The 71226-nt window shown below is 49.6% G+C and overlaps 1 protein-coding gene across 1 annotated transcript; it reads left to right on the top strand.

The window, feature by feature from the left end:
- Window positions 1-29642: 29642 nt before the first annotated feature.
- RSPO4 (R-spondin 4) lies at window positions 29643-59476 on the top strand. Its single transcript, XM_032353796.1, has 5 exons — window positions 29643-29839; window positions 55949-56137; window positions 56821-56961; window positions 58384-58569; window positions 59233-59476. The coding sequence occupies exons 1-5, from the start codon at window positions 29761-29763 to the stop codon at window positions 59331-59333; spliced, it is 696 nt and encodes a 231-aa protein (XP_032209687.1). The 5' UTR covers window positions 29643-29760; the 3' UTR covers window positions 59334-59476.
- The last annotated feature ends 11750 nt before the right edge of the window (window positions 59477-71226 follow it).

Here is a 71226-nt window from a genome sequence, read left to right as displayed (position 1 = left end):
ATTCTGCCCAGTCTGCCAATAGACCTTGTCCCATCCAGGCCAGCAAAGGGAGAAAAAAGAGTCTCTGAAAGCAGGGACACCAGGGCCAGAGAAGGTGAGATCCTTAACTCCATTTACTGGTCTGGCTCTAGAATGTCATGAGGTGGTTTTATGCCCTCTCCTCACCCACAGGCAGACAATTATCTGGAAAACCATGTTAAAGACAAAGACCTACAGAGAAGATAATTTGGAAGAAGGGAGATTTCTCCACAGAATGAGCCAAAGCCACTTGATTACCCATGCCGCATGGAAGCCCACCAGGCCACCATCCCTACCCACAGCTTCCAGTCAGAGTGTTAATATGAGTGGACTGCCAGGGATCACTACACATTTAAAGAAATTTCCAACATGAAAAAGATGAAAGCAAGCCATGGGGGTTGGGAGGAGAACTTAGAAAAAAATGAAGGAAATGGAAGAAAACTGAAAAATAAGTCCTAAAATTAAAATCCTTTGAGAGATGAAGATATTACTTACATAAAACATGAACAGGAAGCTATGAAAAAGGAACAGAGTAAGGAAAATTAAAACTATGTGTGGTAGATTGGACAAATAACCACAAGGTCCTTCCATCCCAAGATGCCTGCCTGTTTGCCTTTCAGGAGATAGAAGCTCTTCTAGTTATCCACTGATGCATTAACAAACTACTCCCAAAATCAGTGAGCCAATTTCATGAATTGGAAACTCAGGGAGGGCTCAGCTGGGTGATTATTCTGATGGAGGTCACTCAACGGTTTTCAGCTGCTGGATGGGCTGGTCTAGGGGTCCGAGATGGCAGCACTCATACGTCTGGCGCCTTGACAGGAATGACTGGAAGGCTGGGCTCAGCTGGAACTGTTGACTGGCATGATTACATGTGACCTTTCCAGCATGGTGGTCCTAGGGAGTCAGACCTCTTAAGGTGGCTGGCTTTCCCTGGAGTGAATGTCCCAAGAGAACCAAAGGAAGACTGTCTTGCCTTTTCTGAGATAGCCTCAGAGGTTGGGTAGCATCACTTCTGCAGCATTGCAAGGCTGGTCTAGACTCATGGTGTGGATGTTAGGGGTGTGTGTGTGTGTGTGTGTGTGTGTGTGTGTGTGACAAATCCCATCTCCTGATGGGACAAAACCAAAGTATTTGGGGACATGTTTTAAAACTGCCAAATAGGGGCACCTGGGTGGTTCAGTGGTGAGGAGATAATCTGCCTTCAGCTCAGGTCATAATCTCAGGGTCCCGGGATCGAGCCCCACATTGGGCTCTCTGCTCAGCGGGGAGTCTGCTTCGCCCCCGCCCCCCCGCCTGCCTCTCTGCCTACTTGTGATTTCTGTCTGTCAAATAAATAAATAAAATCTTAAAAAAAAAAAAAACTGCCAAACAACTGGAAGATGAGCTCCATCAAAAACCACGACTAAACCAAGGAAAAGGAAAACATGTATCAGTTAGCTTTTTCTGTATAACAAACTGCCTCAAAATTTAGCAGCTTAAAACAGCATATGGGCTGGGCCCCTCATGTGTCTTCAGTCAGCTGGTGGCCAATGGCCTCACTCATTTGTCTGATGGTTGATATCAGCTGACATCAGCTGGGGGAATGGAGATGATCTGACCATGGGTCTCTTATCCTCCAGCAAACCAGTCTGGGTTCACCATCAACCTAGTGATGCTTTCAAGGTTTTCTAGAGCTGCAAGAAGTCAAAGCCCTAAATGACTTCTTGCACCTTTGGATCCTCTGCATGTGTCATATTTGCTGTTATCATGTTGGACAAAGCAAGTCACATGACTAAGCCCACCATTACTATGGCTTGGGCAAGAGCTCAGCCAGCAAGGGAACTGAGAGCTTTATTTGATAAATCTAGGCAGCATGAAATACAAAAGACTGCAGAATGAGGCAAGGGAATTCCTCCTGGGTATCTGTACCCCAGGCCTGGAGCAAATCAAGTCCAGATGGGCACTAAAGGTCAGAGATCCTGGAAAAAAGATGGCAGCCTTACATTATCAGGAAGGTTGTCTCTGTGGAGGTCATACAGAGGGGTGCTTTACAGAGCTGTTTTCAGGGTGTGGGAAGGCTTGGGTCAAATGTTCCAAGAAAAACAAATGAAAATAGGCAACTATTAATTCCAGGGGAAAGTGCTAGAATTTTAAGAAAAAGAAAAGGTTGTTAAAATACACTACTTACCCGGCAGGAAACAATATTTTCGCACAGTCATAATAATGAAAACACTGATGTTAAATGAACAAAAAAAATGGATATTGATTATATTGGGAGGAGAAGAGGGAAGAAATGGTGTAATTGAGCTAAAATCTCTCCTCTTATAACTGGAAGTCAACACTGAATGTCTAAAATGGATATATTAAGAGATAGCTGTCTATGTATAAGATATAGAAATATGGAAGTCAATACCAGGAAACACAGCTGAAAGATATCCATATGCATGTGGATCTGGTGAGGAATGGTCACATCCTGAAAAAAGGGGACATACATGACCATTATCATCACCCACCCAACAAAACATTTTCTGAGTCAGTTCCAGGGTGTGGTAAGGAGTCTATTACAGGGCTTTTGGCTACAAGTTACAGAATGCTCAATTTAAAGTGGCTTAGGGGCTCCTGGGTGGCTCAGTTGGTTAAGTGACCAACTCTTGGTTTTGGCTCAGGTCGTGATCTTGGGGTTGTGGGATCATTGGGGGATTGAGCCCTACATCAGGTTCTGAGCTCAGTGCAGAGTCTGCTTCAGATTCTTTCTCTCTCCCTCTCCCTCCAGCTCACACACTCTCTCTCTCAAATAAATAAATAAAATCTATTTTTTTAAGTGGCTTAAATCATAAAGATTATTATTAAGATTTCAAATTTGATGTATTGCAAGGATAGAGAGCATAAATCTTGAATCATACAGCTCAATGATTTCTGCAGATGTACTCACCACGCAGATGAAGATATGGAACACTTTTGGCACCCCATTTGGCTCCCTTATACCCCTTTCATAGCTTCCCTTACTCCTCCTGCCACTAGGAAGGGACAGCATCAATTAGTTTTGCCAGTTCTTGAACTTCATAGAAATGGAATCACGTAATATGTACTCTTCTTTTTGTTCAACGTAAGGATTTTAAGCTTCATCCATGTTTCATGTCATCTGTAGTTTATGCTTTTTACTGTTGTATAATAGTCTGCTGTATGGATATACCACAACTTATTTATCCATTCTCTTGTGGATGGGCATGGTGGTATTCCTTGTGTTCTGCTATTATGACCAAGGCCTTTGTGAATGTTCATGTGTTACAGGATTTCTTCTCCTTTAGCATCCATGGTTCTTGGTCATGCCACTTTGAAGAATGAAGAGGTAGACCAGACGAAGAGCAGTGGGCAACAAAGCAAAGTTTATTGAGTGATAGTATAGTTTATTGAGAGATAGTACAAAGCTCCCAAAGAGGGAGGAGACCCCAGAGGGTTGTCATCAGAGTTCCTGAGTCTTGGGGTTTCTATGGACTTGTTGGCAGGTGGTTTTAATCTGATTAACCCTCTGTGAGCCTGTCACCCAATCAGGTTTTTGTCATCACATGGGAAAGTATGGAGGGCTCCCTCCAAGATAGTGTAAAATCCTTTTAAGGGTGGTTTCCTCTTAGGGCAGGGACCCCTAGTCTTTGCCTGCCTTTCTGACAACTATCTTTCATCACATGTACACATCTTTTTGTGGACATGTTTTCATTTCTCTTGGATAAATACCAAGAGAAACCAATGCCTGGTTATTGGGTAAGTTTGTATTTAGTTTTTAGCAACTGTTCCTTGACAGTTTTCTGAAGGAAGTGTACAAATTTATACTCATGCCAGCAGAGTATGGGAGCTCAGTTACTCCACAACCTTGCTATCCCTGTATTGTCGGTCTTTTAAATTTTAGCCATTTTGGCAGGTTCAAGATTACATCTCATTGTAGTTTGAGTTTGTATCTCCCTGATAATGATGTTGAGCACCTTTTCATGAGCTTATTGACCTTTTGAATCTCCCCTTTTCTAGGGTTCCTATATAAGTTTTGCCCCAATTTTTAAAAAATTAGGTTGTTCACCTATCATTAATATTTTCTGTATTTGAGTTCTTTGTTGGAGAAGTGTTTCAAATATCTTCTGGCAGAACATAGGTTGCTTTTTTGTTCTCTTAATGATGTATTTTGATAAACAGAGTTCTAAATTTTAATGTGCCTAGTTTATCGATTCTTCTTTTTGTGATAGTGTTTTCATATTCTGTATAAGACATCTCACAATGGCCAAGATGATTAAAATATTTTCCTGTGTTTTCTTCTAGAAAAGACTCATTAGGCACAAGAAATTTGTTATTATCACCCATAAGAAGAAGTCTAGGTAGTCTAAGACTCCTTGGATCCTTCAATTTATCACTCTCAGTGTGTGATGAGAGTGGTTTCCTCATGGTCACAAGATGGTTGCCACAGCTCCAAATATCACATCCTCCTATGACAATATCCAAAAGCAGGAAGAAAGGGGGGAGAGGGAGATAAGTGTAGATAGAGGGAAGAAACCCTTTCCTAGAAGCTTCTAGAAGTCTTCCCCTTTTGTTTCATTGGCCAAAACTGGGTCACATGACCATTCCTCACCACAGAGGAGACTAGAGAAAGTATTTGGAGTAGAGAGATCATTCCAGGCATGAGCACTGTCCTCTCTCTTTTGAAGACTCTGGGAAGCTCATGCTTAGATATTTTATCTTTCCCTTAGTAAGGTTTTATTTCCCCTTTAATAAGAATGGCCGCCCTGTGCATGCAGGGCTCCCTGCCAAGCCTTTCTGCATCCACTGTTCTTTGATCTTCACGGTGGCATTATATGGGTGCAGGGCTGTGAGCATAATTATCCTCATTTTATTAGGGGGAAACTAAGGCCCAGCCAAAGGAGACTTCACCTGCCCCAGGTCACATGGCTACTAGGTGTCAGAGTGAGTTTTGGTTTTTTTGGGTTTTTTTTTTGTTTTTTTTTAACATATAATGTATTACTAGCCCCAGGGGTACAGGTCTGTGAATCATCAGGCTTACACATTTCACAGCACTCACCATAGCACATACCTTCCCCAATGTCCATAACCCAACCAACTTCTCCACTCCCCTGCCCCCCACCAACCCCCAGTCTGTTTTGTAAGATTAAGAGTCTCTAATAGTTTGACTACCTCCTGATCCCATCTTGCTTCATCTTGTTAGAAGTGATGGAGGTCATTGTCCAAATATGGACCCAGGACCTTCCCATTAAATACTGGCTGGCCACTGGGAAGGCCTGCCTCTCCCCATCCATGGAGTCCAGTTTGGCCCCTTGGAAACAGGGAGTCTTCTTCCCCTTTTCAGATATACGGAAAATTTGGGTGTCTAGGAGAGAGGGCAGAGTCACTGAGGTGACCAGTCCCTTCGTCAGACAGCCACCCAACCCAAAATTCAAACACTGAAAGCCCTCAGCAATCACCTTGCAAATGGGGCACCATCACCCTCAGTCTCAATGGAAACTTGTAGGGATGAATTCATTCATGCCTCCGGCCAAGAGCCTTTTAATTTTAATGGAGCCCAATGTGCCTTTTTTTTTTTTTCTTTCTTTTAGAACAGAGCTTCTCTTCTATTCTACGTACTATTCCTGGAACTAGGGAGACAGTGGTGGACCAGACTACCTCGCAGAGCTGATGGTCAAGGGCAAAAAAGACTTTAAACAGTAAGTCCCATCAATAATATGCAATTTGTGTGTGGTAACACCAAAGGGACAAAACCAGGTGATCCTGATTTATTTGGGGGAGGTGTGGAAGGCGGCTCCCTATGGGTCCTGACGTAGTTATTTTTTAAATCAAATTGTATCAAATATTTTTAAGTGTCCCCATATCAAATATATTTTTATACAATTATTTGAATGAGTTTTTAAATTTTACCTTCTGTAAATATTGGCTGTGGGTGATTTATTCAATTAACAATTGTTTAGACTTAATGGCAATTGGTACATGGCCCTAGGAATTCTAGCAGAGTGGGAAAAATAGATCCCACAGCGGGGTTCAGCTCTACCTTGGAATCCTAAATGGACTAGGGTTCTGAGTAGGATTTATTTGAGCAGAGATTTGTAACTAAAAGATTTGGGAAATTCTCCTCAAGGGCCACCCCCCCCCCCAGGTTTGGAGGGTTTGGGCTGGATGAGAAAGGTGTAAAGGAAGAGTCTGGAGTGGCAGGAACAGCACAGGAAGCCTGAAGCCAGCAGGACTTGGGGAGAGGGGTTTGGTTCTCCAGTTCTGAAGCCAGGTTCAAAATCCAGGGATGTAACGGCGTCTTCCAGGCAGGGGACAAGGTGATGGTTAGGGCAGTATCTGTACAACTAGGGCTGCTCTCAGCGCAGGCTGTAATCTTGGCCTGAACCACCTCTACAGACAGCCACTGACAGCTGGAGCCTCCAGGAAAGAGCAGGAAGCATTCCTCTGCCCTCTCATGGGGCAAAGAATGCAGGGTGGAGGGCCAGGAGAGGCCTCTGGCTGCCATCAGGGAAGGCAGACCAAGCCTGTTGCTGGGTCTGAGACCCAGATGAATTTTGTAAAGGCACCTTCCTTGCAGATGCAAGCGAAAAGAAGATTTATACAAAATCATTATTATCATCATGGATCAAAAGCTATAGGGCTAAGCTTAAAGCATTCAGTTTTTTTTAAAAAACTTCCAAATTTAAGAAAAGAAAATATTATTAAAATCCAATGAAAAGAAAATCCAAAGGCTCTTCAACACAGGAACAAATGCCTCCCATTACTCCCAATTAAGAAATTCAGATTTTAAATGTACAATGGGTTTGACAAGGACAGGTATTTACTAATGATATTAAAGTATGTCCCTAAAAATCAAAAATTAATTACAAAAGGAAAAGTAATGACTTTATAGAGGAGGAACTGGATACCACCTTAACCAAGTGACCAGAGTTAACTAACACAATGGGACAAGTTGACCTCATATGCCTTCTGACACGAAGCATCAAGGACGCAGCATCACTTCCGGGGTATTCTTGGCAAAAAAAAAAAAGCATAACCTGAGTCTAAATATGAAGAAACATTGCACAAGCTCAAATCGAGGGATATGACATTTTATAAAGCAACATAACTGTGTTCCTCAAAAATGGCATTGTCACAAAGGACAAAGAAAGGTCAGGAACTATTCCAGATTAAAGGAGAATAAATAGGGACAACAATAAATGCAGTGAGTGACCACCAAGCTGCATCCTGCACCGGGAAAAACATATTATCCATAAAGGATATTATCAGGATAGTTGACAGAACTGGAATATAGACTGCAGATCAGATGAAAAGTATCAGCTGGCCGGCCAGTGCAGGACAGGCACTCTGCCACAGCGGTTAGAGTGTCAGGCCATTTGGCAATATCTACCCAGGTGCAAGCACACATCCCCTCCCTCCTCCCCACCGATTATACTTCTAGGAGTTTATTCTGCCCATGACATGTTTGCAGATGACATCGGCATACGTACAGGTACGGCAGCCTTGTGGTGACAACAAATGACGGGAACCGATCTCAACATCCATTGTAGGACACCAGTTAAGAAAGTTGCTGGCACATCTGAAGCACAGAATTCATGCAGCCGTGGAAAAGAAAGAGGCAGTTCTCCAAGTACTGATGGAGAGTGATGTCCGAGACGTGTTGCGGAAGCGGAGTGCAGAACACTTCGTCTTGTGCTATCATTTGATAAAGACAAAAGGGGAGGAGAAGATGCATGTGCATATGCTCGTAAACGTGGAAAGCCCTCCTGAGTGGAAGCACAAGGAAGAAACTGAAAACTCTTGTGGCTTCCGGGAAGCGGAACTGGGTATCTAGGGACAGATGGGACAGAGAATTCCTTTCCCCAGGATATGCGTTTGTAGGGTTTGTGTTTGTACAACATGTGTCTAGTATCTGTTCAGAAAAGGAGACAAAAGAAGGAGAAAGAGAAGGAGGAGGAGGAAGAAGAAGTGGGGGGGGGAGAAGGGAGGGAGGGAGAGAGGAGGGAAGAAAAGAAAGAAAGAGAGAGAGAAAGAAAGAAAGAAGGAAAGAAAGAAAGAAAGAAAAGGAAGAAGGGGGGAAGAAAGGGAAGAAGAAAGAGGGGGGAAGGAAGGAAAGAAGGGAGGGAGGAAAGAGGAAAAGATAGAAGAAAGAAATCTTAAAAAGAATTTGGAGTGCTTGTCAGCTACACCTGCTGCCCTGGCACTGTTGGAAATACATAAAAAGAATGACAGACAACAGCTCAGATAAGGCCATCTCCCACTGACCCAGAGTGGAGACTTCGGATCCCTTGCCCCAGAGGAGGACACAGAGGCCCGGGAGGTCTAGGATGAGCTCCCAGGGCTCCTGTCGCCCAGCTGCACCCCACCCCCGCCCCACCCCCGCCCCCACAGCCTGCAGGACTTTCTTCTGCATTTTGCATCAGCATCCTCGTCCTCCCACCATCCTGTTCTCTCCCGCTCACGCCTCCTGGGTGTGGATTTCTGTGCAGCCACATGTGTCTTGCTTTGCATGCTTTAATCTTTTTTCTTGGCTGCCCACTTCACCACCAAATGTAAAATACTGGCTCAGAATCTGAAGCTGAGACGGACCTGAGTTCAGCCCCCGCCCCCCCCACCCCGTGCCCAAGTCACGTCTCCTCCCTGGGCTGCCGTGCATACGAGAGCTGGTGCCTGCAAATGCTTGGCAAGATGGGGCTTAACACATGGAAGTTGCTGTTATCATGGAAAATAAGCCCTGTTGGCCAAACTGCCAGCTCCCATGAAAGCCTCAGCCAAAGCCCAAAGAAACCTCCACAAAACAGCTTCTAGCCGCCCGCCCATTCTGGGGTGAGGGGTCTGAAATAGCAGAGCCTTTCAAGGTACCAGCAATCCTGGTCTCCTGTTCTCTGGTCTCCTGGTCTTAAACTATGAAACGAACACGCACTGTGTTCATTCTCTTTAATTAATAAACTGTAATTCTCCAACTCAGGTATGTAGAATACAAGTGATATCTTCTCTGGGAAAGTAGTTGAAATGTATCGATAACCAAGTAAAAATAATGAAACACAGAAACAGAGGTTGAATGAAAAAGGCCCAACACAAAATTGTATCCATCTTATGATCCCATTTATGTACAGTTCAAAAATTGCCAAAACAGCACTTCAGATAATAAAGGGGATAGAAGGAGATTGATCATTATCCTTGAGAGGATAGTGGTCAGGGCTCCTGGGACACTAACCTGGCCACATTCTCTTTCCTCATCCGAGTACACTGTTGACAGAGATGAGCACAGTTTGTAAAAATGTATCAACTTGCACTCTCTTCCGTGTGCATTTTCATTTTTTTAAAGATTATTTATTTACTTGTTTGTTGATACATTCCAACTGTTTTCCAAGAGAATGTATTTTTTTGAGAGAGAGAGAGCGGGAGGAGAGGCAGAGGGAGAGAGATTCCTGAGCAGGCCATGCTGAGCACAGAGCCCAAGGTGGGGCTCCATCTCAAGACCCTGAGATCATGATCTGAGCCAAAATCAAGAGTCAGACGGTTAACTGTCTGAGCCACCCAGGCGCCCCTCTGTGTGCATTTTGAATGTTACGTTATTCCAGATGCAGGCACATGGACAATCCAGGCACAAATATAATTTCCAAGTAAAGCTAACTCTTTGTGTCCTACCCCATTTTGTTCTCTCCTTCAGAAGCCACCACTGTTGAGTTTGGTACTTCCTTGCTTCCTTCCAAAAATATTTTTCCATTTGTCTGTATTGATAGATTGATAGAGAATACATGGATGGGTAGATGGATAGATGATAGCTAGCTAGAGTTTTTGCTTTCCCCCTGGATATTATACACTTTTTCTGTGGCTGGCTATTTCCTTTTAGCCATATGTCTTAAATATCAGACCATATCAACATCAGGGATCTGATCTTGTTCTTTTTAAGAAGTACACAGAGTATTCTGTAGTAAGGGTGTGCCACGGCTGACTCAGCCAGTGTAGTGCTTTTAGGCAGGTGGGTTATTTCCAACGTTTGCCACTTAAATATGTGGTAAGGAATGCCCTTCTATCCGTTCCTTTGGGAATTTGTATATTTTTATTGAGCAGGTGGCCAAAGGAGAAATTTCTGAATCCATGAATGTGCGCTTAAAATTCTAATGAATGTTGCCAAATCACCTACCAAAAAACGCTACACCGATTTACATCGTTTTTTTTTTTTCCACTCACTCCTTATGTGTGATTAATATTTATGGAACACCTTCGCCATCCTGGGGATTTAGCAGTGAACAGGAGATAGTCCTTCCCCTCATGGGACTAGTAGTCTGGTCCGGCAATAGCTCCAAAGAGATAAACACATAAATACATGGTATGCCAGGTGATGACCTTCTTTGTCCCTTTTATGATGGAGTGCTCTTTTTCTTGGTGACCGGTAGGAGCTCTCGATTTATGATGTATTCTAATCTTCTAACATGTATGTTACAACTATCTTCTGTATCCTGTTACTTATCTTTTATCTTTGCTCATGATGTTTCCAAAAGTCCTAATTGATGGAAAACTAAATAAATTTCAGAATTTCCTTCCAGAAAAATGTGGGCTTTCACTCAGGAACTGCTTTGTGTGTGCTCCCCGCAACACCCCACCCATGAATCTATGTGTCTTTGTATTCTTTTCTTCCTTGGGCTGCAAGGAAGCGCAGAACAAACTTTTCTATTCACCTCTAGCAATGCCCAGAACCTCACAGCAGGCATTCTGTAACCTGATCTCATCCCTGAGTTCCCGTTCTTTTCCTTCTCACAGTTTTGTTATCCATTTCTTTTCCTACCCTCTGGTTTGTTAACACCTATAAGCTGCCTAAAACCATGTTTGCTTCCAGGTGGGGCATGAATAAATGACTTTACTTCCTGCTTTTAGGAGCTCATTTCACAGATCACAAAACTGAGTCCCAAAGAGGGCCAGCCACTTGAGCCAACCCTGCACTGAGTCATCAGAGAAGGTCAGACTCCCACTCAGCTTCCCCATGTCTGGGCTCTTTCCTGGTTCTGTTTCTTTCTGAAAAGGAGCCTTGTCTGACTTGCCAACTCTATTAATCAGAATTCTTTCAGTTGCCTATGACAGAAATCCTATAAAACAAGCAAAGGGAATTTATTGATTCACATAAAGGACCAATCCAAGGGGCTGCAGGCATGGCTGGATTCAGGCACATAGACAATAATGACGGGCCTCCCTCCACGCTCAGCTTTGCTTCTCTCTGTCTGTCTACTTGGTAGTACCATCCTTTCCTGCATCAGACAGCTTCACTCCATGTGGCACAAATATGATACCAGCAACTCCAAGACTATGTTCAATAGCCTGAAGAGGGACACCCTCCCCTACATCCTCAATGGAAAGAAAAGATTCCACCTGACCTCACCTGGAAAGCCCTTCTCTTGTAGCCAGAATGACAGGCATCTTGATTGAAAGCTCTACCAGGCTCCTGGAATTGGAGAGAGTTCCCCAGAGACTGAGGAAAGGGGAAAACAAAGTCTGCACAGACCAATACCTTTTGTCCCAGGGAAGCAGATCTCTCCATGGAGGAGGAAAGAGACACTTGCCCCAAGAATGAATTAGCCCATGAGTTACTGATCTTGATTTAATGGAAACTCATCTTTTTCCCTCCTGCTCTTGAACTCTCGGTGGCTTTAGGGGCTGATATATTATCATCATTGCTAACCACAACATCTTCCATGTCAGCCCTGACTGCATACACTGGCTTTTGCTGTTTCTACCTCCTGAATGTCCCCTTCTTGTCTCCTAACCAAATCCTAGCCTTTGTCCTTGGAGCCCCCAACTCAAGAGATGCCTCCCTCTTCTGAACTTTCCACACCATCCAAAGACATTTTTACAGTAACAACTGTGTGCTCAACTCCATGGGGAGAGAAAAAGATATGCCAGTGTAAGAAGGTGCACTAGATTTGACCTGAAATGCCATTTCAGAGAGGTGACTTAAGGGCTTCTTGAAGGTTCGAGTTCATGCTGAAGAAAGCAAACAACATTTCTACTGTGGTCCCCAGGGTTGTTTAGGGACTAAGTGAGAAGATACATAGGAAGAAAAGGCAGAGAATGTGTGGTTAAGTTTTTATGGGTTTAGACCTCGCCAGATCTGTCAGGTAAATACTAGGACAAGGAAACTGGTGTTCAGAGAGGCAAAGCGGCCTCCAAAGATCACACAGCCACCAGTGAGAGATCTGCAGAAGCCAGATTTAAATTGTCCAACTCTCCTGTCTTCTTTCCACCCATTCCCTAATAAACTACCCCCCATTATTAAGTGATGACTCACACTACAGAAACGTCTCCTAATTAAATTTGAAAATAGGAAAAGCATTTGGAATGTCCTCTGAGGAGGTTAGCCTTAGAATTACTTCCATACCAAAAGTTTGTTCTCTAGCTATGGTACAGCTGGATTTTTTTATTTTTCTATTTCTTGATCCTCCTTATGAGTGGAATGTCAGAAGACATAAGATGACCAGTTTCTACCCTTGCCTTCCTTCCTAAGATGCCTCAAACCCTTTGTGATATAAGGACATAGAAATCCATTGATCTGTCCATTAAGAACCTGTCGATGAAATTAATACCTTCCCACTTCTACCAGATATGCTTGTTTGGGGCAGCTACTGACCCAAACTGCAGTCCTAGACTAGTGAAGTCCTAGTGAAGTCCTAGACTCCATCCTACAAAACACAACAACAATCCGGGGGGTAACTTGCTCTGTTTTATAGCCAACAGTCTGAGAACACATCTCTTGTCAAGCTCCAAATCAAACCACTAAAACTGTGGAGAAAAATATGGGCTCCTTCCCTTTCCTTCCACATTGAGTTGAGATAAAATAAGCTGAGTTTGAATATCCCTGTTTCCTCTTCTTTAAGCTGAGTGACCTAAGGGACGAACCTTCTCAAAGCCTCAGCCCACCCCCCATCAGTAGGATTGTGGGCTGTGCCAGGTTGGTCCTTTTGGAATTGGCTGTGACACTACAAGTGTCTCTCACTCTGAGTCCAGCCCCTAGTAGAAACTCAAGCAAATTTTGAGAGATTTAATTGAGTAGACTGAAAAGGCAGGGCCAATCTGGTGTTGCCTCCTGGCCATGTGTCCTCCAGCAAGCTCATGATCATGCTGAGCCTCAAATTCTTTTGTAAAATGGACCAGATGATGCCAGCTTTAGAAAGTCATGAGGATGGGACGGGCTAAGGTATATGAATGGCACTTAGTGGTGGTTGGCCCCTCCTTTTCTTTATCTAACAAAGGACAGACTCATTTCCCATGGAAGCCAATGCACAGATTTCAGCCTCCTGAGCCTCCCTCAGTGGCCCCAGCTTCGATGGCACTCAAGAAAGCCTCTGGGCTGGATGGTTGATAAAGGGGAGATCAGAAGTACTGATGTCTGGAACTCTGTGACCCCTTCCCTGGAAGAGGAGAAATCACCCCATTTTGGGGGAGATGCTATTGGTCAGCTCACTTGAAATAAAATCTAGCTATAATGACCAACAAGGCCTGATGCTCTCTAGCTCAAACTGGCCTCTTCATCTTTCCTTACCCTGATTCATCCCCACTAACCTCCTTGTTGATCCTCAGGGTTTTTGCACAGCTGTTCCCTCTGCCTGGAGTGCTCTTCTCCCAAGTCATCAAAGGGCTTGCTCCCCTACTTCCTTCATGGTTCTGCTTAAATGTTGTCTTGTCAAAGGGGACTTCCCTGACTACCATCTTGCCCAGGTTATTCCCAACATGGCTCCTCTGCTCTATTTTTCTTTGTGGCACTTATATCTCCTGCATAGTGTGTATTTATTTGTTTTTTGTCTGCCTACAACCAGAATGTGAGCTCCATGAGGGCAAGATGTGATCTGGCTCAAAGTTGTGTCTCATTCCCTAGAATAGTGATTGATGGATGGCAGGTTCTCAGTAATAATTGAATAAATGGATAGATGGGTGGATGGGTGAATAGGAGGACAGAAGGATAGATGGACTGGAGGATGATGGATAGATGGGAGTGTAAGAGAAGGGGCTATTATAGATTGGTGGGTGGATAGACAGGAGAATGGGAGGTTGGGTCAATAGATCAATGGGTCAATGGGTTGATGTGTAGAGGGGGAGATAGATGAATGTGAAGATGGTGGGTGGGTAGATGGGAAAATAAGTGCACAGGAGTATGGGATAATAAATTGATGGGTTGGGACACCTGGGTGGTACAGTTGATTGAGCGTCTGCCTTTGGCTCAGGTCATGATCCCAGGGTCCTGGGATTGAGTCCTGCATTGGGCTTCTTGCTCAGCAGGAATCTGCTTCTCCCTCTGCCTTCTGTTGCCTCTGTTTGTGTGCTCTCTCTCTCTCTGTCTCTCTCTCTCTCTCATAAATAAATAAATAAATAAATAAATAAATAAATAAATAAATAAATAAAATCTTCTAAAAAATTGATAAGTCAATGGATGGATTAGGGAATAAGTTTATGGGTCAATGGGTTGGTGGGTTGTTAGGTGGATGCTAGGTGAGAAGATAGGTGGATTGGAAAATAATCGGTTGGTGGATGGGAAGAGGGGTAGATGGGAGGAAAGAAGGATGGGTTGATGGGTCAATTGATGGATGGAAAGATGGGCTCATGATTTGAGAGGGTCAATGAATGGAGTAAAGAGAGTTCTGGACTTGGAATCAGACAGACCTGGGTTTTTGTTCCGATACTCTCCCCACTCCCCATGTGACCTCATCTAATCATGCTCTCTGATCCTCTATTGCCACATCTGCAAATTACACAAACTTTTTCTTTGCATCAAGTGTCTAGCAATTACTATGTACCAAGTGCAATGCCGAATGCCTTTAACCCCCTCAACAACCCTAAGATGAGGAGGCTGAGGCCAAAGTGAAAGACATGGCCTGACTGTGGATATATGTTAGCAAAGACCAAAAGGAACCCAAGCAGTTCACCTGATACCAAGATCCAGGTGTTTATGAATGTGGAGGGATGAACAAAGGAGACTATATTATTATTATTATTATTATTATTATTATTAATTTTATTGATTATCAGGGATAGGAATTGACCAGGAAGTACCATTTGTGGTGATTTGAGATACATTTGGGGCCTTCCTATGGCTCTGGGTCATCCTTTATATCTTGATCTTCCAAGAAGATGGCCAGAGGGAGAGCTGAGGGTATGCCAGCCAGGTAAAATCAAGGGACATCAGCAGGAAGCATTGCTTTCTCTGACTTTGTCTTCAAGTGGGAGACCAGACAGCCAAGACTAAAGCCGTGGGGGATGGGAAAGAGAAGAGGTGGATGGCAAAAATATAAGGAAGGGAGGTTGGATAGGACCAGTGACTCACTTGATTTGAGAGTCTGAGAGAGGGTAGAGCCTACAAACAAATCTGGTAACTGGACGGAGGGTGGGACCACTTACCCCAACAAGGGAAGGTCTACATCAAGCTGAAGTCATCCTGGCTCCCCAGCCATAGATCATTCACTGAAACTGTGTGATGATTCAGAAAGGCAGCCCAGTAGTTAGGAACAGGACTTTGGAACCAGAGAGACCGGTGGTCAAGTGCTAGGTAGTTCTGTCTCTGTTCCAGGCAAGATGCTTCCTCTCTCTGAGCTCTGATTTCCTCAAATGAGAGATGTAGATAGAAGTCATTCCTGTCCCTCAAGGATGTTATGAGGATTCAGTGAGGCTTGTTGTGTAGATTCAATGAGGCTCTGTAGAGTGAGCACAGATAGTACAGGAATCCACCCACCACACTGTGAGGGGACACAAGCAACCTTGTGGCGGGGAACTGAGATCCCAGCCAGCAGCACTAGTTCTCCGGCCGTATAAGTAAGCCACCTTGGAGGAAGGTCCTCTTCTCCCAGCCAGACCCTAGGATGTGTGCAGTCCCAGCCAAATTCTGCACTGCCACGTCCTGAAGGACACCAAGCCACCACCCCGTTAAACCATTTCCAAGTTCCTGGCCCCTAGAAGCTATGTGAGATAACACATAATTGTTGGTGTCCTATACCAGGGGTCAGTGAACTTTTCCTATAAAAGTTTAGATAGCAAATATTTTAGTCTGGCCATGTGGTCTCTGTCATTGTAGCGAAAAGTGGGCCATAGGCAATACAGAAATACATGTGGCCATGTTCCAGTAAAACTTTATTTATAAAAACAAATGATGGACCCAATTGGGTCCATGTTTTTCCAATCCTTATTTTAAGTCACTAACATAAATGATTCATGCCTTTCTCATAGTGTATACAAATAGTTCCTGTCTTCATGGAATTGATAGTCTTGTCTAGAAGGCCAACCCCATCTCCTGTACATCTTCTCCACAGGATTGCTCAGACCTCAGGGCAAGCTCTACATTGACTCACCTCCACATCTCCACCTCTCCCAGCTCTCAGACCCATGCACAAAGAATTTGCTAACCTAACCGTGTTCTGGAAGAACAAACTAAGTAAAACTCAAGACAGTGTTTGTGCCACAAGAGGGGAGCTGTCTCCTGAGGCTGTGGAAACACTCCAAGGATTAATGGGATCTGGAAGGCTTCCTGAAGGAGGAGGACTTGAGCTGAACTCTGGATGGTAGGTATAACTCAGATGAATATTAAATACAAGGACAATCATTTCATACCAGAGGGAACAGCATGAATAAAGGATGGAAGGGCAGGCACACAGTGGAAAGTTTGGTGCATGTGGGTCTTGACTGCCTGGTAAGGGGCTCAGCTGTCATCCTGACAGAGGCAAATGGGCTTTAATAATGGGCTCTAGGGAGAAAAGCTGTGGCTTTCATAAAATTCGTGACCCAGAGACAATGAAGACACTGGAGTATGGTGAAGATTTATACTTTAAACAGAAGAGGGGTTATCTTGGTTTGAGTTCCCCACAAAGCAGACATCTAGATGAGGAGTCAAGCAAGTGGTTAATTTGGGAAGTGATTCAGGGAAACACAGGAAAGTGAGGCCTGGAAGGAAAGGCAGCCAAAATGATGCATAATCAAGCAGGTTGCTTATGTGGGCTATGTGAGCTCCATCCCACCTGGATCTCAACTGGGGACCCCTGGATGAGCGTGAAGAACATAGCTTAGTGCCAACTAAAGACAGGAAGTTGGGCATATATCCAACTCCCATTGATCACTGGCTGGGACGCTTGGCTCTGTTAATGTCCAAGCTCCTCTGGCCTTGGTGGAAACCTACAGGTGTTTGCAGGAGGCCCCTTGAGCAGAGAAAGTCAAGTACTGAGGGAGCAACGACAGCAAGTGCTATAGGTAGGGTGACAAAAGTAGTGGGTTAGGAAGAATGCTTGAGTGCTCGGTGTAGGACGGGCACAGAGGGCAGGAGGAGCCCTCAGAGCCTGAGACATAGGGAAGTGGCTGCAGACACTTGGGGCCGGGCTGGAGAAGAGGGATTGAGGGCCAGCTTGGCTGCACAGATGCAGTGAGTGGGTGGATGGTTGCCTCCCAGAGCAATAAGCCAGGAGGGAAAGAAGCTGAGTCTGGCCCCAGATACCCTGGGCTTAAAGTGCCCATAGGACCTCCCATGGAGCCGTCAGATCACAGATGGAGGGAGAACACAGCCCAGACAGACTCAGAAATGCAGCAAGGTGTGCAGCAAGGAGCAGGAAGGGCAAGATGAATTTGCAAAGGAGGAAGAAAGAGAGAAAGTGGTTTGAGAAGGGCGGCATTCTGAGCTGATGCCCATCAGGGGCTTCACATGGACTCTCAAGCCCTTGGGGGTGGAGTTACCAGCTTTGTTATCCCCCTTTCAGATGCATTTATATGGGTTTATGTAAATGCCTGGTGAGGTGTGGCTGCAAGTAAAAATTTGTTTAATTAGTTAGTGGATGTTCTTGACCCCGTTTTACAGATGGAGTAACAGAGGCTCAGAGAGGTGAAGTGACCTTGCTCCTGTTCTGCCCAAACAAGGTATCACATTCTGTGTTTCTAGTGGGTGTAAGTGTCCCCAAGAACATCTGGAAGGTGTCCAGCAGGGCAGAGGTTGGGGAGAAGAGTGGCTAAGCTACACCAAGGAGCAGGAACTAGAGAGGCCAAGCTTCCAGACAGGGTGATGGGAGGAGAGAGAGAACACAGCCACCACAGGTGTGGGCAGAGCTTCTGAGATGTTTCGTAAGAAGGGAGAAGTGGAACGAAGGCTGGAGCAAAGATGGATAGAGAGGACAGGCTGCAGGCTGACGGGGCCTGGGGACAGGGCTGGGCGGGGCTGGGGCTCTGCGGGAGCGTGTGAGGGCTCACAGGTGCGGTTCAGGCTCACTCAGGACCACGAGCAGCCATCCTTCCCTCCACCTCACACCAACCAGGACCAATTAGGGACACACAGAGAAGAGGAAGTGGGGGCTGGTGGCTGACACCTGAGGCAAGGGCCGCCGGGCATCCTCCACATCCAATCTCCCTTTCTCCTGGGTAATAACATTTCCCCTGCCTTTTAGCTGAGCCCATGGCTGCCTGTGGAATATTACATTTCCAGCCTCCCCTGAGACTGGACCTGGCCATGTCCCAACCACACTGGCTAGAATATGGATGTGTTGGGGGCTATCTCAGGCAGCCCCCGAGGAGCCATGGGTCTACCACGTGAAATGAGTAGATACCATGGAGACTTTCTACCGGCAGCACTACTCACATCTGGGCAGCTAAGGGAGAGAGCTACACCAGCACCTCAATGAAATCATTCCTATCCTGGCTCTCTGTTCTTATACAGAAGCTAGTCACCCAAGTGAGCACAGCTTCCCACTGCCCACCCACTGCTGGGGGATGGGGAATGCCTCTCTCCTGGTTCTCCCCCGACCCCTGGGCATTTTCCATAACTGACCCATCATCTGCCTTCCTCCCCAACCCCCAACCAGCCAGACTGTCCCCCCCCCCAACCCAGGAGGGCAGGGACATCACCAAACTCACAGCTAAACATGAAGGCCAGCAGAGGGCCTGGGGCGCGAGAGGCCCCACATACACAGACCAGGTCCTTGCTTTCAGGGTCACAGCCAGCAAGGTCACAAACCCCATTTTACAGATGGCCAGGAGCTAGGGGCTTCACCACACACTCGTAGCACCCCTGGTCAGGAGTTGTTCCTCAGGGCATAAACTTACCGGAACTGCCAGCCCACCGGAGGGCGGCTGTTCCCTGGGCTCTGGCCAGCAGGTACCTGGATGGTGAATGCCAAGCTGGTACGTGCAGGGCAGCCACTGAAGGATCTAGAGAATTCGCAAGGAGGAGACCTGGAAGGTAATACCTTGGCCAGGACCTCTCGGGAGCTGAACCCATAAGTCTAGAGGGATTGGAGTAGGTACTGGGAGCCGCAGGCAAATGGGGACTGGTCCTGGGACTCAGGGGCCGAGGAAGCCCAGAGTGGTGGTGCCTGCTACTTCCTCCTCAGTCCAACGTTGGCTGAGCCATTGGAAATAAAGTGGCTAAGGACTCAGTGGGCGGGGGGAGGCTGTGGGTCTGGAGGGTCCTTGGGCTGGGAGGCCGAGGCCAGAGAAGGCGGGCAAGCTGGAGAAAGATCTGTGTCCTCTCAGATCTGTGTCCTTAGGCCTACTTTTCCCCACCTGTGAAATGGATTGTTGTGAGGATTAAGGGAAAGAGTGGAAGGACCCAGAACTCAAGACTTTCTAATGCCAGCGTCCCATCTTGTCTCTCCCCTATCCAGTGCCCCTTAGCGGCTGCCGATGGCTTTCAGAGAAGGTTGGAAACTACAGCACATTTTCCTGGGTAAGAAGGACTCTGCCCTATCTGTCCTGAGCCCAGCTCTCTGGCATCTTCCCCTTCCTATCTCCCTAGAACACACTCAGACAAGGTCCTGCTCCCAACCCTACCACCCCTGTGACTGCTCTGCCCCCCTTCGCACATACCCCTCGCTCTCTCTGCTCCAGCCACTCTGCCTCCCTTCACTGCCTTGGCCTCAAGTTCATTCCCTTTGCCTCTGCGGTTCCCGTTGCCTGGAATGCTCTGCCCAGATCTCCACACAGCTTGCTCCCTCACCTCATTCAGATTTCTTCTTCCATGTCCCCTCTCAGAGCAGCCTTCCCCGCCCCGCCCTGGTCCAGCTCCAGCTTTCTTCATGGCACTCACCATCACCAAGGTCACTTTCCACATGGACATGGTTATGGCTCCCGGTCTTCCCCAGGGCCAGAAGCTCCAAGAAGGCCAGATCTGGATCTAGTGTACCGTTGTTGAGTCCTGGGCATGTGGGCCAGCCCTTAGGAAGTATGTGTTCAATGAGTGACTGGGTTAAGTCCTGCAAGCTGCTCAGGACCCAGCTCAGACATTGGCTCCTGCTGGCACCTGTCCAGCAGCTCGTCTGATCTCCCACAACCTCTCCTACGTGCCTGGATTTGAGAAGTGCCCCTACTTGGTTGTGATTTCTCCTCTTTCTCTGTCTCCCCACCAGTCTATGAGGGCCTCGTGTCTTTAACTCTCACTGCTCCCTGGGGCACACTTGGTGCTTGGTTACAATGAATCCATCAATTCATCAGTTATCAGCCACTAATGGTCAGAATCAAGATGGAGAATATGGGGCAAGAACACCTAGAGGTCCAGTGGCCCTCACTGCTCTTCAGGTGAAGTAATTTTTCTAACACTACTCCGAATGGGGTAGGAATGCATGAAATATTTTTTGAACAGATACTAATAGCTCCCACTGATGAGGCATTTACTCTGTGTCAAGCAGAGTTCTAAGTGCTTTGCCTGGGGTAACTCATTTAATCCTCACCTAACTTGATTACCACTCCTATTTCACAGATAAGGAAACAGGCTCAGAGGAGTTCAGCAACTTGCCCAAGGTCGCACGGGTAGTGTGAGACCTGAACCCAGCAGCCTCACTCCAAGTCCACGTGCCACCAGCCTCTGCTGCCTCTCAGCTGACACACAAAGCATACACATCATCACAAGGGCTGCAACTGCTATTAGGTACACCTGCTCAGTGTCAGACTTGGGCTGGATGCTCAGGGACCGCCTGCTCTTTTGATCTCCAGAGTCCTCCTTGGGCGAATGGTACTGCCTCCATTTCAAAGGCAAGAAAAGCAAGGGTCAGAGTTAATGGCATGTAGCAAGTAAGTGGCTCCAGATCTTGGCTCCTTCCAGAGTGGGGGCATCTGGAGGCCTGGACATGGGCATTTCTCCTCCACCTTTCTGCACTCCGTTCTCTTATCTCTGTGCCCCAGGGCCACATTTGTGTCCACGCTGGCCCCATACCCCTGTCCCCAGCCCACCAGAGACCTGCCCGACCTTTGTTACAAAAACCTTCTCTTTGTCCTTCCCTTCTCTCCTGCAGCTAATGACTGAGAGATCAACTTGATTGTGGACATATTTTGGAAATATTTTCACTGTTTAAAAAAATTTTCCTTTGTTTGAAAGAGAGCTACAGCTCCAACCGCAGGGAGAGGAAAAACCTTACCCCCAGAGGACCAGGGCTGCACATGTAAAGCCAGAAACGACTACATTAAACAATCAAAACTGAAAACCACCCAAACAACGAAGCTCCTCAGAGTTCTGGCATCAGGAGGACATGGGTCTTTGAGGCTGCCCCCTGGATAGGGCTGGGGGCTTTGCAAACATATGAGATGGGGGTCTGGCTTCTGTGAACGGATTATAAATCCTGCTGTGGTGCCTGGACCTTCTCCTGATGGTGATGAGAAAAGTTCTTCTCTTTCTCATTTCCTAAGTGATGGACTGGAGTCTGGGGAAGATGAGCAATTGGGTTCAGATGACAGATGCATATTGGGGCTATAGGTGGAGTTCTAGGTTAGAGACCCCACGGAGCTAGGGCTCAGTACAGAACCAGTATCATGAGTCAGTATGGAACCAGGAGTATGACTCAGTCTATAACAAGGATCAGAGCTCACAGGGCACCTGGGTGGGGCTTAGTTGGTTAAGAGACTGCCTTCAGCTCAGGTCATAATCCTGGAGTCCTGGGATCAAGTCCTGCGTCAGGCTCCCTGCTCAGTGGGGAGTCTGTTTCTCCCTCTGACCCTCCCCCTTCTCATGCGCTCTCTCTCATTCTCTCTTTCTCAAATAAATAACTAAAATCTTAAAAAAAAAAAAATCAGAGCTCAGTCTGCCACATGGTCAGGCTCAGTCTAAGTTCAAGACTGAAGCTAGAGTCAAGGCCTAGCAGGAAACAACATTCAGGGTCTAACTAAAACCAAGATGTGGCTAGTCTGGGGCTCAGACCATAGCACAAATGGGATCAGAACCCCACCTAGGCCCAGGATTGTATTTGGTCTAGGATCAAGGTCAAGTTTCAGTGTGTGATGAATGACCAGGACTCAGTCTACTATGAGTCAGGTTTCTATGTATAACCAGAATCAGGATGCATCTTGGGTTTTCAAACCCCCCCAAAAAGAAACGCCTGACACCACAGGTGAGTCTGTTCACCTTCTAGGCCTCAGTTTCCTCTTCTGTGAGCTGGGAATAATTATAACCCCCATCCTGAATACTTCCATAGTTAAATGTCAAGCCAAATGAAATAGCGGATGTCAGCAATCCTTGCAAACTGCAGGGTGTCGGGCAGATGTTTATATAAACACCCCAGGAGAAACCCCAAAAAAGGATGGTGGAAAAGTCCAAATGTCACTAAGCCTCCTACTCCACCTTCTATCCTAGTTTCTCTTCCGCCCTGTAAAACTAATAATAGCTAACAGTTACACAGCACTCTTGTGTTGGGCACTCTTCTCTAAGCTTTATGTATATTTAATTTAATTTTCAAACAAGCCTATGAAGTAGGTACTGACTCTATCCCTATTTTCAGATGGGGAAACTGAGGCAGAGATAGGTTAAGTACTTTGCTTAAAGTCACACTTAGTATGTAGAAAATCTCTGATTTGAACCTTGGGTTCTTTGGCTCCCAAGTTCACACTGAGTGTAGGCACTGGGGATGGGGGACAAATCTGGAGGATTCTTCCTGGAGCAGATAGACAGGGGTGAGAGGTGCAAGTCAGCAGCAGGCCGGTCAATGACCCGTGGTCTCCAGCAGCTGCCTTCCCCAGGAGGCCATCTCTTAGCAGACCCCACTCCCACCAGGGGACATAAAAGGCTGGGGGAGGAGTTGGCGGGTGGCATTAAGGCATCTCTTTAAACTTGTTTGTTTATGGAAAGAAATTTCAGGCCAGCTGCTGAAAACCTGTATTTTATGGGTAATTTTTCAATTTATTTCACACTGGTATTAAAAACAACAACCCAACCCACCACGGAGGCTGCGATTCTACCAGGGTTGGTGAAGGAGGGGCAACTGGCCTAAAGCAGCTCCTTTGTTTGCCTGAACAACCCAGGGACCGGGCTGTTTGCCCTCCCTTGGGAAAAACCAGATGAGGTGAAGAATCAGGACAGGATGAGGTGGAGGTTCCGGTTTAACAGGAGAACAAGACAAAGTTCAGCAGAGGAAGGTGGAAGATTCAATGCTGTTCTTTTGTAGGAGGGGAAACTGAGACACAGATAATGCATATTACTAGTGAGAACTTATTCTGGATTGGACGTTGTATTTACCTTTACTACCCCATGCAAGGCCATGAAAATTAAGATACTGTCTTTGTTTGGGGTTGCTGTGAACCAAACACTGAGACAAAGATTGGAGTTCAAGAGTTTATTTGGGAATTGATCCTGGGAAGTGCAGGGCTGGGAATAAATTGTGAAACAGGGTGGGAGGCCAGCCCATGAAGGGCAGAACATCAAGACAGGTACCACTGGGACATCTGGAGCTCTCTACCCTGCTGGGGAGTTCTGGAAAAGAGCATAGAACAAGCCTAGGCTATCCCCACCTGTTGAAGGAGGAAGTTGGGGTCATTGTCCATCATTGGTTATCACCACTCTACCACTGAGTCCATCCTCAAGGTTTTCTTTTTTCTTTTTTTCAATTATTGTATTGTTCAGTTTTGTACTTTCAATTTGGCTCTTTTTAAAATAACTTTTTTTCTTTGTTGAGATTTTCTATGTTTTCATTCATTTCAAAAGAATTTATAATTTCTTGCCAAAGCACTTTTTGGATGGCTGCTTTAAAGTCCTTGTCAGATGATCCCAACATCTGAATCATCCTGGTTTCAGCATTAGTGGATTGTCTTTTCTCATTCAAACTGTGGTTTGAACTAGCATATTAGGCAACTTCAGGCCCTATTTAAGGCCCTACCCTATTTGGCTGGCAGTCTCACTTTTTAGGTGTAGTTTGTAGGTTCTTATATACTTTTGGAGGCTGGAGTTACAATGACCATTTAGTTTCCAGAACCCTTGCATTTCTATTCTGGTGAGCTTTGTACTTCTGGTTCTACTGCGGTTGGTATTAGCTTGATACCAAAACCAGACAAAGATAGTAAAAACATTATATACAGGTCAATGTTTTTCATGAATATAGATGTGAAAGTCCTTAACAAAATATTATCAAGTAGAATTCAGCAAAATATATAAAGAATCCTACACCATGGCCAAATGGGGTTTATTCTAGGGAGGGAAGGCTAGTTCAATATTCAAAAATCAATCAATGCACTACATCAATAGGCTAAAGAAGAAAAATCACATGATTATATCAATAATGGATGCAAAAAAATTTTTTTTACAAAATTCAACACCCATTCCTGATTGAAAACTCTCAGAAAAATAGCAATAGAGAAAAAATTTCTCAACTTGTTAAGAGCATCCAAAAAAAAAAAACCCTACAGCCAACATCGTATTTAACGATGAAAGACTGAATGCTTTCTCACTAAGTTTGGGAACAAGGCAAGGATGTCTTCTCCCCTCACACTTATTCACTACAGTGCTAGAAGTTCTAGCCAATACAATAAAGAAGGAAAAGGCAATAAAAGGATCACAAATCAGAACGAAAGAAAGAATACTGTCCCTATTTGCAGGAGACATGTTATCTTTGTTGGAAAACCCTAGAAATGTGCAAAAATACTTCTTAAACTAGTAAGTTCAGCAAGGTGTCAGGGTGCAAGATCAATACATAAAAATCTGTTGTATTTCTGTAAACTAGGGATGAACACATGGGGCAACAAAATTGAAAATACAATACAATTTACAATCCTTTTTTAAAGGGAAAGAAAAATTCTTGGGTGCAAATCAAATAAAAATTTTAGGACTTGAAAATGGCAAAACACTGATTCTTAAAAAAATTGAAGAAGATATAAATAAATGGAGAGATATACCATGTTCATGGATGGAAGACTCAATATAGTCAAGATGTCAATTCTCCCCAAATTGATATACATGTTTAATGCAATTCTGATAAAATTCCCGGCAAGATTTTTTGTAAGAATAGGCAAAATTATTATAAAATTTATATTGAAAGGCAAAAGAACTAGAATAGCTAAAACAGTTTTGAGAAAGGATAAGGTGGATGAGATCAGATTACCCAAATTCAAGATTTCAGTAATCAGGACAGGTGAGGTAATCAGTGAGGTATTGGCAGACAGAACAACACATAGTCTGCAGAACAGAATAGATAACCCAGAAATAGATTCACACAAATATGCCCAATTAATTTTTGACAAAGAAGCAAAAACAATTCCATGAAGATAAGACAGCCTCTTCAACAAATCATACTGGATCACTTGAACATCCACAGGCAAAAAATGAACCTGGATGTAGACCTCATTCTTTATGCAAAAATCAACTCAAAATGGATTGTGAACTTAAACATAAAAAGATATAACTTCTAGAAAAAATATAGAAGAAAATCTTTGAGACTTGAGACTAGGCAAATGTTCTTAGATTTGACACCAAAAGAATAATCCATGAAAGGAAAAATTGACAAGGTGAACCTTATCAAAATTAGATACCTTTGCTCTGTAAAAGATGCTGGAAAGAAGATGAAGGGACAAATTATAGACTAGGAGAAAATACTAGCAAATCATATACTCAGCAAAGGACTTCTGTATGAAATAAAGAACTCTTAAAATGCAACAGTAAAACTAAAAAATTACAATCAGAAAGTGCAAAAGACCTGGCCCTGGCGATTCACAGACCTGTACCCCTGGGGCTAATAATACATTGTATATTTATAAAAAAAATTTAAACATATTTTTTAAAAAGTGCAAAAGACATGCACAGACATTTTGCTAAAGACGACATACAGAAACTTGTAGACAAACATCCATAGTAGCCTTATACTTAATAACCAAAAACTGGAAGTTATCTAAATGTCTTTCCAAGAATGAATGACTAAAGAAACTTCAGTACATTCATACAATGGAATATTACTCAGCACTAAAATGCAACTATTTTTCTTCTAAAGATTTTATTTATTTATCTATTTATTTATTTTCCAGAGAGATAGAGAATGAGAACACAAGCAGGGGGAAGGGCAAGCAGAGGGAGAAGCAGGCTCCGCCCTGAGCAGGGAGCCCAGAACCCAACATAGGGCTCGATCCCAGGACCCTGAGATGATGACCTGAGTTGAAGGCAGATACCTAACTGACTGAGCCACCCAGGTGCCCCTAAAATGCAACTGTTAATCATACAAAACTTGGACGAAACTCAAGAAATTCAGATGAATAAAGAAAGCCAATCTCAAAAGGACACCTGCTACAAGATTCCATTATGTAACATTTGTGTAACAACATAATTGTAGAAATGGGGAACAGATTGGTGGTTGTTAGGGGTTGAGGTATAAAGGAGAGAGTGGATGGAGTCAAAAAGGGTAACAAGGGAGTTTTTTGCCAGTGCAGTTGAGTATCTTGATGTGGTGGTGGTTACACAAAGCTGTACATGAAATAGAATTCCATCCCAGGAAACTCTGCAATTCCTGGCAAACTGGGACAACTGGTCACTCTAGCAGGAGCCATCCTTCAGCCTTTGCAGACCCAAGAAAAATGTTGGCCTTCACCTGGAAGAAAATCCAGGTCCTCTGGCTGTTTAGGAAAAAGAACGTGTAGTGGTCAGATCCAACACAGGCAAGAACTACTGCCTCTTTAAGGCAAGAATGAGAGTGGTCCAGTGTGATAGAATGGCCCAATGTTCACCAAACTCTTTTGGTTTTCTTCCTGAGCACGTGGCTAGACTGCATTTCCCAACCACCCTTGCAGGTAGGTGTGGCTACGTGACTGAATTCTGGCCCGTGGGAGGTGGGAGGACATCGGTATCCCCCATAGACGATCTTCCATGCCTTGCCCCATCCACAGCAAGCTTGAAGCCATGTACTGAGCGCAGAGCACAAGCTGGAAGGAACCTGAGACCCGGCTGTCCACGCAGGGGAAGGATTTGCTGATCCAGAACACCCAACAGGACTGTCATGTGCTGTAGCCATTATACCAGTCTTCATCTATTTGTGACTGTGTCCTGGGGTTCCTTAACTGATGCCCCTAGTGTGCACGCCTCCTGGGATGCCACTGGCCTTGATGTCCTCTCTGGATGCTTGTCTTGAGGATGACCAGATGGCAGGCTAAGATTCCCAGACAGCCTCCTATAGCTACAGAGACCCTGAAACCCTCTGTACATCTCACAGCTGAGTAGAGGTCTGAGTTCTGGCTCACAGAATCTGAGAAATAGCGGATTCTAAAAGGATTGTAAGGCTCTCAGAAAACACAAAAACCCATCTGTGCCACTGAACAGGGGGAACTGAGCCCAAGGCCGCAGGAGGTGCCTGAGGTCCTACAGTGAATCAGTGGGTGAGTGAGCCCTCATTCATCCATTCTTTTATTCATTCCACACATATTTATTAAGCACTTTCTGGGTTACGCATACAGATAATATAGAAGATTCCTGCCCTCGTAGAACTTACAAACAAGCCAACTGCAAACTCAAACAAGACTATGTACTTGGTACTGTGGAGAATAAAGCAAAGTAAGGGGGTAAAGGAAATGTTCGGCTTTATCTGGAGCGGTCAGAGGGGTCCTCTTTGAGGAGGTAACCTTGAGCGGAGACAGGTCCTGAAGATATCTCCGGAAGGATTTTCCAGACGGTGGGAACAGCAAAAAGCCCTGCTGAGGGCACACAGCAGAGTCTGATAGAGAGGAGGCTGGGTAGCTGGAGCACAGGACGTGAGAAGAGAAGGAATGAGAGGCTACAGCCTGCAGAGCTGGGTGTCTGTCCAATAGCCATGGCCTTGGCACGCACCACCACCCCCATCCCTGCCACCATGCGCATTGCTCTTCCCCAGCCCTGCTCACCCCAGGGCTATCCTGTTCTGGACTCTGGAGACTTCAGGACTGGGGGGTGGTTGAATAGGGGCTGACTTTCCAACTTCCTCCTCCAGATCTTCTAGGGTTACCTCATTTCTCCCCATACCTGAATTCCATGTAGAAACCAGGAGACTCCTCCATCCAGAGAGCTCATCCGTTCATTCATTCTACAACATCCAGTGTGGCCCAGGGCTCCAGGGACCCAGATATGACCTCATCTCTGGCCTCCCAAGAGTTGACAATGTAGAGTGAGGGACAGAGACATCAAGAGTTACCACCTAGGGCCAAGCTGTGATTAAGAAATTGTGGGAGCCCAGAGAAAGAATTGAACGTGGCCAGAGAATCCAGGAAGGCTTCCTGGATGAGGGGCATATCTAGGGCAGGGTCCTGAATGAGTCAGCGAAGAAAGGGGATGGGATGTGTAGGCCAATATTTCATGGAGAGGCCACACAGGAAAGGCTCAGAGGGGTGGAGGGCCTGGAGTCATGGAGGGCCTGGGGGGACTCACTGAGGATGGAGAGAAGGGGCTAAGGGGGACAAGCCACACACACAGGAAAAGGAAAGGACAGTTGTTCAGCAAGAGACTGTCCAAGCTACGTTTCACTGTGTCCTGAGTAGTGGCCCAGAGGGCAGGCTCTGGACGCAGACAGGGAGCTGACCTGCTGGGTGTGGCCTTGGGCAAGTCACTGGGCTCTCTGAGCTTCTTTCCTCCCTGTAAAGTGGGGCTGATCAGAGTAGACCTTCACTGGGCGACTTTGAAGATGATATTATGTGTAAAGCGCTTAGCACAACCCCAAGCACACAGGCATCAAAAATGATAGTTACCATTATTATTACTGGTCTTGGTTAAGGTGGGGAGTGTGACCGGAGGCAGGAGTGCACTGTCTGCTGGGTAGGTGGAGGGATCCGGCTGTGAAAGGGTTAAAACGGCCAGAGCTGCTCCCCATCCAGTAGATAAGGTTGGAGGAAACACAGTCCAGTGAATTTATGAGGTGCCGGTCACTTGGCATCAAAGATTAGGGGCTCCCCGCAGGCCGCGCAGGAAACATGCAAGGTCCGTGGCCAGAAGGGTCCCGGGACTCTCTTGAAAGAACAAGGCAGAGCAGAGAGTGTGCACACCAGACGGTCAGGCCTCAGGGTACGGGACTGTGAGACACAGAGAAAACAAGAGGAAGTTAAGGAGTGGCCCCCGAAGGGCCAGGCGCAGGAGCCAGGAGCGACAGAGGAGGGAGAAAATCGGAGGCAGGTGGGGAGTAGGGTGTCCAGGGTGCCGAGAGCGCCGGGATGGGGGTCACTTGGCGGTTGCGCGTTTGTACCTGCGTCTGGCCGGCCGGCGGCGGGTCTGTGAGTGCGGCAGTGCAGGGGGCGGAACGACGCCAGACCGCGGACTGCCGGACCGACCGACCTCCCGACCCCCGCCGGGCGACCCCCGCCGGGCGACCCCCGCCCCCCGCCGCGCGCGCAGTCTGAGCGGGTTAACGCGCCGCCCCACGCGCCGGCTCCTCCCAGCCAGGGCAGTGTCCCGGCTCCGCAGACGCCCTCACTCGACCTGGCGGCCGGCCCCTGGGCGGACGGCGCGTGCCTGGCGGCGGTATCGAGCCCTCGCCCCGCGGATGTGTCCGCGCGCCGGGAGCAGCCGTCGGGCCTCCGGGGAAAGCCCCGCGCGCCAGCCCCGACCAGGCTGCCCAGATGCGGGCGCCACTCTGCCTGTTGCTGCTCCTCGCCCACGCCGTGGACATGCTCCCAGCGAGCCGAAGGAAGAAGCAAGGTACGAGGGGCAGCGGGCTGGTGGCAGGGCGTGCACGGCGGGGCAAACTGGGCGATGGCCCTTGGAACATCAGCATGGTGTCCCGGCACCATGGACCACTCACACCTCCAATGGCCCACTTTACAGACAGGTAGACTGAGGCCCAGGGCACCTGTCTAGCAAGCTGGCTTGCTCTCCAAGGAAGGAAGGGCTGGTAGGGCTCTCTCACTGACCCACTCCCTATAGTAGCAGCATTGCTGAGAAGGAGGGTGGCTCTGTGCAAAGACAGGAGGCCCCAAGTGCCAGGTCAGAGGACACTGGGACTAAGGGACAGAATTAGTGGCTTAGAAGCCATGCCAAGAATCCATGCTGAACCGAAAGAAAACATATACAGTGTTGGGCTGGGAGTCCAGATGGCCCATTCTCAGGCCCATCATTGACCCTGACTCACCTTGTCACCTTCTGGGCGGCAGTATTCCTTCGTGGGCCCCCTCTGGCCCTCTGGCCCCCTCTGATATGAGCTTTGGGAATTCAGGGAGACCTGAGACCAGAATTCAAGTCCATTTGTTCTGAGATGACCCAGCGGAAGCCCCAGAGTCCCCCCAGTTTTTCCATCTTGACTTCCTGGGAACATTCAGAAGGTAAATCAAGGTCAAACTAGAAATGTACCTGGGGCCCATAGGGTCCTATGTCCCAGTCGCTCACTGTGAGAGTCAGAATGTCCTCAAGAGGTGCGTTTGAGGTCATTACTGCAGAGTGGGGGTCGGCAGAGCCCACCTGGCTGAGGAGGATGAGCAGGGGAGCAAGTCTCCTGAGCTGGTACCAGTCTGAGAGGCAACCTTGGAATCCCAACCACTGTGCCAAGGTTTTCTCTCATTAAGGGAATCCCTACCACTTCCTATGTCAGCTGGATGCCAAGGCTTTACAGGTTAGGGAACTTTGCTAAGCTGTCCTGCGAGGTCCGAACAAGGCTACATGGGAATAAGAAAGAGAGTCTGCCTTCTAGAAGCTTCTAGTTCGTTTGAGTGAAAAGCCCTGCATGGACACAGTTACTCCTGGAGTGGAGCAGGAAGCAGAGAGGGACTTTGGGAAAATGGGGAAGTGGGATTGGGTGGGGGTGACCGACCCAAAGAGCTCCCATCCCTGTTGTGACTGGATGGAGGGACCCAGGGGTCTAAGCAGTGGGTTGGCTTCAGGGGAACTGGGGCAGGTTTGGGACTTTGTGGGAATGTTCCTCCGTGAATGGCCCTTGGACGGTGTCTTCCCCAATGACCAGCTGAGTGGCCTTGGGGAAGTCACTTTGCCTCTCTGAGCCTGGGTTTACCCATCCGACAGTCTTTTAGAATATCTCTGAGATTTTTCTCAGTTTTCAAACAGAAGAAACAAAAATAAAAACTTTCTCCTCATTGACTCCCCTTTAACAAAAGGAATGATAATCTGGAACATTGGACTCACAGGCAGCTGTGGGCAAGACTGAATGTGTATGTTTGTTAAGTGAGTAGCCAAGTACACGGGCTCCTAGGGGCACTTGTCGGTACCAGTCATCGTCATTTCCCGTGTGTGGTGTCCCTGGCTACTCACAACAGCCTCACAGGGGTTGGGGGGAGGGCGGGCAGGGCGATGCTTATGATCTGGATGAGGATTCAGAGAGGAAAACTGATTTGTCCAAGGTTGCACAGCAGGTAAGTAGCAACACAGGCTGGAATCCCACTGTGTCTGTCAGGATGGCTCCTGAGCTGTTGGCCTTCCCTTTCCCCTTCCCAGAATCTCCATTTCCGCATCTGAAGAGGAGTTGGTTGGGGAGATCTTTAAGATGCTTTACAGCTCTAAAAAGACACCAACTTCCCCCCCCACACACACACACACACAGAGATTAAAGAAAAAGAAAACCTCCACTCCCTCTCCCCATCCCCAGTTGCTCGGTGAAGAGGTTGGACATGACTGCTCCCGATGCTGCCCCTGTTTGGGAAAGGGGCTCTTGGCACCCCTCCCCACAGTAATGGATGTCTTGTGTATAGGACATAAACATGCCCCCTCCAGCATCTCCTGAGAGAGGCTTGTAGCTCCACTCATCAGTCAGGTGCAATGAAGAGAGCCTTGGATTTCACTCCCACCCCAGGGCCCCTTTTCACCGACAGTGGACTCCCATGCTCCTGCCAACGCCCTCAGTTTCCCCATTGGCTCTGGGTGGGTGGATGGAGGGATAGGAAAACCCTTCCTAGAGCATATTCGGCAACTGGTCTTAGGAGTCCTGGCCAAATAGGTTTGAGAAATGCTGGGTTTAGCAGATTTCTCCACCGCAGGACTTATCAGAGCATTCATGGTAAAGCAGTGGGGCTAGACAGCAGGACATTTCCCAAAGTAATTATGCAGGAGAGGGCCATTTTTCATGAGACAGCTGTTTGGAAAACTCCACACAACATCCCTGAGGGTCTTAGCGGCTTTGACATTTTGCTGTCACTGTAGAAGGAGACTGTGTCCTGAAGACACCTAGGCCCTGGCCATGGTGTCACCCATCATCCATCCTTTCACCTGTTCATTCAACAAAAGCTGGAAAGCTTGCAGACACCAAGGTCTAAAGACCCAGGACCTGCCCTTAAGCAGCTGCCACGGTGGAGGAATACCCCTTCCCTGACTTCCCCAACCCCCACTCCATCCCCGAGTCCTGGGCCTCAGTCTTCGGCCTGCTCTGCAAGGCCCAGCGGCTGTCCAGCCCAAGCTGCCACCCGTGGGGCCTGGCACCCGCAGACCCGTGCTTCCTCAAGCCTGGCGTCACTGTTTTCCGATGAAACCCAATTTTTCTGTTTCTTTCCTTCTTTTTTTCTTTAATTTTTCTGTTTCTAAGACAAGAAAGAATGAAAGAAAAAGCTTGAGAAAGGTTCTTGGATCTCAAGTGTCTCTTACAAAACAACATGTTGATTAATTAAGTGTAAATGAATCAGAACCAGATGGAAACATTTCTCTTGAGACATGCTGGGGTGTCCGGGCAATGGGACAGTCAGGGAGTGTAAGGGAGCTCCAGTCTGCACCCCCCAAACCCTGATACAGAGTTTCATTTAGGCAACAAGAAAAAAGGCAGGCCGTGACAGACTTCCCAGTAGGTGCTTTGTAAAGATTCTACCACTTCTCCCTCCCATTTGACAGCAGGCTAGGGTGCTCTCTGGATTGGGGACAAAGGGGCTTTTATGTGCGTTGAGTCTCACTTCTGCCCTTGTCCCCTCAGTGAGTCTCTTTTTCTTCATCTATAAAAAGACTGTGGCCGCAGCTCCCTTGAGTGGGATGAGTATGATCATTCTTTATAAACTGCAAAGTCCCGCATGGACCTCAGGGCAGGCAGCACTGTCCCCCTGTCCCCTGTGTGTAGCAGGGATGCTAAGACCCAGCAAGCAGGTGCCTGAGGCAGTGGCAGAAATGGGGAAGGATCCTGGCTTCTTGTCTGCAGGGCTGGGCCAGGGCCGGGCCCAGAACAAGGGGCATCTCCCTCGCTAACGGCTTCCAGGTGACACCAGGTAAAGACACCCATCAGAGGCAGCTCTGGAAGGGGAACCAGCTGCTAACGGATGGAGTAAGGGGTGTTACCCATACCCAGAGGGTTCGGGAAAGGCACTGCATGTCAGTAGAAGGCTACCAGCAGAATGCAAGTCATTTTTGCCCCTTAGGGCCTGGGTTTCTTCATAAAATAGGTCTGCTTGAGAAAAGGAAAGCAGTATGTTTGGCACTCAGTAAACTTATCTCTGATCCCATGCCCTCTCGCTCTGCAGCCAGTTCTGGAGCCAAACTTGGGCTTGAAGGAGATGCTGCTTTCATCTCACACATCCCCCATCCTTGGGGGAACCCAGCTCCCTCTGCAGGGATGGGAACCACTCAGCCCCCACCCAGTCACCAAAGGAGAGACTTGAGGCCACTTAGCGAGGGCTGGCCACGTGCCAGGGGTTCTGCACTGTGGGAATCCTCGCTATCACACTGCCTAGTGGACACCCATTTCCCAGACAAGGGAACAGAGGCTCAGAAAGTCCACTGACCTGTCCAGGAACTTTGGGACCAGGGACCCAGCGTCTTGGAAGCTCCAGAGCCTGTGCGTAGAAATATACATGGGTCCTGTTGATGACTTGCCAGGGGCTGCAAGGGTGATGGCATCTGAGAGGGGCCTCATCACAGGGATTTTGTCAGGAGAGGTGGGAGCAGGGACAGGGCTGGGGACTCTAGCAGGAGAAAGGGAGGGTCTGGTCAGGTGGAAAAGGGGTTGTGTGGCCAGAGGAAGAGAGGTCCAACTGCAGACAGGGTGAGAATCCAGTCACAGAGGGGCCTTGGATGCCACTGGCATGTCACCTTTATCCCAAAGAAATACTCCCTGAGCCCCTTCTCCAGGCCAGGCTCTGGTCTAGGTATTGACAAGGACGGTAGAGATGTGCTCTGCCATCCCCGTCTGTCAGAGGGCTCGGTGTCTCCTTGAGATGTCAATTACAGACCCGTCAGGAAGACAGACACAGACAGGACCCCACTGCCCCTCAACACAGCCTTCAGTGGCAGGTCTGGGGTGTTCCTGGTCTCAGCTGAGCCATCTGACACTCAACAAGGGGACATTGCTTGGCTAAGGTTACCTTACCTGTTTTCTTCTCCTGTGTCTTTGTGTCCGTCAATCAGTTCACTGTTTATTCACCCATTTTTCCGTCTAGTGAGAAAACAGACTCTGGTATGAATGCACAGTTTTCAAACTGAGGTTTGCAACCCATCTGCAAGATCAGGGAATTAATTTAGGAAGTACAGCTGAACAGTGAACGAAGTGGAGTACAGTGCAGCCGAACAGAACATGACAGTGTAGGATAGAAAATATGGGGGTGGTGGTGGTGTCAGCAAACTTTCTTTGTAGAGGGCCAGACAGTAAATACTTCCGGCTTTACGGGCCACCAATGCCATGTCCCATACTCTTCTTTGTTGCTGTTGTTGGAAACCCTCCTCAGTTCACAGGCCATATGAAGAGGCCAAGGGCCCGATTTGGCCCAGAGGCTAGAGATAGCTAACCTCCTTTTTAGAAAATATCAGAACGTATTGCAAGTATTAAGATTAAATATTACTTTGAGACGTGTGTTTCCATTTACACGTACAGGTTGAGTGTGTGTACGAGGAAGCGAGTGTGCATGCTCGTGTGTGTGCACAGAGTTGGGTGTGAGAGCATGTGAGTGTTTGTACTGATGTGTGTTTTCAGAATGTTGTGTGTGAACTGATATAATACAGGAATTTTTACCGCCGTCAAGGAAGTGTGGAGGCTGTCGGATCAGCTGAGCCCAGTACAGTCTTTGTAAATCTCTCAGAGACAGGTTCCAGGAGGTCCCTATATCACAGATGGGGACACTAAGGCCCCATGGGTCCCAGAACAGATGGCCTGTGAACCCAGGGAGCCCCGCTGCAGAGTTCCACCTGCGACACCAGATTGCCTCAATGAGCAGCAATGGTCCCTGACACATTGTGCAAGCTGTATGCTTATTTTTGGTGGACGTGAATTGGTGGCCTTGTCCTTCTAAAGGCATGTGGCTTGTAGCCCCAGAAGACAGAGCAATGATTGTGTCTGTGTCTGTCATCAGACACTCCTGAGCAGCTGGTGAGCCCCAGACATCGTGGGAGCCTTTCTCACTGATCCTGCTGGGCCAGCATGGTTGCTCCCTATGCCTTTCCAGAAAAGGAAGGCTGGTTCAGAGAAGGGACGTGATTTGTCCCACGTCACATAGGAAACAGATGTGTGGCCTGGATCTTCCAGGTTCCAGACCCACAGGAGCAAATCCTGCCTACTACAGACTTCTCTGGAAAACCCACGCAACACCATGAACCGCCCTGTGGTTCACACAGCACTTTACACTTTGCGGAAGGGTTCCACTTTCCTTTTTTTATAGAATAATGGAATGCTAGGGCTGAAAAGGCCAGTTGAGACTTTTGAAACCAAGACTTGTGTGAATGGAGGTTCAAGCAGGGAAACACCTCACCCCACCCCCACCCCCGGGATCCGGCGCCCATCACCACAAGAGGCCAGCCTGGGCTTGAGAGCCTCCAACGGGCCCCTGGAGTGACCTGTGTGCCTCACAGGCTCCATGGCTTGGCTGTGTGCTTCCATGAGCAGGAGCCGGCTGAGGCCCCGGGCCAGACTGGAGCCATCACAGTCTTGAGGCTCATCCTTCTCTTAGAACGGCAGGCTGTGGACCCTGGCCGGACACAGGAGGCCCTGGGCATGGTGGATACCCAGGACCAGGCCCTTCATGTGCATTTCCACACACGTACATGTTCCTAAAAACATACATTTTTTTTTCTTTAAAAATACTGAACTTTCGCTGGCATCCAAGGTTTTTAAAAGTCTGTTTTTGATTTGGTTTTACTGTCAAACGTTTACTCTATGCCAGATGTTGTTACCTGTTATTTTATTTTATTTAACAACATCAGGCACTGTTCTAAATACTTTATATGTATGAACTGGTTAAATTTTCTTAATAAACCTATGAGACAGGTCCTATTATTATCCCCGTTCCACAGATGAGAAGACTGAGGCACAGAGAGGTTAATTAACTTGCCCAAGGTCACACAGCCCAGGTTCAAATCCTGCCTGGTCTCAGAGCCCGAGCTCTACTGAGCTCAGTTATCTCCCCAGCCTTACTTAATCCTCATAGGTTGCTGTGAGGACTATGATCCATATTTTAGAGTGGAGGAAACTGATTTAAGAGAAGGGGGTGTTAGTTGAAGAGTATGAAATTGCCATTTTTATAGGTCAAAAACAGCCCAAATATTAGCAATTTCATATACTTCAGTCCACTAGCTTGGCAAAGTAAGTTTGGCAAAACCAGGATTTAAACCCAGACAATTAATTCCAAAGGAGGGTGCATAACTACCCCGCCAGGCCTTCTCCCAGTTTAGCCACAGAATAGCCCAGGAGGTGGTGTGACCCTATTTATTCTACAGTGGAGGCCTTCCAAGCTCCGAGAGGGCAATTGACTTGCCAAGGGCACAGAGCCAGGATGGGGAGAGGCTGAGATGTGCCTCCAGGTCTCCATGGGCTGGAGCCTCCTTTCTTGGCCTGTGCAGCCAGCGGTGCCATTCAGACAAATGCCTTTCAGCCCCAACCCGGGGATCCCTCCAGGTCCCACAGGGAATGATCTGGTTCCCATCACGGATGGGTGAGGCCCTCCTTTTGGGCATGACTGTGGCAGACTGGGCCACCACCACCTGCCCTGGGATGATTTCTTGGAATCACACCACATGATTCACAGGACCCCCTTCTCTGTGGTCCCCACTGGGGGCCCCAGTCTGCCATTATGGTGGGGGTTCTGTTTCACCAGCTCAAAAGAAAGGCATTCCCATGCCTGGGGGACCCAGACCACATGGGGCAAACCACTCACTTTTGCCAGAAGCCTCCACTTTCCCTGAAGCCCAACAGCGGTGCCCACATCCGCAGGGGTGGAGACTCGCAGGGAAGGAATGTCACGGCTGCCCTTCCGGAGCCTGCCCTGGTGTTGGCACAGGGGCACGGCTGTCTCTAGCAAGCCCCACATGAGCAGGGGGTGGCCAGCAGGCTGTCACGAAGGCCATGGGCTCTGCCATTCACTAGCTGAGTGACCTTGGGCATATCATCTCTCCCTTCTGTGCCTCCGTTGGCTGACTTGCAAAAGACATTTCTAGCAAATAGGGGGAGCTCTCAAGAGTTCCAGCACCAGGCGAGGAAGGTGGGATTTGGGCTGTGACACGCCTGGGCTGAGCTCCCATCTCCGCTCCTGCCGTGCTTGGATGAAAATATTCCATTACCGAATCTCAGTGTCATCTGTCAGCACCTTGGGAACGATCAGAGCATCTATATCATATAGTTGTCTTGAGGATCAAGATTATGCATGTACCCCACCTGAGAGATAGTAGGTGTTCAATTAATGGTGGTAACCCTCATGCGCCACGGGAGGTTGGCTCTTGCTAGCATCCAGAACATTCCAGCCTGATGTCAGACCTGTCCCTGCCTGTGTTTGGAAGTCCTCAGGAGCCCAGATTCAGAGGGTAGAGTGGTCCTAAATGCTGTGTGACTGTGACACAGGATTACCCTCTCTGAGCCTCTGTTCCCTCCTCTGTGAAACCGGCCCTCAGAGGACAGCAGTGAGGACGGAAGGTTGTGTGTGGTACGTGTTCGTGGTGCTGGTGTGTTTTAAACGTATAAATGATGTGATGGCTGTTTGTGGATGAGGCCATCGTGGGGCCTGACGTCCTATCCTCTGCCCACAGCAGGCTGGAAAAACCCAGTCAGATGCTGTCTTTTGAACATGCTTTTCCTTCCTCCTCCACCCTGCCCCTCTTCTGGCAGGCATTTGAGTCAATCAGACTCCTTAATTCATAGCATATTATCAGTACGGGGTCGTGTAAGAGCCTGCTCCTGTTTTGTATTTTATTTTCCTTTCTTTCTTTTTTTAAATTGTTATGAATTGCCAAGTTCTTATTTTATTCTTAAATTTGTTTCACTTACTTAAAATTCTTTCTTTTTTACTTTATGTAAACCCTTCCGTTTTGTTTTTTAGGTTTTCATTAGTAGTAGTTGTAATGTCTAATTGTAATTAAAAATAATTTTAATGCATTTAAATTTATGTTATAGATGCAGTTTTAGTTTTACTCTTTTGTTTTTCTAAAATTTTTACTGTTTTAACTTTAAAATGTTATTTCTTTAATATTTTTGTCAATTTTAATTATTTTTACCTGATTTTCATTCCCCTTATTTTCATTTTTTAAAATGTTTAATATATTTTATTTTTATTTTGTCCACTTTTTTATTGTGTTTCCTGAATTTTTCTTGTCAATTTATAGGACTTCCTTGTGTTACCACCTACATATTGACCCCCTGTTGGTTTTGACCTAGAAAATATTTTTCTTCAGTCTGACACCCATCTGGTAACTTTGTATGTCCTTTAGAGAATAGAAATCTCTACTTAGGATACTGTTCACATGATCAAATCTCGTATGAGCTTTTTGGGGGTGGGGGTTTTCTTCTGCCTTACAGTCTAGGCTTTTTGATCTTAGAAAATGTCCTTATAAGGGGCCCTGGAAGGGCTCAGTCAGTGGAGTGTGCAACTCTTGATCCCAGGGTTGTGAGTTCGAGCCCTACACTAGGCATAGAGATGACTTAAAAATAAAATCTTTAAAAAGAAAGAAAGAAAGTGTCCATATAAGAGGTCTTGGTAGAAGGGTGTGAGCCCCTGGTTCTCCGTCGTTCCAGTGGACCACCCTTCCTGTGAGCCGTGCCTCCTTGGCAATGCTGACAGTCCTGGTAGAGCAGCCCAAGACCTCTCCCAGAAACATTTCTGGAAGTCTCAATGGCAGGTAGTGCTTCTCTGTTCACTCTTGTCCTTGAATGTCCTCAAGGACATGTCCTCAACAGCCGGCACTTGCTGTTAGACCTTGGGGGCCCTGGACTGAGGGAGGTGGTGGGCCCCCTTCCTTCCTATGAGGAGGAAAGATGGCAGCTGGAGTCCCTGCCCCTGGAGATGGGGAAGTTGGCTGGCAGGGCATCCCAGTGGGGCTCAGAGTCCTCGCCATGGGCTGAGCAGCCCCATCCCGAGGCTGCCGCTCTCCCAGGGCTGCTTTGGCTGCAAGGTCACAGTTTGTGGATCATCTGATCACCGGCATCCACACCCTACACCCCCACCACCACCAAAGAAGAAAGAATACAAGCATCCAGGACATTTGTGTGCAAAGCTGGCTACCCTGAAGGTCCTCCCTTCTTCCTGGAGTCAGTCTCCCCCTATCTGTCCTCACAAACAGCTCAGAGCCCCCTGTGGTTGACCTTGGGCCCTAAGGGACATACGACTTTCAAGGGCTTTTGTCTGCTTTTGGAGAGCCACGGGGCAGGAGTCCACAGGGAGTGGCCAACAGGCCATCCGGGAGGCCATCCAGGAGGTGGGATCCCCGGCAGTCCAGAGCTTGGAGTCAGGTTTGCCTCCACCCACCTCCTCGCTGTGAGCTCATGGGTCTACCACTTTATCTCACAGAGCCTCAGTTTCCTCCTCCATGAAAATGGGGCATGTGTAACCCCAGACTTACAGAGCTGTGGTGAGTGTGAAAGATCGAACACAAGGACCAGGGTGAGAGGCTCAGCCAACATGAGCCAGGCTCTGCACACTCACAGCCCTGGCCCCTTCCAGCACCTGCCAGAACTCACAGTGACCAGCCCCTCTGGCTCCACGCTACCCATATTGGTCCCAGACCTTTGTCCTGGTTTTAACTGGGCAAAAAGGATGGTTCCATTTTGCAGATGAGGAAACTGAGGCCCACTGACAGTGGCTGTTAAATTTTCAGGCCTGTGCAAGCCTGGGTTTCGGTTTGGCAGAGACGGTGCCTCGGGGCCAGGAGAGGGTTAGAGCCAAGATCATGAACCTCCCCATTTCCCTGTGCTCCTACACCCCCACCACATGCTGTGCCTGTTTCCTCTTCTTCCATTCAGTCCCTGCCCCTTGGCTGCATACCATTTATTGAGCACCACTATGGGCCAGGTTGGGTGCGTTACAACCTTAGAAGATGGGTACCCATTTTACAGAAGGGAAAATGGGACCCAGATGGGGGAAGTCAGTTACCCAGGTTCCCACCGCCCTCACAGAGTCCGGGTTGGAATCCCAGCTGGGGCTCCCAAGAGCTCCTTTTCGCTGTGCCAGGAATTGGTTAGCTAAAACCCAGGGCAGAGCATAAGGCAAAGTCTGGCTCCCGCTTGGTGACTGCTTTTGTCATATATGCCAGCACACGGCCAGGTACTCTGTGGGTTATCAACCCCATTTACCCTCCAGACAAACCTTCGATAGCATCATTCTATTTTGCAGGCGAGACACTGAGGCTCAGAGAGGTCAAAGGGCCTTCCTAGGTCAAGGTGGCAAATCCTTGGGTGTGTGACCTGGGCTCCCACCTCCACCTGGCGCTGTCTCCGCTCTCTCCATTTCCCAATCCTGGGCAGCTTGTCTGGGGGCCTGGCCCAGGCAGATGGTCACTGTGACTCACCACCTATTCTCAACTTGGATCCAGCTTAGGAAGCCACCATGGCGGGGCCTCAGGTTCACAGCATCTGGAGGGTAGGGCGTGGGTGGCAGAGGCAGGGAGCACAACTGGAGGGCAAGGCTGCTTCACAACCAGAGGGGACCCAGGACAGGGACCTGGTCCTGGTGGCCCGTGGAAGTCAAGAGCAACAGGAGGGCAAGGAGGCCCAACCGGAAGTGATGGCAAGGGGAAGCGGAAGCAATTTGGCATTTACGGGGAGGCTGTGGGGTCGATCCCATCCTGGGATTCTCAGATTAGGTCTCTTTAGATCTGAGACTGAATAGCGGATCTGTAAGCCCCTACATGCGCCACGCCAGGACTGGGCCACTTACCTTGTAGTAGCCCACAGGCAGAGCTTGCCTGTCCCCCCGCCTGCTTCCACAGCTGCCAGCCTCGTCCAGAACACCTGGATGACCATGCCCCCTCCCCGTCAGCACCTGCTGGAGCCCAGGCAGACCTGCTTCTAGGAAGATCCAGCACCATGCAAACTGCTTCTGAGCCCACGCACCTGGGCTGGCCCATCCGCCTGTCCGACCTCACCTGCCATGGCTCTCCCCTGACCACTACCCTCTTCCAAAACAAGCTCTTTCCAGCCTCTGGCCCTCCGTGCTTGCTGGTCCCTATGCAGGAATACCTCTCCTAACTTTTGTTCACTCCTGGTCACTACCACAAATAATCGCTCTCTCCTTCTGGCTGCAGACTTCATGAGGGGAAGACCCTCTTATTCACTGATGTGCTTGTGCCTAGAACAGTGCCTGGCAGAGAGAGGAAAGTCTCTTGATAGGAGGGAACACATTTTCCAGTGAGTGGGTGATTGTCTCCATTTTACAAGTGAGCAGACTGAGGTTAAATGTCTCAGAAGCTTGGAGCTGGCATTTGAGAGCAGGGTTGTCTGATCCCAAACCTCGGGATGTGTATCCATCAGGATGAAATGCCATTTCCATGGTCTTTGGGTCCCCTCTAAAGGATGAGTGATTCTCTTGCCACTCCAGCTGGGTTTAGGGAGGTGGGGAAGTGCTCAGCCCTGCCCCAGACCCTGTGGGACAGTTTTGGGGGGATCTTTTTCAGAAATCCATTTACACAGGCTGCAGAGGCAGGGGGTGGGGTGGGGGAGAAGATAGGGGATGCAAAGATCATTGCCCCCTCCCCACACTAAGCCCTGGAGCCAGCTACCAAGCCCCAGTTTCATACTCATGAGGCAGCTCTCTTTAAAACATTGTGGCAGGGACAGGGAGGACTCAGAGACTGTTTCCACCCTTTGTCACCAATTTGGGCACTGCAAGATAAGTCCTGTTCATTCAATCATTCAACAAACATTTACAGAGCACCCTTGTACCCAGCGGGGTGCCTGGACCTGGGAGGAGGGCTAAAAAAGACAGAGAGCCTGGGAAATTTACCTTTCAACTAGAACCATGTTGTGCATCTTTCTAAAAGTTTCAGTGGGTCTGGGATTTGTCTTTTGATTTTTGTCTAATAAATCAAATGAAAGCAAATAAGAAGGTTTTTTTTTTGTTTGTTTTTTTTTTTTTTTTTTTTGCTTCTTGTTTTCACCCTCATGTTCCTGGAGGTTAGAAAAGGGCCTGGCACATTGCGGGTATTCAAGAAATTCCTGCCCAACGGGTGGATAGATCATGAATATTGGACCCTTAACCACAGTGGGTTTTGACAGATGGAGAAACTGAGGCTCAGAGACAGGGAGGACCTGTCCTCCCTTTGCCCTAGGGTCCAAAGATCTGGGACAAGAGTCCACATCTGGGGCTCTCTCCCTTTGCTGGGATTTGAGAGGGGAAGGGAGCCTGTGAGAAGAGGCCAGATCCACAATCAGATCTGTGCAGACACTTAGTCCATGCCTGGAGGTCCCCTGGATTCCTGATTCTGTCACCCCTCAGAGCCTCCTGGTCCCCAGGGTCCTGGCTGAGAGGAGCTGGGGTTATCCCTGAACAGTGACAGGGTTTCGCATGAGGACTAGCCCTGACTTTTAGACCTGGTCGCCTTCCCTGATGCTTACTGGCAGTGGAGCCCCAGGATTTCTCCGTGCTGAGCACCGATCATATACCCAACGCTTCCTTGGGCTTCATTTTATGAGGCGAGGAGGATATTTATGTTGGGCCTATTCTGAGGGCTAGAGTCTCCCTAATACTTAATAAAAACCACCAGTTCTTAAGACCACCTGGCTTTAAACCTAAGCTTGCCACTTATCAGCTGTGTGATCCTGGGCAACTTACCTACCCTCTCTGTGCCTTAACTTCTTTGTTTTAAGAGGATACCTCATAGGGTTGTTGTGACAGAGTCCGGCCATATAGGCGCTCCACACCGCTCATACCTACCGTCTGCTAGACCCTGTTCTAATTGTGTCAAACGCCAATGAACTGCACCTTCACAACAACATAAAAAGACAGGTAGTATCCCATTTTACAGATGGGGAAACTGAGGCTCACAGAAGTTAGGTGGAAGCTTAAACCCAGGCTGTCTGTCTCCAGCCAGTGCTGCTAACGGCTCTGCCGCTGCTCCTCCTGCCATTGGCACTGTGGGCCTTTGGGGCTTGAAGGTCATTAGAGATGCTCCAAGCCCTGAGGGCTGCCTCCGGAAGTGGGGGATGGGAACAAAAAGGATCAGGCTCAAGATCCTCATCCTCATACCCAGCCAGGTTTCAGCCAAAGCAGCTCCATCCTTACCTGTCCTATTAACTCAGCATCCATATCCCATCTCGTTACGAAAAAAAGAAGGCTTCCGTGGCTGAAAATATTTTAAGTCCTTTATCAAGCCCCATCTTTTGTTTTCCTGCTGGGGAAACTGAGGCATGGGGCGATGAGGAACTCTGCCAAGATCATACAAGGAGTCTAAGTCCACCCCGAGACAGGTACCACCGTCCTCGTCCCTAGCGCTGGGCTCTGTCAGTCACAGGACTTTCACAGGACAAAGGAAAGGAGGTTGTAGGTAGAGCTCTCAAACCTGGTACCCTCCTCAGATTAACTTTCAGAATCTGGGCTTTCCAGTTCCTCTTAGGAAGTTTCTCCCGAATCCAAAACTAAGGATGTGCTGTATGTTGGCTAGTTGAATTTAAATACTTTAAAAAAATGAAAGTTTCCACTACCTTCCCGGGTATCCTGGCCCTTATATCTTCCTCAAAGCTTGTGGGAGCCTCCGGGTTTAGCCAGTGGGCATGGCCCCCCTCCCATGCTGCACTGGGTCTCCAGATTGGCTGGAGGAGTCCCAGCAGGGTCCTAACTGCTGCAAACATCCTCCACTGGGCCAGAGCTGTATAGCCTCTCAAAGAGCAGAAGAGTCCTTCACAGATAAAGAGCAATGGGGAATCAAAAGCGCCCCAGGGGAGGGAGTGGTAATAAGCAGCCAACTCAAGCCAAGCACCACCAGGTACTGTATACATGGGTCTCAGAGTACTTCACGGCAGCCAAGTAGGTTTGGAGAGGATCAGAGAAGAAAGAGACCTGCCCAAGGTCACACAGCAAACCGCAGAGACCCAGAACTGAAAGAAGCCAGAAACTGTCTAAGTCCACTCCCAGCTTACAAGTCCTCACTGAGCATCTACTGTATACCAGGCACCTGCTGTGCCAGGTGTAGGGCTATAGCTGGGAGGAAACATGCCAGAGACATGCGTGCTGCAGAGACATGCCGTTCACGGGGAGTGGGGGAGGGGCCGTGAGTTTCCTGAGCACCTGCTCTGCCCCGCTTTGAGCATAAGGCATTTGACAACCACCCTCCCCCGCCCCGCAACAGCCATGTGAGTTAAAAACAGAAGAAACTCAGGCACAGGGTATTTCAGCAGCTTGTTCAGGGCTTCTCCCACAGCGAACCTGTGTCTGTTGCTGGAAAAGAAAAGAAACTGTTTTCTCAAGATTTTTTTTGTGGGGGTGGGGGGTAACTGCGTCTACTTGACAACGTTGTGACTGTTTTAAACATAGGACAAGGCCAGACCGTTTCTTCTGCAATTGCACACCCTTGACGACACAACGACATTTTGACCCACAGACGGTTTTGTGACAAGACTGTAGACAGATTGATTTTCTGACAGTTTCACACTCGGGCCCGTCGTGTGATGCTTCTGTGTTCACAGATAACAGGTAGCTGCACTCTGGCAAGATGGGTCCTTGGCTTCGGGCTGCACACCCAGGGCTCCCACAGGAACACAAGCAGGACCATCCTTGAGGAGGGGTTAGGGGAGGGCAGAATGCATCTGCCCGGGCCAGGGTGGCTCATTAAGGGATAGGAAAGCAGAGATGTAGCTTGGCGAGGGGCAGGGGGCAAGCCTGGCACAAGCAGCCTGCTCTGAAATGGGTCTGCCCCGCTACCCGGCCAGAGGGCCAGGCAGAGACAACACAGGGCGAAGACTTCATGCTTCAACCCTGAGCACTAGAATCCTCTGGAGGTGGGGTTCACCATCCATCTCGCACCCGGCACTGTCCCGGCACCACGCCCACGTTCGGGTGCAGACAAACCCGGCGCCTCCCCTTCCTGCCTCGCTGACCTTGGCACGGTCCCCAGCTCTGGCTACTTGGGAAAGCCTTCCAGGGAGTGATAAGAGGAGCTGGGTTGCCCCTTCCAAATATTACCCAATATTACCCTGGCGTCTCATCCATCATCAGGCCTCCAGGGCAAGGTACTGTCTGGGAGCTCTGTCTAGCTCTGCTACCTCCAGGGATTGGCCTTTGAGCCCCAGTTGGCTCATCTGTGTAATGAGGAGTGGTAACTGGACCAACCTCCTTGCTTCTTAAAGTGAGGTCAGGGACTAATATCATCAGCATCCCCGGGCAGCTTTGTAGAGAAGCAGCAGCTCAAGATCTCACCCCAGACCTTTAGCGTCAAAATCTACCTTTGAACCCAAGACCCGAGGGTACTCTGTGCTTGACACTACTGTTGGGAAGCCCTGGCTGAACCCTCAGAGTGGTTTTTGTTTTGTTTTGTTCTGTTTTTAAATTTTATTTATTTATATGACAGAGAGAGAAAGATCACAAGTAGGCAGAGAGGCAGGCAGAGAGAGAAGGGGAAGCAGGCTCCCTGCTGAGCAGAGAGCCTGACTCAGGCCTCAATCCCAGGACCCCAAGATCATGACCTGAGCCGAAGGCAGAGGCTTAACCCACTGAGCTACCCAGGCGCCCTAGTTGCAGAGTGGTTTTTGAAGATCTCCTGAGCTCAGACATCTATGACACCAGGCACAGCACCAGAAGCTTTCAACCAAGCCCCTAACTGAGAGGAGGTAGTGCCTCGGATTTTAAGCAGCAGCAGCACCGGGTGATTCTATGTGGATTGAAATCTGAGGAAAGAACAGATGTGGGTGTGAACCCTGACTCCCCACCGCACTCCATCCCGCCTTCTCTCCCAGGGTCTGGAAAGGATTCCTTCTGGATTCCAAGCAGCGGCTGGGGTGGGGCAGGACGTTTCCCAGCCTCCCAAAGCCCTGGTGGGGGCAACAAGAAAATCCCCCAGAGAGAGTTTGGAAGGGACCTGACAGAAGAACGACAGGGACAGGCTCCCCTGGGTGAGGGCACACGTGCTGACTTGCCCCACATCCCGGGGGCTGAGCACGGCACAAGAGAAAATGTATGAGATACACCGAAGAGGCAGGCTCAGCCCCCAGATGGCCTGTCCTGGGCAGCCGGGCCAACTTCCTGTCTCGGTCAAGGTCAAGTGGGCATGGAAAGAGGCAGGGGCCTTAGCACAGCCCTGGGAACTTAGCAAGGCCATAGTAAGGGGACGGGGGACGTGTTATTCTGTGTGGAGGATTGAAGGAGGCATGGGGTACACAGGGACTCGGGAGGCAGTGTCGCCTCGACGTGAAGCTTTCAGCTTCTGGAGTCACCCTGCCTGGGTCTGACTGTCCACTACAGCTCCTATGACGTGCCTTTGGGCAAGCAGCGGCACTGCCCTGAATCTCCGTTGCCTCGCTTCTGAAGTGGGTGTGACGATAGTACTTAAATGAATTTTGTAACATCTCCACGCGGGATGGTGAGCAGCTCTGGAAAAGGGGGTCTCGAGGTGCAATATTTGCCAGGATAATCTGGATGAGCAAAAGCAAGGTGAGGACTTGCCTGTGGGGGCCACTGTGGTTTTGCCCTGCCCTGCTGGGGTTCATCCTTCCCTGGCAGAAAAGGAACATCATCAACTTCCTTTGCCCTGTATGAGCCTGGCCCTCCCACCGCAGCGACACTCTCTGAGGCCAAAGTGCAAAGCTATGGAAACTTGAAGGAGAAAACCCCAAACTGCACTCCGGCCCTCGAGGGAGCACCTTGGGGCGCCTCCCATGCGTCTCACAGAAAGCAAATAATAAAATAGTGCCCATTTGTCTGCCACGAGTGGTGCTAAGCACTTTACGTGGATGAGCTCGTATCAACCAAACAAGTGCCTGGGAGCCGGTTGCTGCGGTTGTCCCCATTTTGCCAAAGAGGAGACCGAGGTTCAGAGTAGTGAAGCTTGCTTGTCTAAACTCACCCAGCCAGGAAGTGTTGGTTTGTCAGGCTTCAAAACCAAGACCACCTCAACATTCTGCTGAACGTGAGACCCTCTATGTTCCCTCCCCAGGGTACTGAGAAGAGGCTGGGGGGCTGGAGACCTTTAGCCCTGCACCCCGTGGGAGACTATAAGCTGGAAGTCATCTCCAGGGCGCCTCCCTTGCTGGGAATGGTGCAATCTGCCCCCCAGGCAGGGATGTGCCGTGGGGCTCCTCTGAGCCAGCTTCCAGGGGCAGCAACTGCCTCCCATATGTGGGGGCCTGAGCGGACAGGCGGGAGCCCAGATGTTGTTTATTTCCTTTGGTCATCGGCGACATGTATCCCCAACTGCCAGGCAAGGATCAGAAGACGCACTGCCCAGGGCTCTCTGCATGCCCCCCCACCCCCACCACGGTTCTGATCATCCCCAGGGACAGAGCAGGACTCAGGTCAAGGACTGGTCCTCCTCAGGTTGCATGGCCTTGGGGCAAGGGGCAGCCGTCTCTCCATCCCCATCCTTGGCACCCCCCAGGGAGGCCTCCAGGACAGCTGTGTTAAATCCTCAGTCAACCATGACACACGATGTTCTCATGCAAGGCACACTTCCCCGGACACACCCCAATTAAGAAGAAACTCCACCCCCCCAAAAAATTTTGACATCAAAATAAAAAGTTCTGCACCGATTGCCCAAGCAAGCCCCGAATCACAGACTCCCACAGACGCGTGGCAGGTGGCGATGGTAAGAATCCTGAGCCTCTCGTTGGTGTCCGGCCTGCTCAGGTCCTCACAACTGGAAGATCAGCCAGTACGATGCTTGTTTAACAGGTGGGAAAACTGAAGCTCAGAGAGGTTAAGGTACAAGTTCAAGGTCACACAGGCAAAGATAAGGGGCAGAGCTGGGATGTGAACCCACACAGCCCAGTTCTTAACCCTACTCCACTCAAGTGTGGTCCCAGGTTCTACAGCACCAGCAGCTCTTGGGAACCTGTAGGCATTATACTTCCTCAAGGCCGGCCTCACCCCACCGAATCACCAGCCAGCGGTGTTTTAACAAGTCCAAGGTGAATCTGGCGCATGCCCCCATGTTTGAGAACCCCTGCTCCACATTGCCTCCTAACACCAGTGACTGAAGTGGGTGTGAGATGAACGGAGGCTCCAAGATGATAATACAGGGCAGCTGACCTTTGCCCTCAGTGTCAGGGGTCGTTAAAGGGGATGGGGGGCAGCCTGGTGAGCCTGTACCCTGTCTGTGAAATTTCAATCGGTTATTGCCTTATGGGAATGCAGGCCCAGTGTTGGTAGATCCTCTGATTTTTTCCAGAGAGGTCCAAATTCTGGCTTTCTATGTGAAATCTGGGTTTTCTTTGTTTTTATTTATTTATTTATTTATTAATGTTAGCAGTCTATCCAAATGAGGGTTTTTGTTTGTTTCTTTTTTGTTTTTTGTTGTTGGTTTATTTGGTTGTTGGTTTTTTGTTTTTTGTTTTGTTTTTGTTTTTTTTTGAGTATGGGGCTGCATTTCTCAACGTGGGTATTAAGGATTTTTCAGAGACAGACACGCTGTGGGCTGCTGAGGACGTGAACCTGTCTGGGAGAACATGTAATCTTCAGGGTCTTAGATGTCACCCTAGGCCTTTTGACCCCTTCCAGGAAAGCTCTGCAGGCTGAAAGGGGGTGGGAGGCATGATATTGCTGAGATGACCCTGAAGCCACTCGAAATTCCCAAATAGAAAAAATATGGAGATTCCTTGCAAACCTCAAGCCATTGACTCTTATTGCAATGAAGTTGCCTGGGGTTGTTCTCAGGCTGTGGGTCTCCCTGAGGTTGGGAACCCTTGTTGGAAGACCCAGGTCACTCCCTGATCCCAACAGAAAGGATAAACCTGCCCTTCACCCAAGACCAAAGCTGCCTCCTCGTGTCTACCTGAAGACCATCGCCTCGGACCTTCTGTCCACCAACACCTCTGGCCTCTGTTTGCTCACCTGTGAAAGGGAGGAGGGTCCAAGTGTGGACTGACCAAGTGTGGGCAGGCAAGGAACGTGAACTTACATTTATAAAGAAGTACCTACTGTGTGCCGGGCACTTGCTGGTTTGTTTGCACACATCTCATATCCAGGCCCATGAGGGGAGGAATTGCTGTGACAGGTTTTCAGATGGGGAAACCGAGGTCCACAGAGATGAGGGTACTTGTCCAAGGTCATTCTATGAGTGGTGGAGCCAGGACTGGAACCTGGGCATCTGCACCATAACACACATCCTTAGATTTGTGAGGGCACAGAATGGGTCATCGCTTCAATATGACAACAATAGACACAGTATATCAGGGGCCTGCTTTGTGCTAGGCTCAAAGCCAAGAGTTTTCCAGGAACTGTCTCCTTTAATTACAACAACCCTGCAAGATAAGTCTTATTACCCCCGCTTTTGCACTAGAGTAACTGAGCCCAGAGAGCTAAAGCACTTTGCCCGCGATCACACAGCTGTGCCCCAGAGCTCATAACTATAGAACCCCTCAGAGTAGACGTGACGCAGTGATTTGGTTGGATGCGTGGGTGAATGAATGAATGGATTGCTCAGCCCCGGGCTAACTCATGCTCTCAGAGTTGTTATAAGCCTGCCTCCCTTTGGAAACCGCAAAGCTTGATGTGATCCATTCCACTATCATTTTTTTGGGAAAAGACGAAATGACTCAGATGTCATTCCAAACCCATCCAACTGCTGGAGTGAAACAGGCCCATGTATTTGAGGCCTGGTATTTTGAGTAGGGGAGGATGGTCATGATCATGGGAGACCACTGATATAGGAAATCACATGGGGTTCCATCTCTTCTGATGTCCCCTGAAAACCCAAGGTATTGCAAGGAGAGCTCTAATGCTTTCCTTTAGAAGTGTGCATCTAAGCCGGGAGAGGCCAGTGATGAAGGCCAGGAGATGGTTGGGGTATACAAGAAGCCCATTGGGGAGCCACGGTAAGCAGGCTGGGGGGCTGGGGCTCCAGGTCCCTTGGCCTGGAGGAAACTGGAACCTGGACTTACATCATGGTCAGAAACTCTGTCTTTTGGGACCCAAAAGGTTTCTGGTAGCTTTATTCTGTCTGCATCTGATGTGTTTCTTTCTCTCTTTGCTTCTGTATATTAGGAGTCTAGTTGCAAGTGACAGGAAACCTACCGTAGAGTGGCTTGAGAAAAGAAGAGAATTTATGGACCCTCGCAGGGGGGCGTCCAGGTGCACACATAATCTCTCGGCTCTGCTGCTGCCTTGTGGCCTCTATTCTCACCTCCCACCCACCTGCGGGACTCCCTCCCACCCTGCAGTGCCCACCAACCCTGGTCTACATCTTCCCAAATCCAAATAGAGTGGAAAAGAAAATGCACACATGTCCATGCATACACACATGCCTGTCAACCACCCCCACCCCAAAATCTGAAGACTAGCTCTTGCTGAGACATGTGCCTAGGTTTGAACCAGCCACCAGAATCAAGGGGACTTGTGGTGAAGTGTATCTGGCTGCAGAGTCCCTCCATGAACCTCCAAGTCAGAGAGTGCGGACGGATGAGGTCTCTATGAGCACAGAGGGGGACGACAGATGCTAGTGGCCACAAAGGCTTCTCATACATGGGCACTAGCCTGCCTTCCTGCAAGTGTCCTTAGATCAAGAGCCCAATACAGACCATTGTCTGTTGGCCCAGAGTCAAAATTCCCAAGAAAGATGGTCTTATTCGTTCAGCCAGAAAGAGCAGTCAGTCCCTACTTCATTCAGTCTGTCTGGCATTGGCCAAGGGACAGCGTCATGCAATTCAAGCATGGTTTCCACATCTGGTTGTCAGGGAAAGGAGTTCGTGAGCAGGGAAGACCCATCCAAAATGCCTATTACATTTATTTTGGACTTATTATAATGCACATTCCTGGGCCTAAACCAGACACTTTATGAGCCTCCCTGAGAATTCTTAGGCTCGGTCAAGTTTAAGAACTATCACATTTGGGTCTTTCTAAAGAAGCATTGTACAAACGCTAGTTGTCATCACTTATGATTCATAGAATTATCGTTCAAGTCTCTACACCCATGACCTTGGGGAGGAGAAATAGCATTGCCCTGTCCAACAAGTTGCAGAGATGTGATGAAAAGCCAGAGGCCATCAGAGTTCTAAGTCAGGCGTGCCATTACAGTACAGAGCCACTAGGGGGCGCCCTAGCCCAACACTAGGACCAAGGACGCCGCAGGACGCAGAGCTAACTTCAAAAACCTGAAAGAAGGGTTGAGTTCCGTCCCGTGCCTGCACACCCATGTGTATACACACACACACACACACACACACACACACACACACACACACCACACACCCCCCCACCCCCCCACCCCACCCACCATCCGAGGTCACGGAAGGGTCCTTATCAGGTTCTGTCTTCTGCATGTGGAAATGTCACTCTAGAAAAATGCTGTAGCTCTAGTTGCTGTTTGGCTGTCTAAGCTTGAGGAAGTCTCCACCCCTTGTGGCCTCAGAATCCCCTGCACCTGCAGGGGTCAGACTGAAGAATTCCTAAGTTCTTCCCAGAGACCAGTTAGAAAGAGTTTACTTTGTTTGCATTACGTTCAGTCCCTCCTGTGAGCTTCAGCCCTCCCAGTGGCTGTGAGGTCCTGACAGCAGGGGCCATGCGTGGGCCATCCCTGCTGCCCCAGGCTCCGCCTGACATGGAGGAGCCTTGAACAAATGCTCCACGAGGGCAGTAGGGGGCTGGCTGCCCAGGTCCCTGCCTCCACTGATGCTGCAGGACCCTGGGGCCCCATGGTCTCCTCAGCTGCAAAGTGGGCAGAGACACCTGAGTCAGGTGTGAGTCTCTGTCCACGCACTCAGTGTGCAGCGAATGCTATTCTGTTTTTCTGTAATTGAACATAATTTCTACTTGGAACTCCTGTTCTGCCGGGAGGCAGAGATCACCTCAAGCCAAATGAGGGTCCCTTTGCCCTTTGTTGTGGGGCCACATCTCAGGTCCAGTGGGATGACACAGCACTGAGGCACTAAGGAGAGGTACCCTGTTCTCACTGACATCACCCTGTGCCCACCCGTGAGGCTGAAGACCCCACAGCATCAGTCATTCTCATGCAGTCCTCAGGATCTGATAGAAAGGTCCAATGGCCTAAGCAAGAGGGGTGACACTTTCGCCCCTCTCCTATACAAGTAGACAGCCCTGGGTTAGCATGGCCACACCATGGCCTCTCTGCCAAGTCCCTCTGTCCCCGGCATCCGCCCTGGCTCTGGCTTCCAAGTCCACAATCCCACCAGCAGAGGAAGAAGGGGAGGAGAAAAGAGTCACCCTTCTTTAAAGGTCATTCCTGGAGTGTGGACAGGACACTCCCACTTGAAGCCCATTGGTCACAACTTAGACACTGCACCATATACCTCTGCAAAGGAGCCTGGGAAATGTAGTCTTCATTCTTGGAAGACATAACTTTGGCTAAACATAAGGTTCCCTTACTGAGGAGAGAAAGGACCTGGAGGCATAAGTAGCACAGGGCTCGAAGGTGCAGGTCTCTGCTGCTCTCAGAACTTCTGTCACCTCCTGCCCAAGATCTCAGCTTGAGAATGGGCCAGGGCTTGGGGAAGGAAACTGGGAGGGGTAGGAGTAGAAGGTAGTCCTCTTTCCTTACCTATCCCTCCCCAATCCACAGACACAATAGAGACTAAACACTTCTAAATATATTTTTATTGTAAAGTATTTTGAAACTACAGTCAAGAATAAAAAAATACAATGATCATTTGTATACCTGCCGGCCACTTGTTGCAAATCTTCCCATCTTAATATTTGCTTCAGATTTGAAGAAATGAACTATTACAGATTCAAGAGGAGTCCCTGGCCTTCTTCCTGAATCCTTTTTCTCACCCACATCCTGAATTCAGTGTTTATTAACCCCTTATGTCTTTCACTCTTGATACAAATTTAAGTATCACACATGTCCAAGAATATTGTTTTGCAGGGTTTCGAACTCTACACAAATGGCTTCTTCCTCTGTGATTCGTTGTGCAATCTGCGTTTTTGCTGTCAGCCTTGTCTTTGAGAGTATCCATGAGGTCAGCTGCAAACCCTCCCCAGTCACGTATCGTGGGTCATATATGGGACTGCACCCTAGTGAGCTTATCTCTTCTTTTGATAGTCAGGTTTTTACACCTGTTTGCTATTAAATGATGTCACAGCGAACATCTTGGCTCATGCTTCTTTGGGCACAGACACAAGGGTTTCTCTGTGCTGGTGGTTTGAGAGCATGGCCACGGGTCAGCAACAGCAGTGTCACCTGGAACCTGTTAGAAATGCCAAGTCTCAGTCCCCCCACCTCCGATCTACTCAGTGGGACACTCGGACACTCGGGGTGGAACCCAGCGCTGTGTGTTGCAACAAGACCTGTAGGAGAGGCTGGGACAAGGGTTTGAGAAGCACAGTTCTTGGCGGGGGGGACCGCAAGCCAAATTGCTGTGCTCAGAAAAGGCACATTCTCAAATTTACTAGATGCTGCTGGACTTTTCTCCAGGGTTTATTTACTCTCCTGTCAGAAGGGAGGGTTTGCCTGTCATTCTTGCCAGCACTCTGTATTATCAGAATTCAAACTGTTTCCCTTGGGATGGGAGGTCTGGATTCTGCTCGCTTCTCAGCTGATGTTCTCTCTCTAGCCCTGGAGATCCCTCCTATGACACCACGCACACTCTCTCTCTGCCCTCAGGTCCCTGCGGGGCTACAGCTTTGGAAACACACAAATCTCTACTCTGCTCTTCTGTGGCTGTTTCTCTTCCCAGGGGCATTAGCAAGCCTGCTGGATCAGTCGGGGTTCTCGGGTGTAAGCCACAGCAGTGGGAGATATCAGCAGGTTGTGGGGGGCTCACCAGATCCAGGTAGCTGAGGGTCAGGCTTGGAGAAATGGCAGGACCCATCCCAGAGTGGGAGGGAGGGGAGGCAGAAAAGGCCCAGACTGGTCTGGACAGTGACCCTTATCCCCACACAGCCCCTCACTCTTTTTGTCCAGCTCCCAGGACTCGGGGTCACGGGAATGAGTATCTGATTGGTCAATGCCCATCACTGCCAACTTGAAGAAGGGCTGAACTTCCTTGGTTTCTGTTCTGGGGAGGGGGCCCCAGGAATTACCCTTCTCCGGGTCCTCACACAATAGGGAATTCCTCTAAAAGGCAAATGAGGCACGAATAGAAAGGGGGGGCAGGTAGACCTGGAGAGTCAAGAAGGTCCTACGCTGGGTGGCTGTGGGCTCAAGGGGAGTCAAAGTATGTAACTGGTTTATTAAACAGTCTGACCTTGATGGGGTATAATGCAGAACAGTTTCACATGTCCCCAGTTGCCCCTAAGAAGCTGCTCGGTCCTTCACGGACTCTCCCCACCCCCTACCTCCAGTGGTTTTCCCTGCTGCCTCTCGCTGAGACATTTGCCAGGAACCACCCTGCTTGGGTGAGGCCACAGCCTCCCCAAAGTCCGGCTACTTCTAAGGGGCCCTCGCCACTGAGAAGCCCCCCAGGCTTGCCGTGAAGGATGCACAGGTTCTTCGGCGGCTGCCTCTTCTCTCAGCTCTGCCCATCTCTCTCCTGGCCTCTTTACTCCACTCAGAGAGACACAGGCAGGAAGGAGAGGGTTGGCAGAGCTGTGACAGAATTGAATGCCCAACAGGGGCATAAGAAGCTGGCCCCCCCTTGTTGCAGGCACCCCATTTCTGGGAGGGGCACCTTGCCCCTCTTCTCACTTGGTTTTGGGGGTTGGGAACAGAGGGAAAGTCACAGCCCCCCACCCCAGGCTGACAAATCCCAACTCTCTAAGTGGTCAGCTTATCAGGTAACAATCAGGAAAGCAGAGACCCCCTGTGAGCCTTGGAGAGGCTTCCTTTCTAGAGTATTCTCTGCCTCCTTCCCAGCTTTGGGTCCTGGCTGACTCTGGGGCAACAAATTTTCCTTCCCTCAACTCACTACACTTGATGATGCTGGGAGTATTTGATGATGGTGACAGGGAGGAAGGGAGTCTTGTTCAGAAACACAGGAAATGCAGGAGGATGAGGGTGTCCCCCACCCCCACATGCATGCGCACCCCACACACACTAGAGGACAAGGGTCTCCCCTACCCCCACCTGCAAGTGCACCCTCCACACACTGATAAACACACACTATTCCCATGAAGGCTAAGTTTGCCTGTGAGTTCTAGAAAACTCCACATAATAGTGGTTTAAATGAAACAGAGATTTTTCTCTCCTGTAAGTCTACACGGGCAGCCCAGGGCTGGTATAGCATGTTCTACCTTCCTTGGGAACCTGGGCTCTTTTTTCTCATATCTCTATCATTCCACGATAGCACTTCATGATCCAACGTAGCTGCATGTGTTCCAGCCATCGTGTTCACATTCCACTCACTAGGAAGGGTGAGGGGATGACAAAGGGCATGCCCCTGCCCTTTAAGGCAGCTTCTTAGAAGTTGCACACATTGCTTTAGCTTATATACGGTTGGCCAGATTGGGGTCACATGACCGTACCTAGTTGTCTGGGAAATGTTGTGGTTTGTCCGGGTGGCCATGTGTTCAGTTAATATGCCCCACGAGATGGTCCGTGCTGCTCATGTACATGGTTTGACTATGTCTCTCCCACTTTCCCCACCTTCCTCCCTGGTCTGGCTGGCAGTGGGCACTGGTCCAGGGGGCAACTGCACAGGCTGTGTCATCTGCTCAGAGGAAAATGGCTGCTCCACCTGCCAGCAGAGGCTCTTCCTGTTCATCCGCCGGGAAGGCATCCGCCAGTACGGCAAGTGTGTGCATGACTGTCCCTCTGGCTACTTCGGCGTCCGTGGCCAGGAGGTCAACAGGTGCAAAAGTACGTGGCTTCCCCCTTGTCCTATGCTAGTGCTGGGTTCTTGAGACCTCTGGCCCACACCCCACCTCTCACCCCAACATGACCGCAAGCAAGCAGTGTGTGCCTAAGCCCAGACTCCAAGATACCAGCTTGGTTTCAGGCTGGCTCAGAAGCCCTACGCAAGACAGCGCCCTAGCAGCTCTCGGCACTAGTAGAGCAGGAAACCTTCACCTCTATCTACTGTAGTTTGCTGTATGGCCTTGGGCATGTTACTCCCCTTCTCTGTGCCTAGCTCAAAGGGAAAAAGGAGTCCTAATTCCTACTCTGATTTTCACTGTGACCTGGGATAGATCATGCCCACGTTTGAGCTTTGATGGAAATGCAGCAGAAGTCCTCCATCACAGCCCAGACTTGCTATGTGACTCTAGACCAGTCACTTGCCCTCTCTGAGCCTTGGCTCAAATGAGAAAGGGAATCTTGACCTTTCAATCCAAGGAAGCCTGTTACCTTGGATGTGGCACCTGCCCCCAGTGAGCCTCAGGGCAGACAAGGAAAGGAGCTCTGGAATGAAGTTCCCGCACAGGTCTGGGCTTCAGAGGAGACCGAATCCTGATCCCAGGGCTACAGAGCTTGGGCTGCTCAAAGGCAGAAGGCCCCCTTCTGCGTGGCCACCCTAACCACTGGTGGCCCTGGCTTTCTTGCAGAATGCGGGGCCACGTGTGAAAGCTGCTTCAGCCAGGACTTCTGCATCCAGTGCAAGAGGCGGTTTCTCCTGTACAAGGGGAAGTGTCTGCCCTCCTGCCCGCTGGGCACCACCGCCCAGCCCAGCACTCGGGAGTGCCAGGGTGAGTGGGGGCCTCCTTGCCCCGCCTCCTTCCCTAAGGGGCTGGTGAGAGCTGTCAGGAGACCAGGAAGAACCACAGGAAAATGTCCTCCCAGGGTGCTGGGAGGCCCAATAGGGGACATCAGACACACACACAGGGACCCTTCTATACATTAGAGCCATCCATTATACATTGAGCACCATTATCACGGCCACCATCACTACCAACATCAGATTCGTTGCTATTACCAGGGGGAGGCCCCAGAGTTCACAAGAGGAGCACCGATTTTAGAATCAGACAAACCTGGGTTCAAATCCTTTTCACGTCTCCCTTCTGCCCCTCCCTGAAGCCTAATCTCCCCACCCCTACTTCAAGCTTCAGGTCAGGATTCTCCTCATCCAGGAAACCTTCCGGGTCCCCCAGGCCCCCAGGACCCACGCCTCTTCCGGGCTCCGGTGGCTGCCTGTGCTTCCCCTATTATGGCCCAAGCACCCTGCCGTCCGTCCCAGCCTGACATTTCTCGGTGGTGAACTCCGGGAGTCGGAGCTGGGTCTGTATTGTGCCCGCTGCTGCTCTGCACCTAGCAAAGCACGAGGCATAGAATAGGGGCTCTGTCCCTACTTGGCAAATGAACACATCAGCATAAGGACCACTGTTCTCAGGTCTGGAGACCTGGTTTCTGGGCCCAAATAGGTCTTAAACACTTGCCATGTTCTGATGCAGATTCCCTTTTGTGTTTCCTTAGCAGGCCCCTTACCTGCTCTAGGCCTCACTGGCCTATTCTGCAAAATGGGGGTATTAACAGCCACCTTGTTTTTTGCCTACCTCTCGGGAACTCTTAATAGAATCAAATGCGAAAAACTATATGTGTGTGTGAGTGTGTGTGTGTGTGTGTGTGTGTGTATTTTAAAATTGTTTCCTGCTAAGAAATTTCTTGGCCCGTGACCTCATTTTTCCTCACAATAGCACCGAATAGCTTCTGCCTTCCCCAGCCCATCAGAGGCACATGATCAAGGTCAAAGCGATGTCCTGGCCCTGAGGGCCTCCCAGCAGACCTTCTGGCCTCTTGGCCTACCTGTCCTCCTCCCAGCCTCCCCCCTGCCTCCCCACCAGCTGCCCTCCCTCCCTCGCATTTGCCAGGCCCCCCAGACTGCATACACCTGCCTGTATCCTTCCTTCTGCTCCACTGGATCACCGCCTCTCCCTCTAGCTCCTCAGTAATCTCCTCCGGGAAGCCCTCCCCTCTAAAGCCCACTGTCACTTCCACTTCTGGCCCAGGTGTGTTTTAGTATGGTGCCCATCCCAGGCCCTCATAAATAGTCAAATGTCTCCCCTCTGCTCCTGGTGAAAGCTGTTGTCTTGAGGGACCTGGACCGCTCCGACTTTGCCCTTGGATCTCCCTGCCAGAGATCCAAATTGTCTGTCTGTGTCTCCACCCAACAGAAGAATGTGAGCTGGGCCCTTGGGGGAGCTGGGGCCCCTGTTTGCACAACGGGAAGGCATGTGGCTCGGCCTGGGGTCTGGAGACCCGCGTGCGGGAGGCCGGCCGGGCCGGACGGGAGGAGGCAGCAACCTGCCAGGTGCTCTCCGAGTCAAGGAAATGTCCCATCCAGAGGCCATGCCCAGCAGGTAAGCACCGGGCCACATTCGGGGCTGCAGCGGGGAACCCTGGGGGGCTGGGGACATTGCCTGCCCAAATAGCACCCATAGGGCAACCGGAAAGTCCAAGATTAGCCATACCTTCCTGTGGGTTAAGTCCTGCCCTCCCTGGTATCCTGGTATCCTTTCAAAGGCAGGTGGGATCAGTCCCAACTCCCGGAGAGATACGTGCCTGCCTTCATCAGGACTTCTCTGCCCTTGCAGAATGACCACCTCCCTTTTAATAGCAAGGATTTCAGAACGCCCTCTTTATGACTCCAAAGTTCATGGATAATGTGATCTCCTTGCACGGGTCATTAAAAAAAAAAATCAGTTGATGCCCTGTCATATAGAAGAGAAATAAAAGAAATTCCCCCACGTGGTCACACTTGGGCTCAACACAACTTGCGAACACCTAGAGGAGTCAGGGCAAACGTGAGAGCTCCCGTCCGGGCACAGAGATGCGACTTCCCAAGAGGGGACCAGCTCTTAGTAAAGCCCAAGTAAGCCCTCTGATCTCTAAACGGGCCCCACGCCGCCGGCAGCCTCGGGCCATTCAGCAACGCGCGAGTGTTCAAAAGCAAGTGGATGGAAGGGCTTCCCCGGGCTGGGCCGCGAGGGCCTCAGACACAATGCCCTGTGCTCTCGGTGCAGGGAGGAACCCCAGCCAGAAGAAGGGGCGGAGAGACCGGCGCCCGCGCAAGGACAGGAGGCAGGACCGCACGCTGGACGTGAGGCCCCGCCCACCGGCCTGAGGAGTCCCCGGGGCTTGCCGCCCGCGGCCCCCCCCACCCTCCCGCAGCCTGCAGCCCTCCAACCCCCACACGGCTACCCCCTCCTGCTGCGGCCGCTGGGACCGCATCCTTCTCTCTCCCCGCCCTTCCCTTCCTCCCCGCGTCCTGCCTTTCCAGCTCTTCTTCATTTCTGCTCTTCCTTCCGTTTCTCCTCCCTCCTGCCCTTTTCCCTTCTCTTTAATCTCTTACCTGTCTGCCTTTCTTTTCCTGGTCTCCTGTTTTCTTTCCTGTTCTTCCCTGTGTCCTGCTCTCTCTACTTCTTAAAGAAAGCAGACGTCTTTCTCGAGGCCTTTCCCTGACCCTGTTGGGACCCCTGTTCGCAGAGAGGGCGTGTCCAAGGGCGGGGCCCAGGCCGCCGTCCCGGCAGGCTGTGCGAGTCCTTAGGGCCCTGCTTCTGCTCCAGAGGAGACCCCAGAACCCAGGGCTGCCAGTGCCCCCTGCTCAGGCCAATCCCTGGAGGCCATCTCCACAGCCCTTGGTCACCGGCTCCTGTGGGAACCCCCAGGAAGAGGCTCTGGGGGCTCCCCATTCCCTGTGTGGACACAGATGGGGCCTCCGGTTGGACAGCCAGCCCTGAGCCTGCCTGACAGAGTTTGCCCTTGGTGCTCCATGACTGCCCTCCCTCATGGCTCCCTGCCCCCTTCTTCCCAAACTGACCATATTCCCTTTGGGTCCTTTGGGGGTCCAAGCACTGCTTCCGACAGGACTGTCATCCCTGGGGGAACCACGGGCCCAGCCCAGAAGAGGCCATCGAAGCCAAAAGGAACTTTGAGATTATCCAAGCTGCTCGGTTCCCCACCCTGGTGCTGCCTACCCCTTGTACCCAGGGGAAACTGAGGCCCAAGGAGGGACTTGCCCAAGGTCACCCAGGAAACCCAGGTGCTAGGCTTTGTACTTATTGGCTGCCCAGCGCAGCACACCCACAGGAAACTTTGGGGGCCTTTGGGGAGGTGATGAAAGAAGGAGCAAGGGAAGGGTCAGGAGGGAGGGAAGATTCCTCCATGCCCCAAGCCCCCAGGGAACCCTGAGCACTTGCATTTCACTGGGACACCCCCCACCACACCAGGTGAGAAGAACATCAGGGAGTCTCAAATAAGACTTAGTTCAGAAGACAGTTTGTTCTCACTGCCCGTCATTCCAGCATCACAGTACCTAGCCCCTCCTCGTTGGTCTCCCTGAGTCCCCAGGAAGGGGTGCTCCCAATTTGCCTTGGCACGGTCATGCCAAGGCTGGCCTGAACTCAGAAGGTCCCAGCAGCTAGAAGCATTGGGAGCCTGAGGCCCAAGGGGCCCCGGGGTGGTCTGGGGAAGGGGGGCGGGTCCGCAGGCTGGAAGAGAGGTTAAAGGTGATGAGGTAGCACACCCCCCATCCCCCAAGAAGTGCCTACCCTCAGGCTTCCCTCTCTCTGGCATAATCCCTTGATCCTCCCCCACACACACACACACCCGCGCCAGGCCCACCCTCATAGCTGCTGCCCTTCCTCGCCTAGCCAGACCACCAGCTTCTCCTGCAAAAGTTTGTGCCTCTGAAATGCTCTATTGTTGTTGTTTCAAGACCCCAACTTTTTTTTTTTTTAATAAAGAGAAAAGAAAAAAGAAATTTGCAAGTGCTTCTTGGGCATGGGGAGGGTGTTATAAAACCATGACGCTGATGAGTTTGGAATAAGTGAATCTCAACCATGTGGGGCGGTTTCCCCTGGAATGCTCAGGGAGGGCTCCGAGGATGAAGGGAGGGCTGGGGACGAAGGGGGCACTGAAAGAAGAGGAGGGACCCTCAGCCCTCACAGCCAGGGTCCTCTCAAGAAAGGAACTTAGCCACAGGCTGATGACAGCAGCGCTGTGCTCCCCACCCAAGGCCTCTCGGCCCCATGAATCACAGATGTGGCCTCAGGAAACCATCTGTGCCCTGGATGACATGTCCACGGGGCCAGGGACACCCAGGAGGTGTGACCTTCCCAAGGAGCCATCTGAATAGTGATCTCACTGCTGGTGAGAGTGGCCTCTCAAACCCTGGGGGCCGGGGTTTGAGTCCCAGCCTGGCACCAGCTATCTGCTGGCTCTAGGCCAAGTCCCTTTTTACTTCTGGACCTCAGGCCTCCACTACCACCCCCGGTTTGATGGATGGCATGACTAGATTATATCCATTGCCCAAATCTGGGTGGTCCAACAGGATCCCTGGGGTGCTTGTCAAAAATTCAGATTTCAGCATCCTACCCCAGGCCTACTAATTGTGAACAAGTTTGGGGGCAGACAGGGAGTGCTAACTACTCATTCCAGGACCAGCTCAGTGGAGGCGATAGCTCTCTTAGGGGCCTTGCAGTGGCAGTGCTCAGTGTTATGCCCCAATAATGGGTCCGGGATTAAAGGAGCAAGACTGATATAAAGCGAAGGTCAAGCAAAGCTTTATTTCACGCCAAGCATCAAGAATCTAACCAAACAGGGGCGCCTGGGTGGCTCAGTGGGTTAAAACCACTGCCTTTGGCTCAGGTCATGATCTCAGGGTCCTGGGATGGAGCCCCGCGTCAGGCTCTCAGCTCAGCAGGGACCCTGCTTCCCTCTATCTCTCTGTCTCTCTCTTTCTCTCTGCCTATTTGTGATCTCTGTCAAATAAATAAATAAAATCTTAAAAAAAAAAATCTGACCAAACGTTCCGGGCTGCACCTCTTACAAGAGAGGGCAACCCTTCTCTGTTTCACAGACTAGCTTTTAAGGGCAAAGGCCATGAGGTAAGGCCTGGCCACGCACAGGTGGCCAGTGAGACTGTAACACACACAGGAAACTCCACAGTGATGCCAGGTGACCAATTGAATTACAACTTACCCTAGTAGACATTTGAACCAGCCTATTACACCTGGATTAGAATCGACGCCAAAAAGGCTCCCAAGGGCGGTGGGGGTGGGGGGCTACTCCTTGGTAGCTAGGGAGACAGTATGCAACCCCCTACTGATTGGGTTTTTCCCACCTGGCCTGACCCACCCCTGTATTTGAGCTTTGTTACCTGAGGCTGGTTTCCGGGACTTGACTCCAAGTAAATCCCCTGGGGGAAGGGGAGCAGGGACAGTTTCTAAAGAGGTTCTTACACTCAGGCCTAAGTCGGAGCATCTGCCTTTCTGCTTCGGACCACCAGCCTCTGCAATCCGATTTTATAGCGTTCCAAATATAGACCTCTTCTCTAGTATGTTTTCTGGTGGGATTTGAATTCTAGGATGCTGGAGGTTCTAACATCCATCATTCTAAGAAATCAAGACGGGAGAGGAAGCTTCCCCTCCTGCAATCCCCAAGCATGTTCTTTCCCTCAGGGGCCTGGTCCTCTGTTCCCAGATGAGGGCTGTGGACAAGGTTGTCCCCTTTTTTTTTTTTTTAAGTTTTCTAATTAGGAGATTAGTTTCTCGAGGGCCTATAAACTGGATCTCAGACGTTCCCTCCAGCTCCTAAACCTTTCTCACCCAGCCTCTCCCACATTCTCTGGAGGATCAGGCCACCTTACTGAGAAGGAGAGCCTCCCATGTAACTGTCTCTTACAGATGAAGCTCACAGAGAATCTTTGAAACTGGCCAGGATCACCCAGCCAGAGAGGGACAGAGCCCAGACGGAGGCTTGGGGCTGGCCAGATACTACTCCAGAAGAAGCAAGCACGGCTTGGCGCATGCTGAGAGCTCCCTGCTCTACCCTCCCCCAACCTCCCAACCCGGCTCCAGAGGCCACCACGAGATGGCGCTCTTTCAGGCAGACACCCCACCCCAGAGCTTGCTTGCTCTGTCCCCAGCTCCGCCTGCATGTCCTTCCCACCTCCTGTCCCTAGAGGGCGCTGCCCAGCTATGAACAATGCAGCAGCCCGGCTAGTAACCACGCCCTTTTCAGAAATTGGGGGTGGGGTGGGGTGGGGTGGGGTGGGGGCGGGGACTTCTGGCTGGCTTCTAACTCCCAGCAGGGTCGGTGGGGGTGGATGATAGGGGGAGGCTGCCTCCCGCCTCAGGCTGAACAAGAACCGTTGCGATGGTGGCTTCTGCCGAGTGGCATTTACAGCAAAGAGGCTCCAGGACTCTGGCTCCCCCCTCTCCCAGGCACTGAGGGGACGTGGATTCAAGGGAGGACCCGAGCTCCATATCCCACAGCAGGTCACCCTGACTGCCGCAGTTCCTACCTCCTGCCAAGACATCCCGGGCCCGGGCCTCCAGGGACTCCTGGAGTTGAAATTCTCCCATTTTCACTGAGAGGAACATTTCAAACGATCCTGTGTGGTCCCTCAGACTCAGGAAATGCGCGTTCTTGTAATAACAAAACAACAGTAATGATCATAATGATTAATAAGAAGAACATCTTAAATGTATTGAGTAGGCTAAGGGCTCTAAGGGCAGTGCCTCATTTCCTTTGCTTCTCTCCTCTCCCTACAGGTCATCTTTCTGGCTTCCTCCTGTCTGCAGGCCTGGTCCCACCGCTCATACCCTGCAGCTTCATGGCAGCTCTGCCTGCAAGCTCACTTACACAAGAGGAGATGGAGGCACAAGTTAAAGCCATTCAAAATCTTGGGGGCACCTGGGTGGCTCAGTGGGTTAAGGCCTCTGCCTTGGTTGCGCTCGGGTCGTGATCCCAGGGTCCTGGGATCGAGCCCCGCATCGCATCGCAGCATCGGGCTCTCTGCTCAGCGGGGAGGCTGCTTCCCCCTCTCTCTCTGCCTGCCTCTGTGCCTACTTGTGATCTCTATCTGTCAAATAAATAAAATCTTTAAAAAAAAAAAAAGGCCATTCAAAATCCACCGGCCTCGTCTCCTCATCCGTTCAGTAAGTATACACATAGGGGCTGCTGGGTGCCTGGAACTGTGCTGGCTGCCAGTGATAAACACCCAGGTCTTGTCCCAGAGCTTTCTGTCTATACTCAAGTCAATGACAATGGGGCAAGAAGTCCTCCTGCAGATGAGAGGATCTGGGAGCAGGGACAGTTAATCTGTCTCCAGCCTGTGGTGGGGAGTGTTGGAGCCCTCAGGGAGCACCTCCTCCAGGACCAGTTAGGCAGATTGAGAACTTAAAATTGACATTGGATGGGAGGATCCAGCTATAGGAAAGAGCACATGCAAATGCCTGGAGCAGAAGCTGCTCATGGGGGTATCAAGCCCAGAATTTGCAAGCCTCCTAGGCTGCCCGACTGGGGACCAGAAGACTCAGCCCTGGGGTCTGCTGCTCCCCTCCCCCCACCTTGCTCTCCGACTCCCAGCTTCACCCATAGTGGTCCATTCAACCGGCCAGCCACCACCCACAAGGTGGCACAGACCAGCCAGCCAGACCTGGGGCTGAAGAAGCTGGCTGGGAAGGGGCTGCCGACACCCAGCCTGTCCCACTCCCAGCTGCTCTCCTCCTAGCTCACACCCCAGCAGAGAGAAGCTGGCTTCACTCTGCCCTGTCTGAACTCCTGGGCCTCAGAACCCACACATGTAATAAAAATGGGTGTTGCTTTATGTTCCTGAGGTTGGAGAGGTTAGTTTCATAGCAATAGACAACTGGACTAAGGATTGATAGTGGAGTCACTCTCCTAGGGCGGAGGGCAGGGAAGAGGCAGGGAAGAGCCACATAGCAAAGCCACAAATGTCATCTCCACCACTGAGCAGCTCCGAGCCCTTGGCCAAAATCCTGTATGTCTCTGTGTGCCTCAGTTTCCTCATCTGTAAAAGGGGATAAGAAGAGTATCCCTCATGGTGTCTCTGTGAGGTTTAATTCAGTTTTATAACACATGAGAGTTAAGACACAGTAACTGCTAAATAAAGGTTTTTATTTTAAGATCTATTTCATTTATTCATTCAACAATCATTTCTTAAGCCCTGAGTCTGAGCCCGGAACTGTATAGGGAATTTCACATTACAAACTTACATTCATTCTCCATCCCACCCTCAGAAGTAGATTTTATTATTATTCCTACTTTTAATAGATGGGGAATCCAAGGCTAAGAAAGATAGCAGGAGTGGGAACTCAAAAACCTCACCCTCCACCAGGTGGCCACTTACTGCATGGCCACCCCACTGTGGGGGCACATCCTATGCCACCCCAGGGAGACCCGCATCCCATGAGAGATGCACCTGCAGCCCCCTTGTTCTGGGTTGCTCCCGGACAGCAAAAAAGCTTCATCTGAAAAAGGAACTCCAAATGGCTCTTACACATAGGACAGAAAAGATGGTCCACCTCAATGAAATTAAATGACAATCAAATCACACAGAGTGACCTCGTTTGATCTGCTTGAGTGGCAGAGAGCCAGATTTTGAAACCACAGGGCCTTGGCCGGGCTGTGGGTGAGTTGGTGCTCTCTCCTGCCTTCCTGGGGGAGGAGCACGGCCCAACCTCTAGAGAAGGGAAATTGACGATGTGTATTAAAATGAAAACACTCTCCTCCCCGGCGCTCAGCCAGCCACTCCCAGGGATTTATCCTCTGATTAGCCTCACCCGTGTGCAGAACAAGTGTGCGTGCGCCCAACTGTTCCCTGTGGCCAGTGGTTTTGATCACAGAGAACTGGAAACATTCCAAACCTCTTCAGGAGACCCCTTTAAGGTATAGTCGCATAGCGCTCCATGGGACGTCATGCAGCTGAGAAGGGGTCCTGAGGAAGGGTTTGATGTACGACTCTGAGCAATGGCCAAGACGCACGATGAATGGAGAAAAGCAAGTTGCAGAACCATGGGCAGTCTGCGAGAGGGCTAGGATGGCAGCAGGCAGAAGGAGACCTGCTGTCCTCTTTTATTCCTTTTGACCAGTAAGACATGGGAATATCCTACCAAGTTCAAAAAATAAAAATGAAATTCTTTGGAGACATTTTGCAAACAGGACTTTAAATACCCTTAAGAAAGATTCGCATGGCCTTGCATAAACATTTTTCAGAAAGGGTTTTGGAGACACAGGACTGAGCTTGAGGACAGAGCTAGGACCCACTGGGGTGTCCTAGCTGCCAAAGAGCAGGGATCCCGTGAGCTTTCTCCTGTTCATGCAGGTTCCATGTCCACTCCATATGCAAACCTAGCAGAATGTTCTGCTGAGACATGGTCCAGACACCGAAGCGCAGGAGTGAATTGTGTGCAAGCTCACCAGAATTCCAGGTCCACAGCAAAATAGGAGATATAGAACACAATGGCCGGCATATCACTTTAGCCTCTGAGAATCCCTTTCTGCAACTGTACATGTGGCCAAAGACAATAGCACCCATTCCCAGGGGTGGTGGAAGATGAAATGGTAGGGGTTGTGGTAGGGTACATAGTAGGGCTTCACGGTGGTAGCTTGTGATACTGTCTTTCCATTCATCCCTTCATTTGCTTATCAATCTCCTTCACTCCAAATCATATTTGTCCTGGGGCTCCTGGGTGGTTCGGTGGGTTAAGCCTCTGCCTTCAGCTCAGGTCATGATCTCAGGGTCCTGGGATTGAACCTCCCATCCGGCTCTCTGCTCCCCCCACCCCCCACACTGCCTGCTCTGCTTCTCTGCCTACTTAGGATCTCTCTCTGTCTTCTCTATCAAATAAATAAATATCTTCTTTAAAAAAAAATTGCGTCTGTCCTGCTGCATAGATGTTCCTCCTTTAGGAAGCTTTACCTAATTGATTGTCTCTTCCCAGTAGAAGTTCCTTCTTTGGGCGACTCAGTCCTCCCTCCTTTTACACCCTCTGTTTGATGCCCTGGGGAAGGGCCTGGGTGCTGTAACTCTTTTGGCCAGAAGAGGGCAGCACTATCCAAGAAGCTGGAGGAGCCAGGCTCACAGCGTGATAGCGGGACTCCTACCTCTGAAGCCCTACTGTGTGCCAGATACCACTGGGAGCCCTCCACTTACTTTACCCCACTGGAGGAAGGCCCTACACTGGTTGCCTTTTACTATCCCCATCCCCTTTTTATCTCCTTTTCCCTTTTTTTAATTTTTTGTAAGACTGTGGCTGCCTAGAGAGTTGAGTTATTCATTCTCAAGTCAGGTAAACCCCTCTCTTGTTTTATTTAATTTTCCTCTTGATGCCCCCTGCTCTTCCCCCTTCCCTTCCTGCCCAGGTATCCACTCTCACAAGTTCATTCTGTGTCCTTTCGTGTGCATGAATCCTTGGATTTGCGTGTTCTTATTTACAGAAATGGATTTGTGCCAGAGTCCCTCCTGTCTCCTTCCCCCTCGCATCCACCTGCTGTTTCTTAGATCCAGTTGTATTGCTTCTGCGCCCGCTTCCCCTGGCGTTAGACATAGCTCCTTTCCTCAGCTGTGTCGTGGTCATCATTGCCTCTTTGGGCCCCCTCCCGGGCCTGCCCGAGAATTTCTCTGGGCTACACACGCAGGGCGATGGTGGCTGGACCACTGGTAGCTTCCTTCTTACCGTCCCTGGGTCCTGCACCAGTCCTAACATCCAGCAGAACATAGAATTCCCGTCTGCCACATCCTCGCTAACCTCACAAAGCTCCAGGCTATCTCATTTTTTTTTTTAAAGATTTTATTTATTTATTTGACAGACAGAGATCACAAGTAGGCAGAGAGAGAGAGAGAGAGGAGGAAGCAGGCTCCCCGCTGAGCAGAGAGCCTGATGCGGGACTCGATCCCAGGACCCTGAGATCATGACCTGAGCCGAAGGCAGAGGCTCAACCCCCTGAGCCACCCAGGTGCCCCAGGCTATCTCATTTGTGCCAGACCAACCGGTGCAAGAAAAGGAGGTCTGCCTCTTCACTGTGAACTCCCATGTCTCTGATGACCGCTGAGGGTGTAGGAGCATTGATTCCCACTTTTGTTTGTGACGTTCTCCCCCATGTTACAGTGCTACCACGGCGGCTCAGGCCCAGGGGTAAGAGGTGGAGCCCCTGACCTTGGCCTGCCCCTCTAACAACAACAATAATGCATTCATTTTTGACTCAGTTAATGACTTTGCTGTTTCCTTCATGATCTCAGGGGCCTGTGGTCAAGGGCAGTGGCTTAGTTAACCCAACAACATGCAAGAGAATCTCACGAGGACATGGGAACCTGTATAAAGGGGGCTTGGGAAGGGTGGGTCTCATTGCTAGATGGGCCAGGGCAGGTAGGAGGCATAAGGAGAAATCAGGATGGCCAAGCTGCCCAGTGACATTGATGAATGCAGAGCAGGAAGCAGGAGGCAAGGACATACCAGGAACAAGGATCTAGAGGGCATCTTGCCCTGTGTCAGGACTGGTACAAGCTAGATGTTTCTCCACTCCTAGAATAAAATCCATACTCCTCATGGCCAGAGTCTTTGCCAATTTAGCCCCTGTTCCTTCTCTGACCTTGTCTCCTGACCTGTCCTCCTTGCCCACTCCAGCTCCACTGGCCTCATCTGTTTCTGAAAGTTGCCAATCTCATTCTGGCCTCAGGGCCTTTGCACTTGCTATCCCTAACCCTCCGCCCAGAATGCTCTCCCTCTAGATCTGGATCTCCACGTGGCTTTCTCCTTCTTTTCTTTCTTTCCTTTTCTTTCTTTCTTTCTTTTTTAGATTTTATTTATTTATTTATTTATTTATTTGGCAGAGAGTGAAAAAGAGTAAAAGCAGGGGGAGCAGCAGAGGGAGAGGGAGAAGCAGGGTCCCCAACCTGAGCTGAAGGCAGCCAGCTTAACCAACTGAGCCCCCCAGGCACCCACTTCCTTCTCTAAGTCTTAGTTCAAATGTTACCTTTTCACAGAGGCTTCCCAGACGATCTTATCTCAATAGCCTGTGCCCAGCCCCAAGGCATTCTCTGCTTTAGTTAGTGAATGTTTCAATCTTTCTTTGTAGCCTTAATTGTGATTTAAAATGCTCTCATTTAGATAAGGGGGTCATCCAGCTGAGACATCTGTCTCCCCTTTGATCATCAGCATTGTTGATTCAGCTGACCTGACTGCCTTGGCCAGTGTCCCCTTCTCCCTCAGGGCTCCCCACGTGTCCCTCCAGAAGGGGCGTCTTGCTGGGTCTAAGAGGACGACCCTCCCCAAAGGAGGAAGCCCATTCTTCCCTCAGGGGCACAGAGGAGCTGCACTCCACTGCTGGAAGCTCCAAACAAGCTCTTGAGGTCCATTTGTAAGCGAAGGTAGGCTAGTCAAGCTTCCAGGACACAACTTAATGAGACGCTGCGTGTGGCAGTCTGCCTTTCTAAAAGGGAAAAACATAGAATAAAACAAAATGATCTCGTCTGTCTAAGTCTTGACCTCTTTATGACTAACCCCCTTACCTGTGACTATCTTCCACACCAGACTCTGCACGGGGGCCACATCTGCACGGAGCACGGCCAGCCCCCCCCCCCACCTCCAAGAGCAGCCAGTGCATGGTAGAGAGCCAATCAAGATTCATGGAATGAATGAAAGAGGGAAGGAAGGAAGAAAGGAAGGCATCAAGGGGTACCAAATCCATCACTATCTGAGTGCTTCCTCTGTGCCAGGCACTGTTCCCTCCCCAGATAGCCTTGTAGAGAAGGAATTGTCAGTGTGTCCATTTTACAGAGGAGACAACTGAGGCACAGAAAGATTCCATCCCTTGCCTGAGGTCACACAGCTCCGGGAGCTTGAGTTTTAACCTGCGCGGTTTAGCAGTCTCTTGTGCTGTCCATTCCACATTAGGAAGGCCCCTTGCCCCAACTAGCTCCCTATCCACCCTGTCACCCTATATCTCTGCCCTTTGCCAGTGGGATTTCCCATCTTCAAGCAGAAGAGCCACTCATCCTGAATCCTGTGACCACTTGCAAAGACTCTTCATCTCGAATACCTCCTAGTCTTTCCTTCTCAAAGGCCATAAGGGAATTTGGTGGGGGGTGATGAGAATGTCCTATAACTCGTTCCAGTTGGTGGTGCCATTGGAGGATTTATTTGTCTAGGCTCATCCAACTGTACAGTTAAACTGTGTATTTCACTGTATATAAATTACACTTCTGTTATAAAATACCTTCTACAATCTCTCTCCATCTGCTCCTGACACTAGAGTGACAGATATTGGGGACAGCCTACCAAATACCATCCCCCACTTCTGCCTTGCTAACTGAACACAATTTTCTTCTTGTCTTTCCCAGATACTCACTTTCCCAGCCTCCAGTGTAGCCACTAGTGGCCATCTGATACAATTCTGGCCAATGAGGCCTCAGTGGAGGTCTGCCAAAGAGGAAGTAGATGGAATTATTCTTTCCTGCCTCACTTAATTCCTGCCTTAAGTGTAGATGTAATGTCTGGCACTGCAGCAGCCATCTTATATCCATGAGGTGACAAGTTTGAGGGAAAGACCAAGAGAGTGTGAAAATTCACACTAAGGAGTCAATAAAGGACTGGTAATAGACCTTTGTTTCCTTTGAGGCAACATCCCTGGACTTGAGAACACGAGGACTTCCTTTTTGGGTCTGAGCCAGTTTCAAAGGGGCTGCCACCAGACTTTCCCGATAGCCCCTCCTCCTGACCCCCAAATATTCTTCCCCCTCTTTCTCCCGTCATTGTTGCAGACGTCACTGTGCATTGGCTACTTGATACACATTATCCTGAATCATCTCAACCACTTGGGGAGGTTGAGGTTATGGCCTCATTCTTCTAATGAGGAAATTGACCGCACGTGAGGGGCCCATAGTTGCAGAGTGTGTAAACCATCTCCCAGGGCTCCCCGACCCTGACCACACCCCTCACCCCCTTCACACAGCTGTGCTCCCTACCTGAAGAGGTTTCTGCTCTGACTCTGCCTCCTCCTGGAAGACTTCCTTGACAGCCCCCCAGGCAGGCCAGGTGCCTCTTCCATGAGCTCTGTGCCAACATGACTGCTGGCCCTGACTCTGTGTGTGTCTTGCCCAGATCAGAGCCCTGTGAGGCCCAGGCCTGGGTCTGACTCATCACTGTCCCCAGTGCCCAGTCACTCTCTGACACAGGGTGGGACCTAGCCACTGCTGAAGGGATGAATGA

Source organism: Mustela erminea, chromosome 7 (genome assembly GCF_009829155.1).
Source record: "Mustela erminea isolate mMusErm1 chromosome 7, mMusErm1.Pri, whole genome shotgun sequence".
In the NCBI taxonomy this organism is placed as follows: Eukaryota; Metazoa; Chordata; class Mammalia; order Carnivora; family Mustelidae; genus Mustela; species Mustela erminea.
The sequence above is the reverse complement of the archived record's forward strand: the minus strand, read 5'-3'. Positions and strand labels throughout refer to the sequence as shown.

Excerpts from the sequence above, each read along its gene's own strand:
- RSPO4 (XM_032353796.1), top strand. The coding sequence starts at position 29,761 with ATGCGGGCGCCACTCTGCCTGTTGCTGCTCCTCGCCCACGCCGTGGAC. Across the intron at positions 56,138-56,820 it reads GGAGGTCAACAGGTGCAAAA|AATGCGGGGCCACGTGTGAA; the intron begins GTACGTGGCTTC and ends GCTTTCTTGCAG. Across the intron at positions 56,962-58,383 it reads CAGCACTCGGGAGTGCCAGG|AAGAATGTGAGCTGGGCCCT; the intron begins GTGAGTGGGGGC and ends TCCACCCAACAG.